Here is a 60948-nt window from a genome sequence, read left to right as displayed (position 1 = left end):
GTGAGACGTATATAGATGGAATTGCCCGAAATTCGGAAACGTTACTTTTATTTCCAGATTCATACCTTCTATCATTTTTTAACTCTTCTACATGTCATTTCAAGAATCAAAACTAAACTAAAACCAAAAGTACTGGAATTTCTTTTCTGTGTGTGTGTGTGATTTAGTGGGAATAATAATTACCATTATTTTGTTTTTTTATTTATTTATTTTTAATTAAATTAAATCTCATCACCAGCATCTTATAACTCGTTAAATTATTCTACTTCCATAAAGGCAAAATATTCACGTTCAAGCTAAAAAAATTTATCAGCGTGTTTCTTAAACAACTTTGCCATAAATAATTGATACAGTGCTGTCAAAATATAAATAATTGCGCATCATTAAATACGTTTCCTTGATTTTAACACTTTTAAGGCATTATTTTTGAAGTGAACTTAAACAGTAATTGTGAGAGCTAAATGGATATACAAAAATTAACTTCTGTTTTTGTAATTATTCGCTTATTTATTATCTATGTAGAGATCATATTATTTTCATTGAAAAGAAACCTCACGTCATAGTTAATTTTTATAAATGAGTTTGAAACGTGTCACTATGTATTTATGATTTATGGACAACATCGTGTACCCATTATAAATTGTATATAGTAAATGCCGAAATTTCGAATTTCTTCTTCGTATTTGAATACGTAAGTTGAGAGTGTCATTCTTTTAATCAAAAAGCCAAACTCTAACGTTACATCTACCAACACCATTACTGGTTTGGGACAGGGTGGAGATGTGTCTGCTGCAAAATGTTTAGGGTTAAAACATAAACGCTCCGTATTTATTAAATAAAAAAAAAACAAATAAAAAAACAAAAACTTAGGGTTTCAAATATTGTCCGAGTCCGCACCCAAATCCAGTCTCTCGTAGGCACGGTGCAGAGCACGCACCAATGAGAAGCGTTTAATGTGCAAAGGGCATGAGCAGCACTTTTAACCTTGGATGACACGACAGGCACAAATTAATAAATGAAAACGCTGAAAAAGGAAGAGCGTGAGGCACACGCGCGAGTACTGTACCCGCTTTTTTTTTTCACCTTCAGCCTAGGGTTTCCTCGCCGTCCACAAACCCCATTATAAATGGTTAGCGATAAGAGCCGCACATTCGCGCCACGTGGTCATTTATTATTGGATGGAGCTGTCTCTCTCCTAACACTCTCTCTCTACATCTACAATTTCTATGCATATGGATCCTACATAAACATGACTCGCTACGGGTTTTTTTAATATACAAAACAAACACACCTTCTTCCAAGGACAAGAAGATAAAAATTCTCTCTCTCACTCACTCTCTCTCTTACTACCGCACACTCTCTCTCATCCGAAAGAATCGAAAGCCCTCTCTCTCTAGGGTTTCTGAGTCCTTCTCAGTCAAATTATGCTCGTACGGTAGGGAATCGGAGCTCCGAGCTCCTCCAGGTAGCTCAGCCGTTGAATGCGCTGTCCTTTGGTGCGGTTTCGTCGCGGAGCCGTTTCGAATCGGCGAGGAGGTGGGAGGGATCGTCTGTGGTGCTCCGCAGGTGAGTTCGGGTGGGCCTTCGTCTCCAGATTATTCCTTTTCGACCCCGGTTTTCAACTCGGTGATTGATTCCGTGTTGATCGGGGACCGGTTCTTGGATGCTCTTGAGCGTGTTTTGATTTGTTTTAGATATTAAGGTCACTGTACTGTTTATGGTGTGTCCACTTCAGCTTTTGCTTTGCTTTGCGTTTCTTTTTTTTTTTTTTCCTTCGTCTCGCTTTATTGCTGCCATTTCACGCTTTTTTTTATAATTTTTTTCTCTCTCTCGTTTTTGTTGCTCGTTAATTCTTGCCGCGCTAATTTTCGTTTATCTCTCGACAAGAGGTGATTTGTGTTGGTCGGTGAACCCTAGGATTTAGGCTTTTGTGGATTGTTGCGCTTCGGTTCGTCGTTTGGTTTCAGCTCCTTGCATGCGTTTATGATGGGCATTTTTTTCTAACATCGCATTAATTCATACACCGAGTCAGTATTTTAGCTGCGAGATTACCAGTTTGGCCTTTGATTTTGAAAAGCCCTAGCGAGATGCTTGGTACTGTTTGGTGTGTGAATGTTTTAGTCTGTGAAGGGATTGTATGGGCGGGATGGCTTCTTTTCTTTGTCGTTGCGTTTCAAATGTTCAATTGTTGACTTCGAGCATCTTTGTGGTTGGTTTGTCGAGTGGAAAACTAGGGTTTAGGAACTTTCATAATGTTGGAGGTTGTTATTTTATGTGATTAATCGTTGTGTATGAGGTCGTGGTTGGTTGTATATAACTTTTTCGTGGACTTTGCCCTTGTTTGCCTTCGTTTTCCGTTTCATTTGTTAGCTGATTTGGATAAACCCTAATTTTATACAAAGCTTGATTAAGCAGCGTTTTTTAGTTTTTTCTTGAAGTTCTAGTGTTACTGTCGTTTAATTGACGATGTCTATTGACTTAATTGTTTGATCCTTTGTTTCCGTTTCAAGTTTTATAAGTTTAAGTTGTGTTGGCAGGAAACATCGTTTAATCTGAGATTCTAGCTGCTTGCTTGTACTTTGAGGATGTGCATGCATAGCTGTGGAAAATCATTTTCAAGGTGCTTTTAAATATTGTCACTGAGTTTATGGGGTCGTATATTCACATTGACTCGATCTCCATAGATCTTGCCGAGTCTACTCGCAAGAGGGATGCAGGCAAATGTGAACATTTCTCGATACGGTATGTTGGCCTTGATGCTACATATTCTTACTATCCTACTAATTTTGTCAAGAGATGGAGGAGAGGGAAGCAAATTTGTGTTATACAGCTTATGTCTGCCATCCACTTAGTGCATAGTATCTTGTAATTCATGTCAACAGTTTACAACTTCTTGTTCTTATTAGACGAGATCCTAAATTCCTAATGTATGTGTCACCATAGTACAGTAGCAGTGTCATATAGATGATTGCAATTAGTAGCACTGTCAAGTTGTTTGTAACTATTGGCAGTTTAAAGTTCAAAGCCCGTTGATTAATGCATGGCAATTAGATCTCGTTAAGAATCAAATGGGTGGTGAATGCACACCTACGGAAAGTTTTGGATTTACAGAATTATTTCAATAAGTGTTAGTTTTCTATAGTGAATTTAAGGATATATGTATCGATGTTCAAAACATAAATGTAAGTAGGTGCTTTTGGTATTGTTCGTCAATCAAAATCAAAATTTTATCTCAGTAACCTATGTTAATCTTAAATGCAAATCTTTTTGTGCAAATTATTAAGATAAACTCCAATTCTGATTTGGACTGCAACATGAACAAACGCAAAGGAACTAAGTTATTGAACTCTTTCATCAACCAAAGAAGAAAACTGAAATTAAATGATATCTTAAATCTAGAATGAATAATCTTTCTCTTGGTTCCCTTTCAGGATCCTTAACACTTACTTTATTGTTAGTGCAGTGGATTTGTGTCTGAAATTCGCAGAAAAGACTGGAAAATATGTTGGCCATTTCCAGTACACGAGTCTGACAAACAACCGTCGTTTCTACCATTAGATGCACCAAAATATAGATGTAGGCGTTGCCAAAACTCTGCAATAGAAATTGCTGGCAAAGACAGCCTGAAAGACGATCAGACAGACTTGAATTGTTGCAGTACTGAATGCAGATCTGGTAGCAATTGCAACAATGAAGCTCTCAAGTCTGGTATTCAGGAAGATCCTGTGCCTGATGCTGTTGAGAGAAGAGAAATTGATCTTAATACTGCCCTGAGCTGCATCAATGATTACTTGCCAAATAGTAATGAGAAAGGCAGGAAAGCTGGAGTTGTACCTAGCAAAATAATTGGTAATTTAAATATCAGTTCTATATGTATTTTTTATCATCTTTTCGGTATGTAATTTGATTTTCTGTGTGTACCCCAGACCTTGACAGTGGCTTGGAGGATAATCTCAATCACCAAGTGACAAGTGTTCCATCACCAAAAAATTTGTCAGACCTCACACCACCAGAAGTGCACGCTGCTAAGAAAGGTAGGCTCAGCAGACTGGGAGATAAAACAATCAAGTCAAGCTGCACTGCTTTTATTCTTTTGTATTACATAAGTGATAGATTTCTGTTTATAATCTTAGTATGTTCTTGGGTACTAAGACTGTAATTCACAGAAAAGTTGTTTTTTCTCTGATACAGACTGTGAAAGTAATGAAGTTTCTTTTCCCGGGCTTTCTAGCAATCTGAAATGCACGGAGAGGAGCTCTTCTGAGATGTGTAATGGAGGAATACCTGCAGCTAATCAATCCCAGAATGATGTAATAAAAGCTTGCACAGTTTTTAGGAAAGGAGCAACAGTAATGGAGGAGGTGAACAATACAGACGATCACCCAAGTGGACCTCCTCTTGAATTAGTAGCTTGTAATGATACTGCACCTGTAGGGAGTATAGACAATACAGTTGAAAATGATTTTCAGGATCATCATTCAGAAAAGTCCACTGGTTTATCTCGTAGGAGGCCTCGGAAGGTGCGCTTGATGTCTGACTTATTAAGTGACAATGGTGAATTGAAGACTGAGCAAAACTCAATAAAAGAATCTGTATCCCTTGGTACTTCCCATGCCTCTGCAGCTTCACAGGCACAATCAATTTTGCCTGGAAAGGGGGATATTGAAGGAGGTTTGCCTTTGACAAGCACAGGTCCGATTCGAAAAAGGAAGTTTCCTCTGGATGAGGCACGAAGACCTACAAACATGGGTTTTCAGAGGGTTGAAAATGAAGTTCAGAACTCACAGGGAGTTATAAAAGCAACTGATACTCTTTTGGATGCTAGATCCAATTTCAAAGATGTATCCAAGGGAATATGTTTACAAGATGCCACAAAGGGCCGCTGGAATAAGACTGAAAGTGAAAGAAGCCGCATAATCAGTAAGAAGAAAAACAAAAAGATTCAAGGTGCAGATAATTGCTTGATTTCTGAGCAACCAGTAGGACAGCACAGAGAAAATGAAGAAACCACGGATACTACCGAAAAGGCATATGCATCTAAAACTAATTCTTCTAGATTAGCTCCTCCTGCATTCACAGGCAAAGCCACGGATAATTTTCCTACCCACTCCCTAAGAATGGAAAACGAATTCAATTTGTCCAAAGTAAAGGGGAAAATGCTGCAAACTGACGTGGAGCTGGATTCTTTATCCTGGCAAAAAAATAACATGCTTGTACAAGATTCCAATGCATATTCAGGGGAAAAGGTCAGGTCTACTATGCCTTTAACAATTCAAATTCCTTCTGGCCAAGGGTTGATAAATAGAAAAGGACTGGAAGAGGGACTTCATCTTTCTCTAAACAATTATTTGGTGGATGCACATGTTTACAACAAAAAGTGTATCCATCAGATTGAAAGTCGTCTACCTTTCTCAATGCCTTTTCAAGATGGAACCTCCAAAGTACCACAGCTTAAGTGGAAAGACAGTGACACTAATGTCTTTGGAGGGCAAAGCATTCCTTCCAAGAACCCAACCAATGCTCTTTCAGGAAAAGCAGTTCATTGCGAAGTAAGTTCCCAGAAATCCCCTTGCAATGGCTTTTTATTTTTTTCACTTGTGAACCATTTTGGCTTCTTTTAGTTTAAACTTTCAGTGAATTATTTATTTTTTCAGGAAATTAACAGTTCAAGAAACGCACAACAAACTATCGAAGCTGTGGACCAACTAGGTTTTGTGAAAAGGTACAGTGAACAAACACTGGAGGTGTCCGAGCAAGGAATGCTAGATGATATACCCATGGAAATTGTGGAACTCTTGGCGAAGAATCAGTATGAAAGGTGTCTTCCTGATGTAGAAAATAGAAGCTCGACGTTAGAAAAACCCTCTCTTGGAAGGAAAAGACAGATTGCAGGTGGCTCCACTGTACACAAAAAAGGGGAGATGAGCTTGTTGAAAGATGGCCAAAAGGAGAAACCTCAGGGAAAACATAAGAAAAACAGCATGATCACAAGAGGAGAGAATGTGAAGCCTAGCAAAAGAAAGCCTGTTCATTACTTTACCCCATTTGATGGAAACAATTTGAGTATGAATAATCTCTGCCCACCTCAACCCCCCTTTGGGCTCGACGTTTCCCAGTCCCAAAAAAAGCCATCAGGTGGATTACAGTTTTCAGCCATTGGTTCTAGTCAGCTTGGTAGTTCTCAAAATTGCAGGTTGAATGGGAGTTTTGAAGAACGTGGATCCCCTAATGCGACTTTTCAAGCCCCTGGGGGATGTAGCTTACACAAGAATATCTTACATCAGGATGATGAAGCTTCTCGCATCTGGGCATCCTTGACTTCAAATCATGTTTCCCCAGGATACGATTTACCCAAAAGGGTTGTTTCTTCTCAGCATCCTAGTTGTAACATGAACATAACTTCTCTCCAATCTGGTGCATTTCATAAGCAAAACACGAAGAGGGATACTGATCTTAACTACATGAATCTGAATGCTGCTGGACTAGAAAAGCTTAGTAGGAATACAGGTTCTGAAACCTTCAGCAGGATGAATGGAGAATATTCATTTCCTTGCAAACATAGTGGAATGGAGCCTCATCAAAATTTGAGGGGATCCCTTGATTTGTATTCTAATGATACAATACCAGCCATGCATTTACTCAGCCTTATGGATGCTGGCATGCAGTCCCGAACAGCTTTTGATGTTGGTGTCAGTACTCAAATGCTTAAAAGGCCCTCTTATCCTTCCGACTGCAATACTAAGTTGGAGATTGGTACGTCTAAGCTCCCTGGTACCGTGAAAAGGCCATCTTCTGATTATTGCAGCAGAAGTTTCTTATCAGATAAGCATGGCTGTTTTGTTGGCCCTCCAACCTTCGGTGCATCATCATCGACCCCGCATGACAAGAAATTAGCAAGAGCTACTGGTTTCAATGGTCAAAATCCAACCAAGTCTGGAAAGAAAGAAAAGTTGAAGAACTCCATCTCTACCCTGCAGAATAAAATTGGCAAGCAAATTAGCTGGCCTCATAATGAAACAGAAACATCAATGCAGCGCAAATTGGACGTTAATGGTAATCATGAAACCCCAGTGCCATGTAAAATCATCTCTGGAAACACATGCATGGTCAACAGGAACCCAGCTGATCTAACCATACCAGAAACAGGGAATATCTATATGATCAGAGGAGAAGATCTGAAATTTGAGAAGAGTATTCCCAGAAACAGGCTTCGCTTTCCCATTCCATATGGATACAAGCAGCAGAGGAATTTGAAGGGAACTAAAATGAAAGAACATGCAAAACATTGAAACCATTCCTTATTCCATGATCTGGTAGTTTTTCAGAATCTCCTGAGTTTCATTAAATGCTATGACTTTATGATACTGCTTGTCTTTGATACACCTTATTTTTCCTGTCTTAAATATTTCAGCTGGTGAAATCTTTACATGCAATCTGAGGATAGAAAATGATTTTCATTCTCTGCGTAGAAGCAGACTTTTGACTTGGATACTGAGATTTGCTGACTCGGGGAGGGGGTTGATTGGATGCCACTTCAAAAGCCGAGAGATACATAAAACAGACACATCTATTTAATGAACCTGTTGTAATTAGTATTAATGTGAGCAAAAAATATGTTCGTTTATCATGTTTGTGTCGTAAAATCTATGGGGGAAGCGTAGCGATATCTCCTTAAAGTATCAGTTTGTGTCATAAAAGTGTACTGGGAAGTCTCTCATTAGCCTCATATAGACTTACTATGATAGTGTGGTTACAATTCATACAAGTGGCAAAACCAAGGAGATAGATATAGTTTGTGGCTAAGATGTGAGTTTCTTCCCTCAAACATAAATTTAGATATTGACATTTTATATCCCTCGTTTGTACCCATTCCTATCTCTTTGGGTGCATATTTATGAAGTTCGTATGTTGTCCCTTTAGTAAGATTTATCTCGTTCATTTAACATTGATTTGGCAATAACATGTGAAGGTGGTAGGAACTAGCAAGGAGAGGGAAAAGTAGTCGTATATGTACACGCATTTTTTAAATTATATCACTAATGGGATCCGCCTTTCTTTACGAAGAACATTGCTCTTATGGAAATCACAAAAGAAAAATTAAAACAATTTTACTGTAATATTATAATAATATAAATTAATGATTGATGAATAGATGAAATTGTCATTGGTTTGGATATTTAAATGTAATTTCAATATATCATTGTTTAAGAGCTCACACTAAAATATTCTAAAAGTTTTTTATGTTGCAATATACCCATAATCTGTAAATAAACTATATATTGTATAATAACAATACAAAATAAATTCTTGATAATGGTTAGCTTACGAGTTTTTGTCGTAAATTTCCCTTTGCGCTTTCTTTTTATTACAATGTGTGCATAATTAAGTAAGGAAGAATTCACTGTGTAGATGGTTAAGCATCGGAGAAAAACACACATGCATTACTTTGTCTTTCTACTTTGGATTGTGTGATTTCCGGGAACCACTGTGGAGAGGAGAATTATTAAGTTACTTAGCTAAGCTCTGGTGAATAAAGACAAATAAGAACATCTAAAGATTAAGTAGTCTTAACATGATTAAAGTTTGAACCCGAAAATACAGGAACGATTGAAGGAGATAGACCAAAGAATGAAATAAAAAAGGAGAAAAATAAACAATTTATATTGGTTTGACTATGAAATTTAGCGCGTATAATCTAGTCTTTAAAATATGTGAAATTTATGACATAGTCTTCTCTTACAATTTAACTATTGGATATATTATTTTTTAGCCCTTTACATTAGATCAGCTTCATACTACAAAAAATCATCATATCATTTGTATGTGTGTGTATATATATAAAAACTATATTATGTAACATAAAATTTGATAATTAAACTAAATAAAAACATATTGTCAACCTTAAGAGTGGAGTTGTATACCTTTTTAGAATTTGCTTTAATTACACTGAGTGAGGATCCTCTCTACATTAAAAGAATAAATAAGAGTTCAATGATCAGCATTTCTTAAGTGTTACTTTAATTTGGCCACTCTCCTTCTTGAAAACATCTACCTTTATGAATGATTTTTTTGAATACTTTCATTCTTTCTTCTTCTTCTTTTTAAATATAACCCCTCAACTATTGCATGTGCTTGCTTCTTGATAATGTTGTATATACAATATTTTCGTAAGTTGTCTCATAAGAATATATCCTTCGTAAACATTATATTATTTTTTATCTTTAGTTATTACATTCACCTGATTCCACAATTCTCTTTATATATAGATGGTTATATATTTACTTTTTCCAATAAATATATTTAAAAAGAAAGAGCTTGACGAGAATATTCATGGTAAGAAATAATAATAATCTTAAAAAATAAAATAGTAAATAGCTTACAGACATTTAAGTGTTTAAATAGCTGACATTTAAATGTCACACATAATTATTTAATAACATTATATAATATTTTGTTGTCGGGAATATTATCTGTTATTCATTAGTGTTTACGAATGCAGCACCTAATTAAACAAAATTGTTGGTAAGAAATAAAACAAGTAAAAGAGACCAGCAGGTTTTCGGGATAAAAAATGAGACCAACAATGACTTTGCTATGAAAAATTAAGACAAATATAAAATTTAAATTTTGCATTAAATTACACACAATACACTCATTCCATGCTTAGTAAAGAAGGATTATTATGTTAATGACTCCTTTATAAATAACCCTATCAGGTATAATAAGTAGCACAAAATTAGCACGCGGTTATGAACTTTCTGGTTCAGACCATTCCACATACATGCAATCACTGCAAAGACAGACTCTGTTCCTTCAATTTGGATTTTTCTAAATAATTTCTTTTTCCCTTTCTTTTGATTAGTATGGGTCACAATAAGCAATTATACACTCACCAGATTAGTTCAACAAGAGATCGGTCAGTTTTATAATCTGTCATCTTTTTCCTTTCTGCATATTAGGTATCTCATAATTAATATATATATATATATATATATATATATATATTTATTTATTTATTTCTGTAAACTAAAGTGTGTTATATTTATCTCAAACTCATGAACTCAAAATATACATTTGAATCTTACAGCTGTATATATAGGTTTGGCTTCGTTAATAAAGAAGCGTTGATTTAAAATAAAATCACATGCAGATAGAAAGATGAACGTGGTATTGTTTATATGCGCTAGTTAATTTTAGTTCTTATACAAACACAAAAATTATTACTTAAATTACTCATACAAATCATTAATTAAAAATTAACAAATAAAATTAGAGGTTGTATGTGTGGGATGAATTAATGAATGAATCTTGATCTTATAATAGTAAAAATGACGATAGAATATTGTAAAGAACAGTGTAAAAATAGTTATTGCCGGAACAGACATTTATCCACGCCATGTGCTTCTTTGCAGGTAGAATCCAACTGTTAAATACATAAAATGGTAGAAAATGAGATACTAATGAAAACAAGTATTACTTATTGTTTTTTTGAATTAAAAAACGAATAGGGCAATTTCATTTTGAAACTGGGATAGATTATAATGGACGTGCATATTTATGCAACCAGAAGAGGAAACTTTTCTTTATCTTAAGCGTAAAGCCATGATGTTGATCATGCAAATGCTTTTAAGATTTTCATGCATAATAATACTTAGCAGAAAATCCCCACTTTTCAGTTGTAAGTAGTAGTATCAGTTTCTTCATAGAAATTCCTGGTACACAGAAGCAATATCAATAGCAAGCCATGAAAAAATTGTGGTTGTTTCTTCTCTTCATTGTTGAGGAGATTAATTAAGAAAGATGAAGGATGAAAGACAAAAGAAAAGCTTTGTACCATAAAAGGCATCATTTTACTGAAGAAAGTAAATAGCTACATACTCTAGCTAGCTACCTTATTGACAAGACTTGGATGAAGAAATATCAAACATGTAACTCCCTCCATTTATGAGATAACAACATCAGTGTCTGCCTTTTGGTACAACTACAAGTAGTTCATATACATAGCCCTTATAGACTCTATATCACACTCATCACCCTTTTTCTGATTCCCACTCACACCATTATGAATCAAATTATTATCAGGATCTATTTCTTGTTTGGATTCAATAATTAACTAACCTGATTAATTCAACTGTAGGATATGTTTGCTGCATCATCCCCAAGAAATAATGTTACATCTATATTGAAATATGCAACTCTCGCATACATGCACAGATCTTGGAGTTAACAGGTACAGTTGAATTCAATCACCAGAATCATCAAGTAAGCACATAAAAAGAACATTTCAGGCTTTAGGTCTTTTCTTGTCACATCATGGAAGATTATACATCACTGCATTCTCAGAGAAGAACTATATAATCCTTTGCTTCTTGCGTGAGTGTGTGTATATATATACACATATATATACCGTACAAATTCTTGTTGAAATGAGGTATGATGAAGATGAGGCTTGCATGATTTATAAAGAACCCACTGTGTGATAGCCAGAATAGGCCATGATTCTTCAACCTACAAAGTGAAAGTGCTATGTGTGTATTTACCTTTTACAAGGTTCTTTTACTTGCTCTATGAATCAGATATTTTCTCTGCGTTTGCATGCTCCTGGGATTGTACAGAAGAAAAATTAGAGCATGTAGATAAAATGCATGAAAAAGTTATTATGTGTCTGCAAATTTTTCGATTTAAAATGGTCTATATATGTGTACACAATTTTATCAATCTGAGCAGTGAAATTAGAGGGATCGATTATGATCTAAAGCTAATATCGATGTAGGTTAAAGTACACGATTCATTAAACTTTAGAAAAATTCTGATCATGGTTATTGTGAATATCTGCCTGTTTTACTAGTAAGAAAAAATAGTAATCGCAGGTAGATTTGAGCCAGAATACAAACACGATTATTGATTCCGCATATTTGCATCAAAATGTTCTTAATAAGGATTTATCAAAATTAATATTTTCTGGCCTCTTAGACGTGCATTGAAGCGGTTGAGATAAGTGAAAATCTAGATAAAAATTTGAATAATGATCAACACTTATCTACTCTAAATACAATTTTAAGATTTACCACTTTTTTTCTCATCCTTTCACATCATATATAATTTTTTTTACTTTTTTTTATGGTTTATCTATTATCCAAAGTTACTGTTGTCCATTAGTGACTCTTGGAACTGCTAAAAGTCATACAATTGGTTCTGCTTATGGATTCACACACACACACACACAGATATATATATATATATATATATATATATATATATATATATATATATATATATATATATATATATATATTCATGGGTGAGTTTTGGAAGAATGGGTACTCAAGGCAAGTTTAAAATACTGGGTTTTCACGTTACAGTGGAATGATGAATATATGGATGAGTAATAATATTAAAATCATTTAGAGTTCCCAGAAACCACAGAGTGCTTATAATCTCAACTTATTTGTTTCTTTATGAATATTCAAACCGTTGGTTTTTATTTAAAACAACATTAAAATGTCGAACACACTCAGTTTTTGTTTTTGTTTTTCTCTCATTTTCAATTATTCCCTTCCTTCAATAAACTCCGTCGTTTCAAATTTCCACTGAAACGAATTATAAACTGCCACCTATGGTTTCTTTCTGGGATGGACCAAGCAATACTTTGGAATCAAAGAAAGAAAAAATGGATCTTAATAATTTACCCTCAAAATTTTTTCCCTTCCTCTCCTTTTTGTGAGAGAGTATTGAAGAAGTCTGAATAGGGCTTTTTCCCAGATGCTTCGAGGAAAATGGCTACAATCTCCGTACGTATTATATTCCCTCCTTTGAACTCTGAAAACCATAGCCACGTATTCACTCTCGTATTCGTATCGTATACGTACGAATCGGGAACATTAATGTTCTTCTGTCGTAACTTTTCTTTTTTGGGGATAAAATTCGGCATCTAAACAGTTAGGTGAAAACCTACAAGTACCCAACGTTGTACGGATCGTGTTCAGAATTCGCATCTTTTGAATTCTATCGCTGTAATTTTTAAACAACTATTTAACTCTCAGCTTCATGAAAACCACTGCGTCCAGAAATTTATATGCTTGTTTTAATTTGTTTTCAGCCACTGCAACAACTGCAGTTGGTTGATTTATGAGGAAACTGTAACAACTCTCCCCGAAAGTTGATGAACTTTTAATAATTATCTCAGTTTAATCTCACCTTGTTCTTTTTCAAAAGCCAAGTAAATTGAAGTTGTGTTATGTTAAATATTCTGAAAAAAAAAAAATCTTGGACCAGAAAGAAACATAAAGTACACAGATTTTAATTAATGGCAGTGTCTAAAACTGTTGGGAAATTTAAGGTGGTGGTCTAAGTAAAAGAAGTTGTGCATGTTGAAGTTTATAAATGTTGGCATGCATGCCTTTCAGATTTTGAAGCAGAAACAAAATGCAGAACCCTATCACATGATCATGGAAGCATGAACAGCCAGCCCCACTGAACACTGCAGTTTTACCCCAGCATATGAGCTGGCAGATGAGTCAAAACCTTACAGTAGTAAAACTTTTCTATTTTTGTTTTTTCAATTTTGAGTACATAAAAGAACGTATCATGATTTATATGTCTGAATCTCGAAATACTTTTGTTGATAATAGGTAATAAATTTAATCAGTGGTTAAATTTTGGTTGGTGCATATTGAATTATTGAATTTTTGAGTGGGTAAGAAAAGGAGATGCCACGTGGTCCTGTGATGAGAAGTCCCCCACACTGACACCTTCCCAATAAGGTGCAAGCAGCAGAGGCAGGTTCTTCAACTTTATCAACCAAGTAATAATACTGCTACGTAACCTCCTACTATATATGTTTCTTATCACAATTCTTAAAATGTCATCAAAACTAATAAACAAAAACAAAAAAAAAAAAAAAAAAACACTGGGAAATTTTGGTTTATAATAGGAACAATGTGAATAATGTTTTGTTTTAAAGAGTGTGTAAGGAGTTATGTGATTGCATGTGGTGGAACTGGTTTTGAGTCAATGGTTGGGGTTATCGTGGAAGCATGGCATGATAATGGCTGTGTCCTATATTCAATGATTTCTTCTTTGGTGTGGCCATTTTCATCAATAAATAAAAGGTAAAGTTTTAAAGGCAAGTTTTAGGCCAAAGAAGAAACTCAAAGTTAAATTCAGGGTTCTTGCAAAAACTTATCTTCTACTCATGCAAAGTTTAATGGTAAAATTATAGAATCATTTACACAAGTTTTCTGCTAGTATTGGCTGTGTAACATTACTATTTAGGAATATATATGGTTCTTCCAAGAAGAAGAATATGTTTGTCATGTTGTTCATATTTTTACTTCTTTCACATTTGGAAATTATGTTGTAGCTAGTTGAATGGTTGGAGCTAATTCAATGAATGCATAGCCCTAATTCATCAAATCATAAAGTCTAATGGTGCTAGTTCTTTATATAGATTTCCCTAACCATGGAATCAAACCAATTTCTTCATGTTTCTTCCATAAATATAGTTTAGCTAAAATATATGCATGTATATAATTAATCTCCTCTGATAACAGACAAATTTAATAAGAGTACACTTAACAAATATGTCGACTTACAGATAATGAAAGAACTTTGTTTAATTTGTCATGTTCGAGCTTTCATTAATTTATTTTCAATGAGATCGATATCATTAGTTTCTTCACCCTGAAATTTTACTTTAAAAGCTAATATAATTGGAAAGTATTGGACTGGTAGACTTTTAGATTATAACTGTAATGAGAATTTTTTTTTTTAATGATAATAACAACGTGTAACGATGATTGGATCACTTCTATAAGAATTTCAAATCATTCCAACATTGTATTAAATATTTTTGGCTTCAACAATAATATAGTTGAAGTGATTTTTGAATGTTTATATTAACACTTTGACACTAATTAACTTATCTTTTTAAAGTTTTATTGACTGATAATGTTATAGCTCAGTGAAAGGAAAAATGTCTTTAGGGTGTTGATTTAATTAAAGTGCACTAAATTATAATGTAGGTTAATCTTTTAAAGATAAAGACAGGTGATATATATATATATATATATATATATATATATATATATATATATATATATATATATATATATATATATATATATATATATATATATAAGTTAAGAGGGAATTAGAAACATATAAAACTAGTTATTTGGTTTATAATCAAATCCAAATGTTTGGAAATATTCAGAATTATACTGTTAAAGCTAAATCATAAAATAAAATATAATTTTGTCAATGGATATTTATGAAAAAGTAAAAATGTTGATTTGGGATAAGATATCCACTAAAGATGAACAATTTTCTTAGAAAAACTATTCAACGAAATAATAACTTTTTTTTGTTGCATTGATTATGATAGGGTAAACACTGAATATAATAGAAGGACAAAGATGATACTTTTTTATCTACAATTTTGTAACATATAGTGAAAAGTATATGGTGAAATAGACATAGAAAAGGATGGATGAGGACAAAAAAAAAAAAAGAGGCAGGAACAAGTAAATTACCCCTTGAGACATGGAAGGGTTTAGGAGAAAAAAAAGATATATCAGCTGTTTATCTAACTATAGAAAAAGGTTGAATAGTGAGATAAGAGTCAATTTAATCATTTTCTTTCAATAATTTAAAATTGTGCAAATTTAGTGGAGATTAAACTCATGGATCATAGATATAAAGAAGAAGCTTGTGGGTTAGGGTAAGTTGGGAATATGTTTTAATATAAAAAAATTCTTATTGCGAAACTAATAGCTTTGTGTCAAAGAAAACGGCTATGGAATCATACATATTCCTATGATATAGTTAATGAAGGGATAAAAAGCAACCAAAAGATTTAAATATTAAATATTTTTTATTTTATTTAAAGTTAAAAAAATATAAAAGGGTAGAAGAAAGAGTAAATTCAATATAATAAAGTTGATAATGGTGGATTAGATAGGTGGACACACTATATAAAATTAAATTAAGAATAAATGCTTTTAGAAACAAAAGTTGAAGTAAAAATTATACATGTTTTTAGAAAATGGTAAGATATTGATTTTGGTGGATTGGACATAAATGATAAGTGTGGAAAATTACAGCATGACATAAATTAGATAAATTTTTTGTAAGTAAATTTTGAGGAGAAAATGTATAAAAAATATTTTAAACTAAAATTAATTTATCAAATTTTATTGGATAGTTTCATTAAATTTCTGTATTTTAATATATTAATTACTAAATTTTAATATTTTAAAAAAATAATTCATTAATTTATATAAAAAAATTCGCTCTATAATCCATATCCATTACTTATTATTAAAGACATAGTGTATTAAGAAGAGGGTAAAAGATCAATAATTAATATATATATATATATATATATATATATATATATATATATATAAATTTAGTAAAATAGAGGGAAAAAACTTATTATTAGATAATAAAAAATCAAAAACTAATCGATGTAGAGGTCATAATTACTAAACTAGATGGACAATCAAACAATGATGACATCTAATATTAATTTTATTGTTATATATATATATATATATATATATATATATATATATATATATATATATATATATATATATATATATATATGAATTTATTAAGATGAGTGTAATTGAGTAGTATGTGTAATAGGGTTGAGGAAATGGCACTATCACTCTGTTGCATTATTATTCTCTCCCATATCTGACATATTTATACAGAAACAAACATATATTTTCAGAAATTTCTGAAACTTAACCCCACAACACGTGAATCTGACATCTTCATTTTCCTAATATTCATATCAACTCATTATTGCATTTGCTTATTCCCTCAGTTTCACTAACTATCACAATTCAACATTTCAAATTAATCTAATTCAAAAATCATTCTTCTCTTTATCTCTTGCTTCAACACAGTGTGGACATGATTTTTCTCTTCTTCTTTTGTATATAAAAATTAGTGCTTCTCAAGAAAAGTTCAATAATTATTTACTATATATAACAAGCACATGAAATGGTAGATATTAGTTAAAAGAACAAACAAGCATTATCCTTGAGAAAATATTAATAAGTCAAGAATTTCTATTTGATTTAATATTTTGTGCATTATAAATTAGTTTCATAAAATTGATTTTATATTAAAACTAGTTCAGCAGAGGTGAAATAAATAAATACAAGAAGTATTATAAATTAAAGTAAATTAAATATGTAGTATCTCCATTTGGTTTGTTCTGAATTTCTTTTTATTATAAACCATGATTAGTTTAATAATGAGATTTCATGTACTTCTTAAGATTTTTATTTAATTTTAATGGAATACTATTATTGTGATACAATAAGTTATTATAATTAACATTAAAAAGTAGAAGAAAAAAGTTCAAGACAAAAGGAACTAGTCCAATGAATTATATGAATATTTATGTACAAATAAATGATATATGTAGAAAAAAATGTAGAAGTGCTTATTCTTTCTAAATCATTTTTATCTTATAAACTATCAAATTATTTCACTCGTATCTTTATCTTCTTCTTTTCTTTTCTCTTGTTCTTTTTTTACTGCACCACACTTCTGCCATTAAATAATTGAAAGAATTTCTTACTCTTTAAAAATCATTTAAACTTAATAACTTTGTAACACAATCTCTGTATCTGTTTTTGTTTGACTTTTTATTTAGATTTTTTGTATGATTTTGTACTTGAATGTTTTTGGTAAAATAAATCATCTTGGTTAATGCTTTGAAGGTGTTTCTGAATTAGGCTTTCAGTCTTAAAAGCTATGTTTGACTGAAAATGGAAGTGGTGAGTTTAGAGTTGTCGTATATGCACCAATTCTTCATATGCCAGCTCACCAAATTCCAAATTCCAAATTCCTTCTTCTATTCACTGTTTATGAATAAAGTTAAAGTGCCAATAACCAAATACAAGAAATATATACATACTTTCAATATTTTTACTTCCACCAAAAATGTTTACCCTTTGATTTGATAAGACAAATATAAGGTACGGACAAAGAAAACCTGTGAAAAATAAGAAGGTTTAATAGAGAAAAAGGAAAATTATGAGTTTCATAATTATATATACTTTTATTCATTTATTAACTATTTCTCCCTTATTTTATTTATTTTTAACCAAGCATTTTCATTTATATTTTTGACAGTTTATTCCACTCACATTTTCTATTTTCTATTGTTCATCATATTTTTCTTTTCTTCAAAAGTATAAAACAATTCAAAAAAAGTTCATCACAAGTTTATGAGTAACTTTGGAGAAAAATAATTAGTTAAAACTTTTCACTTTTTTACAAATTTTTATTTTATTTTAATTTTAAATTCTTATTGTTGTCATGGTTAGTTTGTTAACGTAATTACAAACAATGAAATTAAACTTTTAACATTTGTTAAAAAAAAAAAATATGATCATATCCTGTATACTTCCTAACCTAATCAAGCATTTTAAACTTTTTACTTTTAGTTAATGGAGGAATAAACGTCCAAATAAGGTCCAACTAAAAACGACATTCATGTGAAGACAAGTCTAAACTGCATAGATAAAATAATATTATCAATATATAATTAACATTTCTAAAATTGTTAATTATTTTCTTACTAAACATTTATCATCAATAAAGTTAATAAATATTTCATTAACATAGCATAATAATAATAATAATAATAATAATAATAATAATAATAAACACCCTAAATCTATTTATTTGATACACGGGAGAGGAGAATCGTAAGGAAGTGTCATTACTTACATAAATAAGAAAGAAATAACAAATCTTTTATTCATAAACATGTATATAAACATGTATGGAGCAATTGTCGATTCACACTATAAAGAAAACCCATTAAGTTGACAAATAATAATAATCATAATCAATAAGCACAAATCAATTAAGTTGAACAATAAACCATTCATAATTCAACCTAATAATAATATTGATGATAATAATAATAATTAATTAGGAAAAGAAAAGAATAAACAGGAGAAGTTTGATAGTACTGTAAGAGAAGCATTACAAATAGGTCAAATCCATAGAAAGCAGCACAGGAATAACTCAAAACACTGTACAAATGAAAAAATTGAAAAGTACAAAGTGCTACTTTTATTTTACAAAGATTCTAAAAAACAGCTCCCAGTTCCATTTGGTCACAACAGTGACAAAGCTCTTTAAAGTGTGTTTCTGACTCTCATGTGACTTCCAACTCTGTAACACGGTTACATTCAAACATAACATCTCACTAATCATAAGAACAAACACAATGAATCGGAACTTCTCTATTTCAAATAGAGATTTTTTTTTTTGTGGGTAGTAAAAGTTTAATGAAAACATAGAAAAAAAATATTCGAACTTTGCTTAAGAAACTTCAATTGGTGTCCAAAGGGAGAGGCTCAGCTTCAGAGAGTTCTTTCAGCGTTTTCAACAGCTGGGCACCTTTTCTCCTGGCCCGAGCGCTGCACTCGCCCTGGAGCGCGAGTTCAACAGCACGCGCCACCTCCTCAGGGGGCGCAGTATGGTGGTCGGATGCGAAGCCACCGTACACGACGGCGAGGACTCCGATGGCGTATTCCTTGGCACGGGCGGCGGTTTTTCCCATCATGGTGACCATGACAGCGACTGCAAGGGCGTGAGCGCGGACCTCATGAGCGCCATCTGGCAGCGTGCACATGAGCTCCAGGGCGGCGAGGGCGCGTTCGGCCGGTGCGCCGTCGAGTTCAAGCGCGGCCTCGATGACGGCGGAGACGGCTCCAGTTTCCACGGCGACACGGCGGTTGACGTCGGAGAGACAGAGTGCGAAGAGGATCTTGGTGGCAGGTTTGGCTAGGGCGAGGTTGCGGGTGAGAGCGTGCATGAGGTTGGGAGGGCAAGGAGGTTGGTCTTGGGGAGGGTTGGGAACAAGAGAACGTTCTAGAAGTTGAAGGGCAGAAGCTGGGTCTGTTGTTAGTTGAAGTTCTGAAATGTGGAAGAGTTCTTGGAGGTTGTGGATTTGTGGTGGTGGTGGTGGAGGAGGAAGAGGAACATTAAAGGTTGTGTTTGCGTTTGTTTTGACGAGGTTGTTGGTGTTACTGTTGGTGGTGGTGGTGGTCGGAGTGGGGGTTGGGGGAGAGAATCTCCACTGGGTGAAGCTTTGGGAGGTGGCGGAGGAAGAAGAGGAGGTGGAGGATTCGCATTGGAAGGTTGGGGGAGTGTGGGGAAGAGGTGGGGTGGCGCCGGTGGGGCTTAGAACGGTTTGGGCACAGTGGCGGAAGAAGCCACAAGAGAAAAGCTGGGTTTTTAGCTTTGGTTGTTGTTGGTGGGTTTTCATGGCGGAACAAGTTGGAAGAAGAAGATGAGAGCTTAGTTTTTTGTGTTGTGTGTGAATGAAGTGTGAAGTGTTCCGTTTTGGGTTTGGTTGTTGTGACAATAATGATACTGTTGTTTGTACTAGGTGGGTCTATTATTTCTGTCACCTTCGTGAAAAACAATGGAATGGGTCAAATGTTATCTGAGTGACTTCCACTTACCAATTAATCTTTTACATATTTCTGTTTCTTATTTAAGTTTTTTCTTTGGACGGTGGTGGTAATAGATCGAAAAGAAAAACACATACTTGATCATTTAGAATAATAATGTTCTAAATATATATTTTTTAGCTTATAATTTAGAGAATTTTTTTAGGGATGAGAAATAGAAATGAGTAAATATGAAATGAAATAATAAGTGATATAAAAAGGAGAGATGAAACTAGTTTATGGAAGAGAGGAACTTTAATCTAGTACCTTATGTGGATAAAAGAAGTGTACTATGAGGAAGTTGTGAAGAACTCAGAAGTTCGTAACATGCATTTCTTTTCAATAAAATCTCTGTAGTACAGAATAGATACGCATTTAGTGAGTTTCTGCTGTGGTCAGTTAAGATGAATGCGATAAAGAAGATAGGACATGTGTTTAGATTTGAAGAAAGAAAAAAATGGTATCTCTTAACCCCATCAATTATCAGGTAGGTACGCATGAGATCAAATTATTATTATTATTATTATATAATGTGCTTAAGATTTTTTGTAACTACGACAAAAATGACACTATAAACTGCATAAATAACATAAGTTTCTTTAATCTATTTTTCTTTCTAATAATCAACTGTTTTCTTTCATGTTTTTCTTTTTCGTCATCCTATCACTCATTGAGATGTTTGAAGTGCTCCTTCGAAATAAATATGTGAAGTAATCTAATAGAAATGAAATATATGTAATCTAATCATAGAAAGAATCTAAATAAAGATTGTGAACTTTTATAATAAACTATTTTTTAACTTATGTAAAGTAATGAACATTTATGATAAATATTTTTAAATATATAAGTTACATTTTAGATTTACAATAAAAAATTTGAATTATAATGCAATTTTTTTATTCTGATTACTTCTTTTGTGAAATGGTGAAAAAATAATTTAGAAATATGATAAAAAATATTGAAAAAAAGTAGGTTCTTACAAAGATTAAATACACAAATGAAAATCTTCTGGACATTTTAAATATGAACTACTCTATGGCCCATTGCTTTTTTATCCAACAACCTAAATCCTTTAATATCCACGTTGTGTACAGTAAGTTTTCCAATGGCATATGTTTTGAATGAATCGTGCTTTTTTATATTTGTCATAAGATGCTTTGCCTAAAATATTGTTTTCTTATAATTACAACCATGAAGTAATTTTTACTAGTGCTTTCAAAAATCCAATGTGCCGTTGATAAAACAAAGAAACTGTGTTCATGATTTATTATGTCAACTGAGTTTGTTGTCACACTAAAAAAACTACATTTTACTAAAAAAACATTCATTTTTAATTTGTATATAATATATTAAATAATTAACTCATTAATACAGTAATATATTCATAGTTAGTACACAATATATATTTAAATTCAATATTTATAAATTAATCCACATCTGTATATTTTATAAGCAGTAATATATTCATAGTTAGTACACAATATATATTTAAATTCAATATTTATAAATCAATCGACATCTTTATATTTTATAAGCATTTAAATATAATGCAATATATAATGTTACGTTATTGAATTTAAAGTAAAAATATTGTTCTATAAATTGTATTGCGATATTAACATATTTAAGAACTTTGTACCATGTAAAATAGTGTTAAGCTTGTATAATTTTTAAATATATATATATAGAGAGAGAGAAAAAAAAATAATGATACTGTAATATTACTAAATTAATATATAAAATAAATTTATATTTATTAAGAATAAAGTAAAATAAATAAGAAAAATAATTATTAATGTGAAAAAAAAAACTGAGAATAATTTTATAAGAAACGTAAAAATAACTGTTAATCTTTAAAAAAATAAATTAAAAATAATTAATTATAAACACAAAAATTGAAATCATTTTTATATATAATTATAAATAACTAATTAGAAAGTACTCCCAATATTTTCTATATATGAATATTGAAGTGATAACTACTCATTATGATACACAACTAAAAAGAATAAAGTTCTCGCTCAAAAATTCTATCAATCATCTCATCATCTTACCACTTATGTTATTTATCCGTGTATAAACAAGATCGAGTTCAAAACTGGACTACAGCGCATGATGCTGTTACTTGTTTAAATTTATTGAACTATGTTTATAATATATACAAAATCTAATGAATGAGATATAATATTAAGCAGTTCTTTTGAAAACTGTAAAGGATCTCAATCCATTACTTCAATACAACTGCAATTTCAGTGTACCAGTAATGACTCAAATGATAAAGCATTCATGACAAACCAGACCTCTCGACGTAATCAAGACTTTAACAAATACTAGTGACCAAAACCAGTGAAAAAAATATCAAAGAAATTTAAAACAATGAACTAACTCTGTAATTAATCCTAAAAGGAAAATGATTGGATAGAAAACCTGTAATGTTAGGAGCATGATATTTCATCAGTATAAGCCTACCACACTAATTTCACAACAATGCCGCAACTGGCCTCGGGAGTTTATGATTACCTTTCGTACTCTTCAATTATCATCGTTAAAATTAAGATATCCTCCATACAACCTCAAACAATGGAATGTAATGGAATTCTACATTACTTTTGCAATTCCAGCTACAAGATTTAACCGTAATCCGAACTTAACTAATGACTAACATAGAAACAGAGACAAACCTAATTAAAACGTTAAAAATTAGAGAAAATATAAGGCAAAAATGGAGGACAGATCATTTCCATTTCTCTTGCAGATCTTTCCTCTCAGATAATACCCAAGTGACAAATATTGCAGCCACAAGTGCAACAATTGTTAGGAGAAGTAGAGCATAGCTGAAATCTTCAGTTAATGAATCGTAGGTCCTAGAAGGAGCAATCTGAGTAAAAAATAGATCTACCCCGTAGGCAAAGACGAGGGATGTAGACTCCAGCTTGGCAGGCACTGTTACTATGCCTCGCAGACCTTCCACTTTAAGGGAATGTGTAATATAGGACTGCAAAAATTCAAACAGAGAAAATAAGAAATGCATGTTTAGAAGTACACAAAGCCCAATAGGCATGAGGTTGAAGTTGGTGACAAAGCCAATCAACTAAAATGTATTTCCTTAAGCAGCCCTACTGGGCTTGCCAATTGAATAAATAAATAAATATATATATATATATATATATATATATATAGATAGATAGATATATAGATAGATATAACGGTCGGAGTAAGTAAAGAGATAAAGTCATTTTTCCTAATAAAAATTGTAGTGATTCATTAGTATTATTACTACTGTTCCTTCAACCTTGAACACAAGCGCACGAGTTACTTGCATACTGCAAACATTCTTTGTTTGCAGATATATATAAATAGGGGGGGACTATACCAGAAATTGACTGCACAAATATTATGCATGCACGGATATATATTAGTCGGTTCATGTTATCTGCTTATCTTATGGATAAACATCATATAGCCCTTATTTTTGTTGTCAACCAGAATAGTTACCCAAACTCTACCTTCTCTTTAAGGTACTCTATCTACCTGAACAAAAGTCATTTAATATTTATAATGAAAAAGGAAAATGCATAAACCAAGACATATTCGAACAATCTAACACCATACATTGAGAATCCACTAATGATAGCACCATTTGTTAAGTTTTTCTTTGTTTCAATGGATATAGAAAAAGGAAAAAGAGACAAAATAAACCTGAGGAATGATGGGCAATGAATCGGTCAGAGGAATAATTCCTTCCTCTTTCTCAGCTTGCGAGGGATTAAGTGTGCGCCGAGGATCCAAAAAGCGTTTATCAAGTGCCAATACCTGGAAATAAATTTCCCAGTTGACACCCCAAAATGTTAGATTTCATTGAAGAAATTTAAAATAAATTTCCCAGTTAACACCCCAAAATGTTAGATTTCATTGAAGAAATTTAAAATAAATTTCCCAGTTAACACCCCAAAATGTTAGATTTCATTGAAGAAATTTAACGATAAAAAAGGTGTTGATCTCAAGTTGAAAAACTCGGTCGCGTAAATAATACCAACCTGATCACCAATTGTTCCAATAAGAAGCTGCTTAGAAGTTATACCCTTGGACGTCAAAGTCACTTCTATTGCTTTCACAGAATGGGTAAAAAAGTACGACTGTGATTTTGTTGTAACTTCTGGTCGATAATAAGAAGAAATGGGTGATGTAAGATTATGCTTTCCAAGAACAAACTTCCAGACATCTTTGTTATCCTGTGAAAATCAAGGATATCACACCAGAATGAGAACAGATCAGTAACTGAAACAAAAGAATGAACACATACCAAAAAAGACGACAACATGTATCAAAACAAGAGAGTGAGGGTAATTAAATGAAGCTGCACAAGTTAACAGACATACCGCTCGAGACTGATCATAGACCTCGATAACTGACATCTCATATCTGTGTGCTCTGAGATTAAAATAGTGATAGACAACCCAGTTTTCACTAAATACCTATACAAGCAATATTCATGTAAGATACTAACAAAATTTAGTGTTACACCTTTTAAATCAGTGTAGTTAAAAAGCTTACCGCATGAACAGGACCCTGGCAACCATGATGTGTCATTCTATGCAATATACGACCAGTCACGGTATCAATGATATAGATGACCAACCAAGCCTCCTCTGGGGTGGCTGTTCCAATTTCCCCTGTGGCTTTAGGTGCTGCATTCGCGACAAAAAGTATATTGTTCGATACATACTTATACATGACATCATAGTCAGTCATAACTTTTGCTTGAGTATGAACAACCTACATCGAAAAAGGGAATAAAAACTTTAGGCAGAAGCAAAGCAATAATTAAGACTAAATGGAAAATTGGTCATCATAAAACATGACATGAGAGAAAACACTTAATTGTCGTATTATTTGTTTGTGATCATGTCTATTTACTCAGTGTAGTATAAATACACCTAATATGACTTTAGGAATATACAAGGCATGTGATTAAGAGAGTCTTACTACATTTAGACAAGAATGACAGACACCACTTTACATGATTATTGGTAGATAAAAAATTCATTTGCAAAATTCCTCTAACTTGAGACTCATTCATTAATGCTATTGATAAGTAATAAAAGCCACCTTAAGGAAAAGGCAACCTGTAAACTAATTAATTTGAAAAAAGAAAAGGATTTTAAGGAATGTAAGTTTATATATCTGACATAGAACATTTATATTTCTTGAAAAATGTGGAAAGGTTAATACAGACAAAGTATAATATAACACAATCAATTTTATTTTATAAAAAAGAAATGCACTTTTAACAACTAAAAACTTAATGCCACGGACGCCCTACCTCATTTGATTTTCTAGTTACCGTTGCAATAATCTTTTCTGATTCAGATGGGAATACAATAGACCATAGATCCCGGAAATCAAAGCAGTACTCATCAACTATTTTGTGAATGCAATTAGTCTTCAAGGCATGACCTCTGACAATACCATTATCATCCTCAACTGAGTACCAGTACACATTTGAAAATTCACGTTGCAAAATGTCAATAGCTTCAGGAGTTCTTGGGTATAGGTATGCATGTTGATCTATGTCTATAATTAGATGCAGACGCTGTTCAGTTGAATCGGTATAAGGCAGAGGAATAACTTGAGCAATGGTATGAGCAAGTCTCAACGAATTGAGTTCCTTCCCTGTGTATGCATCAATAAAAGAAAGAGCAGCCGGTGCAGCCAAACTTGGCCCACATCGCCCAACTACAAGGATAGATGGATTCTCATCCAAGGCATGATGATGAGGAACCTGCCACTGATAAATGTTAAGCCCAACGGGATGTTCACACACTTCTGTTTTACGCAGTGTATGAAGTAGAATAGACCAAACTACACGTCCATCTCCAGTGTGCAAAGCAAAAACCTTTCCAGCCCTTGTAAGTACTATAAGCAACTTACGAAAACCATTATGATCACGAGTCATTTTGCTTTTCTCAGAACTCCTTAACCGCATCGCTTGAATAGCTACTACATCCTCGGGGCTTGCAATCATTAAAGTTCCTTTGAGCTTCAGCACATGTCCCTTTCAATAACAAATCAACGCATAAAAATGTACCGTTAGAAAAATAGTTAATGATATCCAGATAAAAATCTCAATCTCTAATATATGGATACAATAATTAAAACTATCAGAAAAGTTGCACATGTCGGCACTATGTTGCCTTTTTCCTCTCAAAATGGTATTTTGGTTACCCCTGTGAAAGATGGGCATTTTTTAATTGATGAGTTGGAGGTTTTTTCCCATGCAAAGCATGAGCCCATTGATCTATTAAAAAAAAATAGTACACATAGAATTAGTGACCAGTTCACACTGGTGTAAGTCAAAGTCAATGACATCATTCAATAATTTTTTATTGGATAAATCTAAATAAAAACTCGCTAATGAATTCAAAGTTCTTATCATATCATATAGATCTTATCAACAAATCGTAAAATAATCCGAAATTATTTGATACTCTATTGATATATATCAAGATAAAGGTAATATATACTTTTGAAATATATTCAATTAGAACCATTTGATTATATTCTTGCTGTTGCTTAACTTTTATATGTTTTGACACAAAACAGCAATATACAATTATCTTTCAATGTTGGATCAGAGCAAACCACATGATAATATAATATACAAAGTTATTAAATGATGTTAGAGTGCTAAGTCTTACACCAGTGTAAACAAGAATGTGTGTGTGTGTGTGTACGAAATTATGCAGGATGATGTCCTAATTAAAAAGATTAAAGGCAGACCTTAAGCCATTCAAAGAGGTTCTGTTCCACTGTTGCCACTGATACACCTTCCTTTTCCACAGGTAGTTCAGACGTTGTGACATCTACAACTGATGCAAGACCATCCTCTCTACTCCAGACAATTTCTCCTTGTTGTACTAATAATAGCGAATGATCTTCCATTACCATCAATGCTCTAAAACCATACGATCTATCTGTTCTCACATAATTGTTTATAAAAATCTTCTCAATGTTCCCTCTTTGATGGTCTATTATTATACTTTCCTTGAGTAAATCACCATTCCAATCATTAACGTCCTTTACAAAGAGGTGAATATTACTGCCTTCATGTTGAATAAATGCAAAAGCGTGTTGACCTTCTGAGATTGACAGAGCATCACTAACAGCAGCTGCATTATTAATTTTGTCCACCAGCACCAAGTCATCTTCATTTGTCACTTTAATTGTAAGAACAAGGGAGTCAATACGCAATGCAAACAACTCAGGAAGCCTTGATGGTAATATTACTGCCTGTCCAGATGACTCTTTGATGAGGTCTGAAATGAGCGTCTGTTTGTAACTAATCTCTCCATTCTTGATGTTTATCGTCAATATCTTAGACCTCATCTTATCCAGTACCACAAACTTATCACCTGAGACTGATAATAATTCCCCAAAAGTATCACAGGGAAGTATTGTATGATCATTCTTGAGCAATTCTCCACTATCAGCATTCAATCCATACACATAAAACTTTGAAGAGCCAACAAAACCAGCAACATAGATCTTGTCAGTGGACTGAATAATATGGCTAACCTCAATGCTGCAGCAAATATGATGAAGACAACAATGTTAACGGCAAGTTAAACTTCAAAAAGAACATCTTTCTCAGTAAACTCTGAGTCAGCCATACCTTTCACCCGCAAAATCTTTCCTCCAGAGAACTTCACCATCTATGCTGGAAACAGCATGGAGACTGCCTTTACCAAAAACAAGGATCAAGTCATCCTTGTCAGATTTTGGGTTTTTCTGCAAATAAAAAACAGAACTCAATTGCATGTGTAAGAAAATCACTCATGCAGTCTCAGGTTTAGATACATGCCTACAATTAAATAAACCAAGACTAAGGGCAAGTTTACTACAGTAAAAGGGCTGCTGGATGCAGGTTCGTTACAGTGATCACAAAAATACTGAAGGTGAGAATTGGGTACATAAGAAATGTTCACAGGGTAAGCAGGACAAGTCTGAATGAATTTGTTGGCTAAATTACTTCACTGCTCAATGACCATTCTGTTGAAAATGAAAGTAACTTAGTTTTAGGGTTTCACATGCAACAACAGTATTTTACTAATAGGCGGGGTCACCTACATGCAATCATAAATCTAAAACAACACCGTCCTGTTCTAGTGTTCTGCCAAAAACTAGAAAATCAGTGTTCACATGTGCAGAGCAAGAAAAAATACTAAGTAGATGTATTAGTATTAGCATCATACACTCGGATAGAAAGGGAGGCATGAATCTTCAATTTGAAAGGGACAACTTATTTGCATTGGGTTTTTAACTCAATTTATATTTCTCTAATTATGTCCAAGGGAATTAGAATTCAAACTGTTAATCTGGCACTTAAGTTTCACTCTACATGTGTCCTCTCCATTGCTCGAGAGGATGTTTCAGATAAATCTACGAAAAAAAATTATATTACTTAAAATATCAAGAAAAAAAAACATTCACTCACTGGAATGTATAATATTGACTTTGATGTCTTTGATCCTTGAAGAGAAGTCTCCCAAACCATCTGTCCATCAGGAAGGTTCCATGCTCTCAATATACTTCCATCCGAGGAAAGAGTTATGACATCTGAACCAATACATGTACTTAATGAATTTGATCACCACTGATATAAGCTAAACATTTAAATAAATCTCAACACATAAAAAAATCTACTCTGACAAAGTAACAATATGCTCAAAAGCAAAGAAAACTAATGAAACTTGAAGCTAAGAAATCACTGTATGTGATAACAGTATGCATACTGGCGACACAGACATCCTTCAATTGATTTTACATCATTATTCAAAAGAAATGGACAACAAACACAGAACATTTCTTCCACCTATGATGCTCAAGAGTAATATTATATAATCAAAGGAGATTGGATACTATACACTTAAAACTGGGAACGAAGTCAAACTAAACAACTTATCGTTTAACAATAAAGCAGTTTAAACTAAGATATCTCCCCACACTTAGAGTCATGCAAACATGTTGACATGCCCAAAATCTAGATCTCCAATTCCAAGATGTTCATGCACTACCACAGTTGAGAATCTAAATAGAAAATTCAACAATAGGACAGCTTTTGACTATACATTTTATGAGGAAAAATAAGGCATGTTATGTAAGCAGAGGACATCAGCATCCAGTTGACATCCAAGCATAGATATATTTTCAAGAGGAATACAAAAAGAATGGCAAAGAATCATGCTTATAAGGAGAATCAAGGACACTAGTGCCACACTGGCCACCTTAACATCCTTATGATGAGATGTTTTTAATGATAAAATATAATGTACAGTAAAACTGCTCTACGTTTCTGCAGTATAGTAAAGAATAGATAGCATGAATTAATGCTCTACAGAGTCAAAGGCTAAGTGTAATACATTTTCCCAGGGCAATGTCAAGTCCATCAACAACATCGTTGGTCCCAAGAACATGCCTCCAAACTGCAAACAAAACAGAGTTCAGCACTTCTGATTCTAAACAAAGAAAACAAATAGTTAAAGCGAGTGATGACCATCGCTTGGGAAGGCTTGATTTACTTTTCACCAGTTCAACTTCACTAAATGGAGTTATGGTAACATTTAATTGGAGCATTATCGTAGACAATATGATATAAAAAATATTTTAATGGAGTCGGCAAAAGCAGCTAAACAAATCAAACTTACAAATTTCTCCATGACGAAGGTCGAGTGAAGCTACAACGTTCTCTTCAGTGGACACCAAAACACGCTTCCGGCCAGTCTTTTGAGTGTGGAACAAAGCGTGCTTTACTTTCCCGATGTACTGTTGGTGCCTAGTAGTCAAACATATTTAGTAGTTACTAACATTTAAATTGCACAAGAGGCAAAATAGCAATTAGAATCGGAACACTCTTTATCCGATATAAAAATCGATCAACAACGCAATTCAACGCGTAGGTGAAATCAGATCGTAGTGTTCGAGCAATAATTACAAGTGGAGGAAGAAAACGTATTGAATTGGATGAATAGAACGAAAAACAATCGAATAATCGCAAAGGTTAAGGGAGCATTAAGTGAGTGCGTGAATAAGTAAGAGTCGTCGAACTCACCAATCCATGAGACCAACTTGATCTTCGTAAAGAGAATAACCGATATTAGTTGATGAGAGAAAGAAAAGAAGGAGGAGAAAAACCCTAATCGCCATGGCCATGGCGATTCAGCCACGAGCACGGATCTGAGGAGTGGTAGTGTTTCGTTTCTGCGTTGCTCACAGTCCAGGACTATAAGCCGGCTTTTTGCGCAAACGCAGACTTCCAACTTGTTAACAAGAACCAAAAAGAGAGAACAAGGGCGTGGAAATTTCGAAACAAAATATTTTAGGAAATTAATATGTATTTGAAAATAATGGACTAAAACTAAAAAAACTAAAAAAAATTATCGTGATTTGAATTATTTGATCATTTTTAACCAAGTCTTGATTTATTTAAAACTTTTAAAAAAAATCTTTAAATTTATATTTTTTTTAATTAAGTGATATTATTAATTAAAAATAAAATGACTCGCGACAAAAATTTAATTCAATCAAATAAGACTTCAAAAACTCAATTGAAAAAAAAAAGTAAAAACCTGATTGAAAAAATTATACTTCAGAAAGAATTATACTCTTATCCTACTCACACATCTTCATAAATTTTGTGTTTCTAAATTATTACGAGTTATTCAATTGCAGAAGCAAATATAAGTACTAAAAGATCGATTATACTACCTGAACTGATAACATAAATTTAATATGAGTAGTTACTTTATCTATATTTAACATCTTTCTCGAGTTCAGATTGGAATATATGGACTATATATATGTTACGAATTTGTTGTATACTTGGTTAATTTGAGAAGTCCATTTATGTGCGTGTTAGTTGATCATAGAAATTAAAAAAAAAAATCATATATATTTTGTTGGACATATAATTTGTATATAAAAGTGACAATCGACTTTAATATTTTTCGTCTTTCCAAATCATAATTTAACAATCACCTTTTTCTATAATTTAACACTTTTTTAATTGATCCCTGAATTTGTATTGTTTTATTAGTTTTCCTTAATTAACAAGTCCTAATTAAAAACACATATAAGACAGTGGCACAATTTTTTAAAAAGAAAAATCATTTAAAAGTATAACTAAAATTTATGAAATTAATAATTCACGAATTAACAATTTAATTAGCCAATAAAATTATTTTACTCTAAAAATATATGTAAAAAAAATATATCACTCACACAAAATATGTTTATATCTCTCAATTTATGTTTAACTTATAGAGATCAGATATGCAAAAATGCACGTAACAGTTTTATAATTAAAATATTAAAATTTATGTATGACCTATAACCATTAAACATATATATATTTGTTTAAAAAAATCCTAACGCGCCCCTTTCTCGTTCTGTATGCAAATATGAACTTATTAATAACTCATAACTTAATTTATAAAAATCATAAAAAATAATTAATAAATGATTTTTGACTAATTCCTTTGTAAAGATTTTTATTATGTTGAATTTAAATATAAAGTGTTTACATCAGTGATATTGGTTACATAGGTTTAGAGTTGTTAAAATTAAATGGTTAAAAACTTGAAATTATCATAAATTTTGCTAAAGACTTGTTATAGAAACACGCTAAAAAAAATTAGAGTTGTTAGATGTTGGAAAGGTATGATTATTCATCTGGTCCCTTAATTTGTTGAATTGGTTCAATTTGGTATTTGAATTTTTGGAATGTTCAATTTAATTCCTGAGTTTTTTAATACGCAAACGGTCGTTTGTACACTCGTAACTATCACTGTGCAATAGAAATGTGAGTGAAGTTGTTAATTGGGTTGATTTGTTTGTTGGATGTAATTAACATCATTTTAGTTTTTCTTTTGATGTTTCATTGATCATGTATATTCATTGTGGTATTAAGATTAGTTATTTAATTTGCTGCATAGTGACAGTTCATCACTATACAAACAAGTGAAGTGGAGTATATTAAGAATATTAAATTGATCAACTTTACAAAATAATAATACCAAATTGAACATTTCAAAAATTCATGAATCAAATTGAACAAATTCAAAAAATCAGGACACCAAATAAATAATTATACGTTGTTGGAAATGAGGTAACCAATATCCCTTAGCCAAACTTTCCAATACAAAAAGGTATAATAGTTATATTTTTAATATAAATATCGTAAAAACTACTGACTTTGGTATTACACGGTTAATAAGGGATTTCTTTTCAGTGTACATAATTTTGTCTATTTTTATTTTTTTAGAGTAATTTTTTAAAATTATAATAATTACTTTGTTATTTTTTAGAGTAACCATTTATTTAAATTTAACATGACATTTTTTAATTTCATTTTTTATAGGTGTTTTTTATACTAAAATTTCTATATTTATCTTTTAAATGATTACTTATTTTATTTGATTCACACAAATTATTTTACTATTTATTCATGAAAAATAAGTTAGAAGAAAAGTTATAGAAGGCGTGTCTCCTGTGTTCTTTATTTTAAGCAGACATGATAATTATGAATACACAAGTTTATGTAAGACAAGAGAGAAAATACTTAGGATTTGTATTAAATCAGAAAGCTTATTGCAATTGCAAAACTACATTTGCATGGAAGCACACATTTTTAAGGTGTTTTACAATATTACTTTCAAGTACTTACCTTTCATATATAAGTTTTTAGAGTAAAACCTTTCATATATATATATATATATATATATATATATATATATATATATATATATATATATATATATATATTATTCTTCATCATCGATGTCTTTGGATCCAAATAAATTATACTCACAACTTGTTTAACACAAAATCTCAATTAGTTCAAAATGGATTGAAATCTAAGACATGCGACTTGGTTATTAGATGAAGTGATTAATCTTACTTTGTATTATGAGAGTATCTTTAGATGAAAAAGAAGAAAAAGAAATTAAGGTAACCCTTTTTATTTGAGAAAAAATGAAAACAAGGTTTTTTAAAATAAAATAAAAAGAAAATATGTTGTTCAACTCTTGTTTCAATTAAAGTCTCATTTTCTATTATCTTCACTTTCCTTTCATGGTTTCCAAGAGACTACCAAAATTATAAATGTTAATTTTAAACTCTAATGGGGTGAATAGATGCCGGAAAAAAATAGATAAAAAAATCAAAGAATATAAATAATGAAAAATGTCTTAAAAAAATTATTTTGATATCACTATTTATAAATAACTCTTGACACCAGTTTTTTTTAATAAAATATTATTATTTAAAATATTAATTTATTTGAGTGTCAAATAAAAAATAACTGTGTCAAACTACCACAGTTCAATGTATTAAGTAGTGTAATGAAAAGAATTGATAACGGAAAAGATAATGAAAAAAATGGAAGTGTATGTTTATAATTAATAACCTAAACAAATTTCAATTACATGCCTTTATTGGATTTTTGTATGTTTACTCTAATAATCGCAAATCTTTATAGGATTTTTGTTTACAGATTCGTTTCCTTTTTTAATTTTTATTGTTTTACTTTCCAGTCCCGCCCATTGGCATCGTCAATCACATGACAAAAGCGGTATAATTTTTCTTTAAAAATTCAAAGAAATATATCACTGTCGCTGTCTTTATGTTTTTTTTTTTCCTTTGCTTTTCCATTTTTGTTTTTTGCAGGATTTGTTTCATGTTCTGGTTTGAAGTTCCTTCCTTTTAGATCTAAGGCCTCCACAGATTCCTGAATCTCTGTTAATTTGACTCACCCACGACCACAGAACTAGTTGCGGCAGAAGGGAAAAACTCTACAGTGCCAAAGTTCTTCCCTTTCAGTGCCCCACTTGTTTGGAAAGTTGAAACAATCATGCCACTCCATTTTGCTTCGCTGTCATTTGGGTAACTTGTTTCAAACTTCTTCTGTTAATTGCTAAGTTGCTAAAAATGCTATCTTGAATAAGACACCTTGATTTTTTGTGTGTGCATTGCACAGTTGCTTGTGGTTCCTCATTATTGATTGATGACTCATTTTGGTTGCTTTAATATATAGAGACTCGGGGTGTTTTGATATATTCATTATGAAACGTGTTTTGCAGATTTCTTGTGATTTGAGATGGTTCACTCTTGATGTATTTTTGGAAGGATTGCTTGTAATTTACTTTGTTCAAGTATTTAACCTGATATGCTTTGCTTACATTGTTTTATTATGCCAGCTTTATTTTGCATCTTTGGCTCTGTAACATGGTCACTTGGAAGGTCTTGGTCAAAGCCAATAGGTCATGACAACTGTTGTTTTTGGCCTTGAAAGACAAGAATTTTATTATTGTTTTGGAATTTGGATACTTTCTAGCCATTATTGTACGCACGGGAATCATTTGGGGTTACTAAACTTTGGTTTGGATTTCTATTGATGGCATCTATTGGAAGAACTTTGTCACCTGTTGCTAGAGCTGGAACTGCAACAAATGTTGAAGTTTGTTCAGTAGCTTCTCCATTGTCTAAGTCGTCGTCAAGTCCTCAGAATTGGTCACCTTCAGTTGGTGCTTTTGTGTTTGGTGCTTTCTCCCCAAGGTCTTTCAGGGGTTTTGAAAGATCAAAACCGAGGGGCCAGCTCTGGAGGAAGGTGCTATTCCATTTTTTCATCTGTTTTGTGGTTGGTGTTTCTGTTGGACTCATCCCACTTGCATCAGTACACATGTCAATGAATCTCATGTCAAAACAGCGAGCCTTCTCATTTGAGGTGATATCTGCAATGGGAAAATTCCAGCAACTTGAAAATGTGACAGCATCAATCAATGAGGCTGTGAATTTTAATGCTTCTTTGTATGTAACCGCGAAAGAACAAGAACTAATAGATGAAGTGGCTTATAATGTATCGAATAGCCAAATCAGTGAATATTCACATGTGGAGTCTCAGAAGCTCCTCATCATTGTGACTCCAACATACAATCATCTATTTCAAGCATATTACTTGCATCGCTTGTCACAAACATTAAAACTGGTCTCACCTCCCTTGTTGTGGATTGTTGTTGAGATGACTTCGCAATCTGAAGAAACGGCTAACATCTTAAGAAGTAGTGGGATTATGTACAGGCATCTCATTTGTAAAACGAATGTAACCAACCCAGGCCATAGGAGCATTCTTCAGAGAAATATTGCAATGGCTCACATCGAAACTCATCGTCTTGATGGAATTGTTTACTTTGCAGATGATGATAACATCTACTCAATAGAGCTCTTTCAGCAAATGAGAGAAATAAGGTCTTTCTAGTTTCTAAGATATTAATTTTGTTTGTGTCTTTCTCCTTTTCTTCTTATAAGTAATGCACTGAAGCAACATGGATAATAAGATAACAACAACTATACCTACATTTCATTTATTATGAATTTCTAATTGTCATTTATTTTGTCTCTCTAACCTATTGAAGGAGGGGTGTGAGAAGGGTCATTATAAGTGTTGTTGATTGGCTTTGGTGTCATGTTTAAATTTGTCAATTTCTGAAATAGAGACTACCTATATAGCATCTAGATATGTTGCTATAGAAAAGTCTCAGAATAATTCTGATATATTTTTATTCATAGAGTAGTATAATATATATGGACATGAATCCCTATAATTCCTATTCTCTTAACATAATTACAGCTGCATAAATCTCTGATTTCCAGCAATCATAATATTTAACTTCCTAATTAATCAAATAGAATATTTGATTTATCTTAACAGTTGCATCCACAAAGGTCTTCTACATTGTGCAAAGTAAGAATATAATGTGTATATATTTGTGCATGTGCATAAGGAACACTAATGAGCCCTATCTGCTACTAATGTTTCTTTTATTAGCTTCCAAGTCTTCTAATCAAATTGGTTCATGCATAGTGTTCGAGCATATTCGTCTTTCATACAATAATTTGCTATTTTCAACTGTTTTTTCATTTATTAGTTGAGATATATCATCATTTTGATTTGCAGACGATTTGGAACATGGACTGTAGCAAGATTATCAAGGGAGAGAAGTAGAATTATCTTGCAAGGGCCCATTTGTAATGAAAATCGAGTAATTGGATGGCATGCGAATGAATCAAGTGGGAAATCCAAAAGATTTCATGCTGAAATGTCGGGTTTTGCCTTCAATAGTACAATACTCTGGGATCCAAAGAAGTGGCATCGCCCTACTCTAGAACCTATCAGGCAACTTGACTCGGTCAAGGAAAGTTTGAGGGTGAGTAAATTAATATAGTAACTGACGATATTAGGATCAATTAGATTGATTCTCTATTTACTATTAGCTTAAAATAGGGTTATTGAATATTCTGTTACTATGATCTTTCTGCTATAAATTGAACAGCTCTCTTAAGACATGAAATTCATTTTCTGTTTATAATCCAAGTTTGAAAAAACATACCCAATCAGATTATCTTTAGTAAAGTTTGGTTGGGCATTGCTCTATATTCTCTCATGGCTTCGTACAACCTTGAATTCTGACTTCATCAGTGGTGGATTTGGTTTTCTATGTGCAGGTCAGCACATTGATTGAGCAGGTGGTTGAAGATGAAAGTCAAATGGAGGGCTTGATGGACAACTGCTCGAGAGTTATGGTCTGGCATATCGATCTTGAATCGTCTTATTCGTCCTATCCTCAGAAATGGATTGTAAAGAACAACCTAGATGCCATTTTTCAGCTTCCACTTGTGTGAAATCCTGGTGAAGAAGTGGAGAGGAGTAAATTTTAATCCTGGCTGTAAGTGAAATCCTTAATCTCTAAACTTCTATTCTATAGCCCATTTTTGTTTGTTTTAAAATAAGCTATTCTCCAGCACTTTATATTTCAAGTTTAACTCCTAGATGTTTGGAACAGTGTTAAAATTTCAGTAACTGATTGTTCGTCAGATTTATTCTTTATTGAAGTTGGATGAAACTGTTAGCAATTATACATTTGGGTTACAATAGAGGAAAAATAGATAAATGCAGCTCATGTTAGTAAAGTGAAAGTATTGTTGATAGACAAACACAATGCTAGTAAAGTTAAAGCTCTGAGCTGTATTATTAATTCAAGACTCCTTATCATAATTGAATAAGGAAATCACTCTCATGTAGATTTTCTAAGATTTTATAAATATTATCATGAGATTTTTTAAAATTATTTTAAGACTCCTCTGAAAGCTAAACATGAGCCTTAAGCTTGTTACAGTAAACTCAATAACAAGTCAAACAAAGAAGCAGAATCCATAAAACATAGATGGAGGGAACTCAGGTAAGGTGGAGAAGTTGAAGAGATATAAGATTGTTGGAAGATGACTGAAATTATTACAAGTTTGAAGACTTTGTTGGTGATGAAACCCACAAAATGGGTTTGGATATTTGCAGCTATTATCAAGGATCAAAATCAATCAAACAAATATAATTTCTCTTCATAGTTGATTTTATCTAAATGAAAGGAAGAGATTCAAGTGATTGATTGAATCATGGAAATAAATTCTTATTACAATATACACAAATAGAAAATGAGTTATATACCCATATTGTAACACAAGCAAGAACACAAAACACCACGATGAACAAAATGGATGGACAAGGTAATGATCCTGGTGGTTTTAGTTAAAAAACAAAAGGACTAAAGTATTGAAAAACATGGATGGAGATTAAGAGATGAACATCACATATTTTCACTATTCTGTTACTGTTATCTTTCTTTTTCGTCTTCATCTGTATTCTGCTGCTCCTTTGTCAATTCTAAAGCATCAATTCTAAAACAAAACCCTTTCGTTTCATTGGAACTTAGTTCACTTGTATTTTTGTATCTTTAGTTGGACAAACTTTTTGTTTACAGCACCTTTTATTTTTGTCCCAATTGTTATGGAACGGTTAAAGGATATCAATTAATTCTAGGAATATGGTAAATTAATTTTTACCTGAGTAGGTTTTGATTTCAGTTGTTCCTTTGCCTATATGTTTTCCTCTACCAATTAGGACTTTGAAAATAGTAGCTTTGTTCAACTCTTTGAGGAGGCCATTAAGTCACATTGTTTGTACAACCACTAACAACGAACAAAGATATTTTGAGATTGTTGGTTGTAAAGCACAATATTGCAAATTTAAGGTCCCATTGTTCTAAGGGAGAGCAAAATGTATGATTAGTTTTTTGGAACTTTCTAAATGAACAATCTAAAAAATTGTGCCTCTCCCCTTCAAATGTTTCACTTTGGGGGAGGTAAAAATTGTGTGAGGAGAAATATTGGTCACCTCCATTCCCCTTCCCCTCATTTTTGTGTTAGAACCAAACAAGAAAAAGTATAAAAAAGTCCATGCTCTTTCCTCTATTGATCTCCTACCAAATACTATATCATTACTAGAAACAATCAAGATATTTATGTTTTGCTTGAGTTTTCAATTGAAACGTGTATACCTTGAATACTGTTCATGTTTTTGAATTTGTGTGGTCATATGTGAAACAAATCCAGAATTTGAGAATTGTACAGTCATGCATTTCTTCTGAGGTGTTTTGGTTATAAATTTATTTCACCATTCTGCATTGCAGGGAAGATATTATAAAGAATTGGAGGTGGCCTGCAAATGCTACTCAGATATTCCATATAACGTGACTGATTACCACTGTCACGTGGTGGCATGGTTGTTTCCTGTGAAAAACTCCATTAACTAATGGTGCATTTTCTCCTCTAACAATTTGTACATTATAAAAGTAATTATACAGTTTCTGAGTAGTCCACACCACACTGCACATTTTGGATTCTTGTAGAGTACAGAGCAGAGGCAGCAACGTTTCATTTGGCCCCTGCTACTTCGCTCTATCTTTTGCTACAGTTGAACAACCTCTTCTGTAAAATTATGGAAGGAATTTTGAATGTGAAAATATGTAACAATTTTCACCGCATTTGAAACTTATGATTCAATTAAGTATTGATCTATTAATTTTACAGTATTATGGGATTATGAATAAATTCACATGCCTTTTCATATTCACTACTCATGATTGTGATTAAGTATTATCGACTTGACTTATTCATAGAAACTAAATTAAAAATATGCAAATTTATGATGCAATTCAAACTTAATTAAATATTTTTTTAAAGTTATTAATATATATGTTTCATTCATTATTTTACCATACCCTAATAATCAAAGTTCATAAATCATATATAACAAGAATTTGATATGACTTTTTCAATCCCCAACAGTATTTCCCTTCATTATTGTAAGAAGGATTCTATCATTGAGCACATGTAATTTTTTTATATTTAGCATAATTATTATATTTTCCATTTTAAATATTTTTTTAATATTTTTCATTGTTAATTTTTTTGGTCAAACATCATATTATTTATAATATTTAATAAGTACGTAAACTCATGTAGATGGACAAATTATTTATTAATTTTATTTAGATGAATATTAAGTTAAGTACAACAAGTATTGCTACATTTTTATTTATTTTTGGTATGATGAAAAATAATTTAAAATCTTAGTACAATAATTACAATTTAATAATTTTATTTAAATTCCATTAATAATTAATATAATTTAACACCTTTAATAATTATTAAATAAAAATTTATATTTAATATATAGCACTAAGAATATTCATTTTACTAAACAAAAACAAAAGATAAAATGATAAGATTAATTGAATATTCATAATTTTTTTTCTTTAACAAAATCACATGATAATTATTAAAAAATAAAGATATATTTAAATATAAATAAAATTAGTCAAATTAAAGTTCATATATAAAATGTTTTATTTTTTATTCTATTAAGAAAATAAAATATACAAATATTTTTCAATCAAAAATTACTTATACGTATGAAAGTGTATCAGGGCACGTTACAAAATATAAAAAATAAGTCTTGGCAAACTTGGCTAGGAAAAATTTTAAAAACTGTTTTGTTGAATACAAGTTCTGTCCATGTCTCTCTTGCAACAAGAAAGTTTGTTTTTTTTTTTCTTTACCTTAGAAGTTAGAGACAATAAAACCTTTTACTACATCTAATTCAGTTCTCTCTTGATCAATCAATTTAGCGTAATTGGTATCTTTTGGCACGATTCCATGGAAATTTCGTCTCTTTAATAATATATAGAGGCATACTACAAAAGGAAGAAAGAAAAAAAAAATGCCTTTTTGATCAATTTATGTGTAAGAACTTTTATACCGTAAACAAAGGTTATATATATATATATATATATATATATATATATATATATATATATAAATTTTTTCATTTTTGCTGAGATAGGTATATACAGAGTGAGATCAGGGAGAAGAGGTTGTTGTGGAAATGGAGGAAGCAAAGGGAGTAGTCAAACACTTGCTGCTGGCAAAGTTCAAGGACGATATCACGCCAGAGAAGATTGAAGAACTGATCAAGGGCTATGCCAACCTAGTCAATCTTATCCCACCCATGAAAGCATTCCACTGGTATGCTACCTTATTCATTTTTTACTTTTCTTTTTCTTCCTCACACTTCCAATTCAACAATCCACTTTCATCTGAACAAACAACATTATCTTCTTCATCCAATGCAAATAGGGCTTGCAAATAGGTTTGCCTAGTATTGCTGATGAAAAAGTGATGATACTGATGAACAGAGTGAGTGGAACATTGATTGGATCGGGTTGGGTTCCGATTTATTTATTGCTACATTTTGAGATTGTACATGATTTTAGTATTCAAAAATGATACTGATCATTTTTGTTAAGATTATTGAAAAAGTGTGTCGGTAGGGTTTCAGAACAAGATCTCTGCCTTTTCTGCACTGTAGGGTCTTTTGACTCTTGTTATTTAAAATGGCAATTACTTGTTTTGCTCTGAGACTTTGGAAAAACTAGTGACTATGTTGGGAATTTGTGATGATGGTATTAGCTTCCATGATCTCTAACTAATTGTCCAATCTGTGATTGTATATGGCAATTAGCTTTGAATGCTATCGTTAGATCTGAGAAGCCTCCTGGTTCGTTCTTGAAGATTTACTGTTCAAGGCTTAAGTTTGCACTGGAAATGTTTGACAAATTTACAAGTTTAATGGCACAGTTAAGGCCTAAAAATGAATAGAATTTTGGATTTTGTTGAAAGAATTATATGTTTTACAACAGATGGAACTTGCATAGGTTGAGAAATGTCATTGAGCTTTTACTGTATATAACTTTTCTAAACATTTGCATCTAAATAAATTCATTCTAGTGGCTTGGTTGAAACATTTCAGAACAACATATATGCATAGCTGATAGGTGAATTATGTATTGTAGGGGAAAAGATGTGAGTGCTGAAAACCTGCATCAAGGCTTCACTCATGTGTTTGAATCAACCTTTGAGAGTACAGAAGGCGTTGCAGAGTATGTAGCTCATCCTGCTCATGTTGAATTTGCAAATCGGTTCCTTTCCTCTACAGAGAAAGTAGTTGTGATTGACTATAAGCCTACCAGTTAACCTTTCACTGGGAAATTGATGCCTCAGTTCACTGTTAGTGCTCTGATAAAAATAAGTTTGGAATGGAGTAAAACAAATATTTCGTTATCTTAAGGTTACTATGAATATGAACTTATTTTACCCAAATGATTCAAAATAAGATCTAATGGATTACGTAGATGCATGTTATTTATCAGATTCTCATAATGGTCGATCGCAAATAGGACATTTGTTCACATGTGGTGACACAACGATTTCATGGCAGTTTGTGTGATGCATAAATTTTAGCATTACACGAGGTAAGTCGTGAATGCATTTGGTTAATGTCTATAATTCAACATGTGCGACAAATTTGTGATTTATCCTCAGGAAAAATAAAATCAACAACCATATATGAAGATAATAGTGCATACATTGCTCAATTGAAAGAAAGATATATTAAAGGAAACAAGAGAAAACATATTCTTTCAAGATTCTTTTTCACTCATGATCTTCAAAGAGATGGTGATGAAGAGATACAAAAGATTTGTTTATGTAAAACTCTAGCAGATTTATTTACAAAGTATTTGTCAATGAGAACTTCTGAACAATTGGTTGGATTTTGTCATCTATTAATGATGTAAGTTTACATGAGGGGAAGAATAGTAAATGTAAAGAATAATATTATATAGAATGATGTACTATTTTTCCTTCACAAATCTTATATCCAAAGAGTTTTTTTCCTAATAAAGTTTTAACCAGACACGGTCTTACACATTCTTATATAAAAAAGTTGTTTTCCATTCTCTTATTCCCTATTTTTTCTTTTCTTCTTTACTCTATTATTAAATTTATTTTATAAAAATTTACATATTATAACTAATAAAAGCATTCAAAATTAAGTCATATTATCCTTTACTTTAAAATTTTGTCTATACTTCAACTTTTTTTCGGTGTAATCTTATAATTCTCTTCCAATATTTTGATTATAAATTTTCAAATTATTATTATTTATGTAAAACTGTTTATTTCTAAAATATATTTTTTTTGTAAATATTAAAAGAGATAGAAAAATATGAAAAAATTATTAAACATTTCTTAATTAAGGAAAATTCTTAAAAGCTCTTTTGTTGAATACTAATTAGTTCTGTCCATGGCTCTCTTGCAAAAAGAAAATCCAATTTTTTTTTACCAAAGAGACAATAAAACCTTTCACTACATTTAATTCACTACTCTGCTCTCCTGATCAGTCAATTTTAACGTGATTGGTTTTGTCACGATTCCACGGAAATTGTGTGTCAATAGTAGTTAGTATAAGCTCATATCACAAAAAAAAAGGGAAATTGCGTAAAGACTTTGATAGTTTCACTAAAGGGTATATTTTTGTGGCTTCAATTCAACATTAATTAAATATTTCCTCTTATTAAATTATCAAAAAAATTTATACTTTAATCGAGTGAGTTTGTTATAGAATTTTTATTAATTGACCAACATAATCTGTCATTTTATTTTTTTTATGTTAAAATAAGTGGGTTCCTTTATGTTAAAAAAGTGAATTTTTATAATTAAGATAAAATAAAATTATAATTGATATAAAATGTGAAACTCATTTTTCTGTCTTAAAAATGTTGGACCTGGCCTTGTTAAAGGGCTCATAGTCAACCCTCTTGTTTCTTGAAATTTCACAGCTGTCCTTTCACTTTCCCTTCTGCCCAGTTCATTTACCCTCTCTCTTTTTCTCCAATAGAGCTCTGTTAGAGTTTGAGTAAGTTTCCCAACTAGTCAAAAGCTTCCTCCAAGTAAGTAACATTTAAACCTATGTTCCTTTCCGTTTTCAGTTCCTAAGCCCTTGTTCTACCTTAATCCCTTTCTTGGTCTCATTTTCGTTCCCCTATATTTCTATTTCAACTCTTTAAGCTTCCTGGTATTGGTGCTCCTCCCACTACGTGCTTTCTTCTCTTAAGCTCAGTTCACTCAAAGGTAAGGGAAGCTAGGATTTTCACGTTTTTGTAGTGTCTTGCTTGTTTTGCTTTGTTTCATGCTTAAAATGCCTGGTTGATGTTTGTGCTTGTATGAGGCTGAACTGGATGTTGCTTTAGACTGTTTTCTGACTTGCATGTGTGAACAGTGGCGAGAACTGGTATTTTCGCCCAAACGAGCCTGTCTCACCTAGGCGATAATAGTAGAAGCTCGTCTTGGTTTCTGCTCGAACTCTCGCTTAGACGAAGAGCTTCCGTTTTGAGCGACGAATCATCTCGCTCAAGCAAGAAGGTCTCGCTTAAGCGAGAACTCTTTGAAACCTGTTGTGCTCTCTGCTCGCATTGTCGCTCAAGCGAGGGACTTCAGTTTTGGGCGAAGGGCAATTTTGCTCAGGCGAGAACTCGCAGAATGCTCACTGTGCCACTATTGAAGCTCTCACTCAGACGAGAATGCCTAACTTAAGCGAGAGAGTCTATGTCGCTTGGACGAAGGCTTCTAGCCTAAGCTAATTCTCCTATTTAATCTATGATTGGATGTATATCTTGTAAATGCATGAGGTATAGGACTATGCCTATCTTATGAGATTTTATGAACTGGAATTGATGAGCTTTATATGAATTAAATCATGAATCATGGCTGATTGGTTGAGTATTGGCATGAGATTTGGATGTCATGAGATAACATGTGGAATATGGTGTGAGAACATGGATGTGGCATGAGTTAGACGTAATTTCATGAATCTCTTGGTGAGATTTTATGGTGGTGTTGTAGTGTATATAATTAGATAAGGATTCAAGTAAGGTTGCATCCTCAAAACTCTAAAAAATCAGTTAGTCTCACGTAGAGCGGACTGATTCAAGTGGTGAGAGTAGCAGGAGATTCTAGTCTTTGGCAGGATAATGGTCCTAGATGATTGAAGGTTAACCTTGTGTGTAGTGTGGTAGGGTAAAACCCATTGACAATGGCTCTATAAAGCAATAGAGGCCACCACAAGTGCAGAATATAGTGAATCCGACTCTTTATATATATCTGGATAATTGAGTCATAGAGTCTTGCATTGTTTGCTATCACATATTTGAGTGCCTATTGTATTGCCTGTTTGGAAAACTGTTTAACATTGCTTGCTCAATGCCATGTTGAAAATTATTTTTACTCTAAGTTACCTTTTTTTGTTTGTTGTCTATTATTTGTTTGGCTTTTCCTATTTGCAATGATCACCAAATTCTTGGTGTGAGCAGATATGAAACCTCTGGTGGTCGCAGTGATGATGAAAATGCGGCAGTGTAGTATGCATGGTTGGATCGGGCTCTATAGAGCATCTTTAGGAGCACTATTGCCTATGTAATCTTTTGCTCTATGAGAAAACTTTTTGGACAACTGTCAAACTCTTAAATTCTATTTTGTTCATAACATCGTGGTGTGTCTTAGTCTTTCTTTCTAATTATATTTATGGATAATTGTAATGGTTGATACATATATACTCCCCTTTGTCTTATGTTCTATTTCATATTATATTGATGTGATGTTTTATTTAATAAATTTATCTCTATTTAAATGGAATGTCATATAAAATTCAAATAAATGAGTAGTTAATGACCTACAAGTTATTCAATATATTTTCAATAAAAATTCCTTATCATTCTAAGTTATATCCTATATTAATAACAAAATCATCTCATATCCTTTTAACATATAAAGATAAATAAATAAAATAATGGTTGAAGATAATAATTATGTTATCTAATTAATGAAAAAAATTAACCAATAAATATTTAATTACAAAATATAAAATTTTAAATTAACTTATTCAATTACAAAGATATAAACTTAAAGGTGTGTGTTTTGTTTTTGGTGAGGTGGGTATATAAAGAGTGAGAGAAAAGAGAAGAGGAAGTAGAATTGTGAATATGGAGGAAGCAAAGGGAGTAGTGAAACACATAGTGCTCGCAAAGTTCAAGGACGATGTCACTCCAGAGAAGATTGAAGAACTCATCAAGGGTTATGCCAACCTGGTCAATCTTGTCCCACCCATGAAATCCTTCCATTGGTATGCTACCTTATCCATTGCACATGCTTGTAGCATTCAGAAATGTTACTGATGATTTTTGCTAAGATTATTGGAAAAGTCCATGGGTGAAATTGCAGGGTTTCAGAACAAGATCTCCTCCTTTTCTGTACTGTAGGGTATTTTGCTTTGTTGCTATTTGGTATTTAATTTATAGGAGTATGATTTCAGGGAGATACATGTTTGCTTCAGCTTAATATTTTAAAATGCCCAGTTATTTGTTTTGATCTTGTTAAGAAACTTTGAAAAAACTAGTGATTGTGTTGTGAATTTGTGATGATGGTATTAGCTTCCATGATCTCTAACATGGAAATTTTCCAAGTGTGGTTGTATATGGCGACTAGATTTGAGTGCTAGCGTTAGATTTGACAGGGCTTCTGGTTCTCAGAGATACACTGTTTAAGGCTTAGTTTGCAGTGAAGATGTTTGAGAAAATTACACGTTTAATGGCAGTTAAGGTCTAAACGAATAGAATTTTGGATTTTGCTGAAAGAATCATATGTTGTTACAATAGATGGAACTTGGGTAGATTGAGAAATGTCATTGAGCTTTTGTTGTGTATAACACTCTAAACATTTGCATCTATGCATTTCAGATCAACATCTATGCATAGCTGATAGGTGAATTATGTATTGTAGGGGAAAAGATGTGAGTGCTGAAAACCTGCATCAAGGCTTCACTCATGTGTTTGAATCAACCTTTGAGAGTACAGAAGCCATTGCAGAGTATGTAGCTCATCCTGCTCATGTTGAGTTTGGAAATTTGTTACTTTCCAATCTGGAGAAAATAATTGTGATTGACTATAAGCCTACCAGTTAACCTTTCATTGGGAAAGTAATAATAATGTCTCAATTTCACTGTTAATAACTGATAAAAATAAGTTTGGTGGTTTCCTCTCAATTATTGTAATCTCTACAATGTTTTCCTATTTGCACACATATTTCAATCTGGTTTGTATCTGAATTTGATATTTCAATTTAAGTTACAATTATGTATTTGTATGTAATATTTATGGAATTTTTAGTATACTTGGAAACGAAATATCTACTCTATAAAATACTTATACTTTTATTATGGTAATGGTTGATAAGTTTTTTTTTCTTATTTTAAAATGTCTAAATGATTTTATTTTTTTATAAAAAAGTATATTCAAATAAAGAAGTTGTAAGCTTATTTTTAATGTGCATTTCGATACTTCTAAAACTATGTATCATACGGGTATGTATCCATATATACAGTACTCATGAATATAATTTGAATCAAAGATATTTTTTAAGAAGGAATACCTAATTTGGGTAAATAAGGATACTATCCGAATTGAGGTTTAGTAAATAAATATTTTCAAGTGGTTGAAAAGAGCTACCAGTTTTAATTTTTATCTAGTAGATGGAATTTGAAACCAAACAACACTTACAATCAGTTATAGTCCTAATACTAATACATAACTATTATCAAGTATTGATTTATAAATTCTCTTACCTCTTAAGCAAATTTATTATATATAGTCTAACTTGACTTGAAAAAGTTAGTATTTATTGCTAAAAAAAACATAAAACATTAAAAAATGTAAATAAATTTTTATATCAATAATTGAAATATAATTAGTTTAAATATTAAATATTAAATATTATACTTAAATAGTATAATTATAAAAGTAGAGTTACATTGAAACTAAAATTTGTGTTATTTTAATATTTTAATTTGGGCCATGTTTGATACATATTCATATATGATATTTTAGAATATTTATTAACAAAATATTTAATATATAAAATAATAATATTTTTAATAATCATAATAATTTATAACAACTTTAATATATAATTTAAATTTATAAAATAAAAATAATATATTTATTATATTTTTAAAATTTTTTATATATTTAATATATATATATATATATATATATATTATGTTGTATTTTATTATTTTTAAAATAATAAGTGTGAGACATGCTTAATGACCATAATAGTAGACAAAAATTTCACTTACAGCAAATTTCACTTACCATATATATAATGTTTAAATGTAATTGGTTACAAAGTCATAGAGAAAAATATTATATATATATATATATATATATATATATATATATATATATATATGTTCTGACACCAATTCACACCCATCAACACTGGTATAAAAATTATGATCACATGTATATCGACATCGGTGTCAGAATAATGGCCACAAAATGTGATACTTTTAGGTAACACTATTAGCAATGAGGATTTATAAATATAATACATTAGAAAAAAATAACAACCAATATAATATAGTTTTAAAATTATATAAATTGTAATCTATTTATAAATAGTAAAAAGTTGAATAGTTAAAAATTGTGGAAAAAATTGTATTTAACTCAAATATAAAAAAGTTATGGACCTGTTTCATTGTTGGCCTGACATTTCGACACAGTCCTGGGTCCGGTCCCGTTTGGACGAAACTGTATTTGTACGTGAATGTAGTAGAATCAACACAGTAAGATTATTATTATTATTTTCTTTTTCAGTCATGGGCCCTTTGTTTTTTTTTTGTTCAATGCAGTAATTATGAATAACATCCCACCAAACATAATAATTGAGCAAGAAAGACTAAGCAGTTTTATTTCTTACCTACTTTTTTTTTTTGCACGTGGTTTATATAATATTTTGTAATACTTATTTTTGTATAATTATAATTGTTTTTTAGATTACTTTTCTGAATAAGTACTATGGTCAAAATTTAATATAAGAATGTAAATGTAGATCTACGTTTTGTACTAACAAGATACAAGAATGTTGAATTTTATATAAAAAAAATTATAAATATATTATTTTAAAATTTTAAATTAAAAAGAATATAAACATTATGTGAGTTAATAAAGATATAATAATAATAATAAAATCTTACAATTAAAAAACAATATTACAATTATAAACGTAAGTGTAAATCTCGTTATCTCCTCCACGGTTTATTCATTTCGAATTTTTTGGTGAGGATTTATTGTGATTCATATTTTCTTTGTCCTCTTGTATATCAGTAAGATGGTGACAGCCATTTCTTCCCAAAAAAACACATGGCATTTGATATGAAAACTCTTACCAACTAACAAATCTTTAGTGTGATTATATATATATATATATATATATATATATATATATATATATATATATATATATATATATAGCTTAAATTTAAAGATATTGAAAAAAGTGGTTTCTATAAATAACTTTTTCTGATTTTAAATAATTTATATATAGATATCTATATTAAAATTATACTTTTTATTTCAAATAATTCTTGTAAATAATTCTCCTAATAAAGATGTTCTAACCCATCTATTTAAAAATATATCCAGGTCTTCTTTTCACATCCAAATATGGTTTATTTTCACATAACATAAAAAGAAAAAATATTGCAAAAAAAAATTGGTTTTTCTTTTTTCTTATTTTTAGAACAATTTATAGTCTGATTTTGAGTTTGAATTTGAAGCATTTTTTTTTTTTTTTGAGAAATGGAGTTGTGGTTGTAGTGTAAGGAGTATTAAGGGTGGACATTGAGAGTTTAGGTCATTTCAACTTCAATTATTGGTAGTGGTGGTGAAAGAAGAACAATGTAGTGATTTTGTGATAGTGTATTGGAGTGTGACATTTTGTCTCTATATTTAAATTAATGCAGAAAAAATTATTTTGTGATTCATGTGGTGGTTCATTAAGTATTTATCATTTTTCACTAAACAAGGACGATTTATAAAAAAAAATGTATCAAAAGAAATTATTGTGGATATGTATATATATGTAACTTTAGATTTAGATTTTTATTTTTATTTTTAGCTTTTGCTTCATTGATATAATGACTTTGATAACAAAAGTCCAATAACTGAGTATTATGAAATAAATTTATGAAATAACTAATCATTATGTGTCTCAATCTATTAACTAACAATGAAATTAAAAACTTATTTATAATTTAAATATGTTTTTGTTTCCCTAATTTTCAGTGATTTTTAGAATTAGTTCATCGAAACTTTGAACCAATTTAGTTATTTATCTCTTAAAATATGTGGATTTAGTTTTTTCAATTAAATTTTGTTAGGTTTATTTGATGTTTCGTATGCATTTCAAGATTGTCAAATAAACACACTTGAAATATCAAATAAACCTAATAAAATTTGATTAAAATGACTAAATTCAAATATTTTTGAGAAATGAAAGACTAAATTTATCTAAAATTTCGAAATGGACTAATTCAAAAATTCAAAAATCAAGAAATAAAATTATATTTAACCCTTTTTATTTATTTTATAATATTGGGAATATGGGCCATGAGATGGGTATTTTGGAACCCCAACGGAAGTTATTGTTTGGCATTAAGAGGAGTAAATAATGTTCCACCAAAAGGTACATTTACCAAGAAGCTCAATCATGGAAGCTATCTCATCACGAGAATTCATAAATATAAAAACTGATAAAGAATACGACAATACGTATAGGTATACAGCTGGCATAATTTAATGTACGTATTATTTGTGGTAAATGTGTTGAGATGGGTATAAAAAGGGTGAGAGGGAGAAAGAGGTTGTGTGAATGAATAGAACTTAGAAGAGATGGCAGAAGCAAAGAAAGAAGTGAGACTTGTGATATTGGCAAAGTTCAAGGAAGATGCCACTCCAGAGAAGATTGAAGAGGCCATAACAGAATATGCAAAACTAGTGGATGTCATCCCAGCCATGAACAAGTTCCATTGGTAAATATATATAATATTATTTTTACATTATATTTTTCTATTGATAAATATAAGTAATTAGTATTTTGTGTAAGTTTATGTTAAAAGTTTTATATCGACGACAATTTCATAATATATAAGTGATGTGCAAACTTTATCTTGCAAATCAATTTTGTGAGATTAAGTTAGATTTAAAATCTACTTCTAATATGATATCAAAGTCAAGATAGAGTCTTTCTAATATGATATCAAAGTCAAGATAGAGTCTTTCTAATATGATATCAAAGTCAAGATAGAGTCTATAGCAGCAATTTTCTTGAATGAATAATAATAATTGTGTTGCAGGGGAAAAGATGAAAGTTTCAGAGTTAACCTGCACCTGCATGAAGGGTACACTCATATCTTTGAATCAAGCTTTGACAGCTACGATGGTATTCAAGAGTATGAAGACCACCCTGAGCATGCTGTCTTTGAACAACTGCTTCTTTCCCGCACTGAGAAACTGCTTGCCTTTACCTATGAACCTACCATTGTTAACCTTCAGAAGTAATTAATGGCTTCTGCTGCTTTGCTTTCATCAAAATAAGTAATATTGTTCTGTATTTTCAATGCACTGCAATATCATATTATTTATCCTTCTTCTCACTTCTCTTCCTTTCACAATTCACAATTCTCCAATTTTCTTCTATTCTCATTTTCATTTATATTTCCACACCAATAATAATATCTATTCAAACTATTTATCACTTAAATGTACTCATAAATGGATAGGGAACATTTACAATGTTGGATAGAAAACTTAATAATTAATTAAATAAGATCCAACAAAAATTAAATAAGATCCAACAAAATAAACTACATTATGAAAGTAAAATTTAAATCTAGTTGTACAAATTTACAAATACTTTTATTTATATTATATATATATATATATATATATATATAATTTGTGTTTCTTTAATTTTGTGTGACTCTTCAAAGAATAATATCTAATTATTCTAAAGCTCTATTTGTTTCCAATAACGAAACACAGGATGTGATTTAGATGAAAAAACATGAAAATTGTTATTTTTTTTTTAATTTCAGGCTAATGAAGGGAGAAAAACAGAAAAAGTAGTGAAAAAACATTACAAATTACAAATTTTAACAAAATCTGGAAAGATAATCTACAACAAAAACAATAATGTGATTTAAGTGGATAATTCATACAGCATTAGAATTTTTTTATAACTTGCATATAAGTTTATATTATTGCGGTAGAACAATTTCATATAAATCGTTTGCAGCCTCTTTAAATTGAAACATAATATACTATTATAATGAGATAACTAATTATGCATATTTTATTATATATTTTTAAATTAATATATAATATATAATAATTAACATATTTTAGTATTATAATAAAATGAATAATAATTAATAATAAAAATAATAATATTTTGTTACCATAATTTGAATCACACAAAATTTTGCATTTATTGGCATCCACTCTTCCAACACAAAGTAAAGTACAATTGTAGGTAACCTTTTATTTATATATATATATATATATATTATATAAAGATGTCAGGAAAATTCATTGGAGAAAAAAATAAATACAAAGAAAGTAAAATATATATTATATCTTTTCTGTTTAAACCCGACTCATATAAGGTCCGCACAACGCGGACTGGCCCACTCCGTCCTGCACACTTTATGTAGGTTATAAACACTGGTCTGTCCTGCCCCGCACTTGGCCTGCGGGTCTGCGAGCTGGCCCACTTTTTTTTTTAATTTTTTTTATTTTTATGATAAAACTTTCAATATTTAAAAATTGAGAAACTTTAAGAAGTTCACAAAATTAAGTAAAGACTTTGGGAAATTGGATGATAAATTGATAATTCAACATTTTCATCATATCCATATTGATACTATGACATACACAATGTATTCTTTAAATTTTAGCACATTAAAAAAATACATAATACTTGTCTTTTCCAGTTATACAAGAATTTGAAACGTTAATGCAATAATCCATAAAAAAAGTAATTAATATACATAAGTGCAATTTTTTTTGTTTAAATTTTATGTAGGCTTGCGAGCCGACCCGTACGGGCCACGAGCCGACCCGTACAGGCCACGAGCCGACCCGCACGGGCTACGAGCTTATGCAGGCCTGTGAACTTACTATAATAGTCTGTCCCGCGTTTTTTTTCGCAGGCCTGCGGGCCGGCCTGACAGACCAGGCCCTAATTGCCACCTCTAATAGTGATAATAAAAAAATTAGTAGGGAGGGTGGTGGTCCTAGTAGTTCTGCTAGGAGGGGGTTGTGGATGGCAAATAGAAAGGAGAGAAGATTTGGATGATATTGTGATCATCAGAATTTATGCTCACGTACTTGATTATTAGTATTGCTATCATCAAGGACAATATCATGAATGAGGTTCGGGAAAACAGGAGAAAAAATATCACAGATATCATATTCTATGTCACTATTTTTAAAGAAAAAATATATTCATAAAACTTAACATCTCTAGAGATAAAAACTTATTTAGTATTAAAATCAGACAACTGATAAGCTTTATATATCCAGGAGGATATCCTATGAAAACAGTTGCAATAGCCATTGGGCTATGTATATGTGAGAGAAAGGTGGAAACATAACAAAATGTGTCAAAAGTCCTAAGAAAAGTAATAAGGCAATTTGGCAAATAATATCTCATAAGGAGATTAATTACCCAAATTTGTACTAGGTGTACAATTCATAAGAAAAACAACAATTTTAATACATGCCAAAATTGTACAAGAATATTAGATTGGAACATAAAAAAACGAGCAACATTTAAAATGTGTAAGTGTTTTCTTTCCACCACATTGTTTTGTTGAGATGTTTTAACACAAGAAAATTCTTTTGAAAGCAAATTCTTTTGCATTGTCAAACTAGAAAGCTTTTATGATATTTTTAAATTGATTTTCAAAGTAAGAGAAAAAATGAGGAATAAGTTGAAGACAACCATATTTGTATTTAACCATGTAAATTCAAATGAAACGACTTTTATCATCCATTAAAATAAGAAAATAACGACAATTATCATAAGTTTGATGTTTGAAAGGACCTCAAATATCAGCATGAAGAATATCAAACAATGTGAAGTAAAATGGTTTAAATTTGGAAAAAGATAATCTATTTTGTTTAAAGAAGTGGCAAGTGCTATAATGATACGAAGAATCAATACTTGAAAGAACTTTATTAGCAAGCAACTTGTAAATAAAAATATAAATATATTTTAATCTTTTATGCCATGTGTCATAAGAGAAACTATTACAATAATTTGTAGATACATAAGAGGAATGAAAATCAAGAACTAAACATAAACGTATGTAAATTTTGCAACAACAAATTTGAATCGTAGTCCAAAAATCCAAGATCTATCTTGATTTGTTTGAAACAAAAGAATTATATTATTACCTATGACATTGGTAGTATTAAGGAAGGATGCACTTTTTTTGCGGTATGATATTGAATGATTTGTTGACACTAAGGTTAAAGAAGAATTTTCCATAAAAGATTGTTTTTTTGTAGTGAGAGATTCATTAAGCCTCATTAAAAATAACATAACATACTCTGTTGATAATGTTGATGTGGTTTTGAAATGGTTGAAGATGATCGTAGTAATGTTGATGTGGTTTTGAAATGGTTGAAGATGATCGTAGAAACACTGAAATTGTGATCTATAACCAGTTCTTCCCAACGGACTTGAGCTTCATGTAATATGTAATAATGGTGTACATACCTTATTGGAGATACATGAATTATGGATGAAGATGAAAGATATAAAGATGATTCTTCTTCGAAAACCCAATTTTTAGATCTTTTCAAATTTCTTGCTTTGTGGTGGCGAGTGTGGTACCACGAAGAGATGCTGATGAAAATATTGTACAACCAATAAATAGATGAAAACGCTATTTGCGAGTGATGAGTAGTGTCGATAAAAGGCAATGTAATATCTGTGAGAGCTACGTGTATATATATTTGTTATATATATTTGTTGTTATATGAGATGTAAGAACAAGTCCTGGGGTATAAGAATGATGCAATAACAAATAGTGAGTTGAATCTTGATTGGGAACCACCATAACTCCCTAGGAGATGGGAGGAAACCTTAACAAGAATAAGAGATAAGAGCGAAAAAAACAAATTAAATTTCATTTAATACGAAATTAAAACATATCAAAGCAAATAGAAAAAAAATAATAAAGGAATTGATTAAAAAAGGAAATAAAAATGAAAAAAAAGGAAACTCTAAACTAAACAGAAACTAAACCGTAAAATAGAGAGTAAAAAACCATAACTCTATACAAAAATTACATTACTTTTTTCAATTAAACCTTAATTTATTTAATCAATGTGAACAGAAAAAAATAACTGTAATAATAAAAAATATATATAATAACAGATAAATATGAATTGAAATTAGAAAACTCAATTGAGTTGAGTATAATAGGTGACTCACTATAAGTTATATTAAAAATATTAAATAAACATTTTCCTGATTTAGATGAATAAGGCTTAACATAATATTATAACTAATAAAATAATTGGTTCAAATTTAATTATTTATACATGATGTTAAAATAAAAAAATTAAATAAAAAAATTCTAAATGTTTTGTTCAAGTAAAAATTTGTATTATATTTATTTATTTATTTACAAAAATTTAAATAACACTTAGGAAGAAGTATTACTAGAAGTACAATGGTATGAAAAAATGAGTTTAAGTATTAAGTTGCAACATAATGAGTGAGCAGTTGTTTTAATCAAGTTATGAATGTCTAAAGTAACAAAAGTTTTGAAATAAAATAAAATTAAAGTAACATTAGTGGGTATTTTTTTACAAAAAGAAAGATTAAAACAACTATATATTGACAATCTATGGAGAATATTAAACCAGATTACATGTATCGAATACAAAAATCATCAGTAATTTTTATAATAATAATAATTTAATGATTTTTTTTATTTAAATTAATAAAATAAAAAACTATTTTATAATAGCATTTTTTATTCACAATACTTAAACTTCAAACCTTATTTATAGATATTGAGTTTTATGATTGCTCAAACTATTAACTATAATAATTGTATGTTGAATACTAAGATGAGGAAATGACATCCTCTTAGAGGATTACATTGTTTTTGCTAGATGTAATATGCTCCACGAAACATTTAAACAAAAATGGTAAAATAAAATAAAGAAAAAATAAGATAAATCGAAATAATTATATATGCCTTGCCTTAGTTGATAATGCCTACTCTCAAGAAAATCAAATAGAAATTCAGAGTGAGATAAAAATGAAGAAAAATTTGTTTAGGAATTTACTATTTTAATAAATAACTGAATATAGCTTTAAATGTCTTAACTTTAAGCATAACAAGAATTAGTCGGTAGTAATTATATGTTGCATGAAACTAATGCATTCCCATGGCAAAGGAGTTCCTTTTCTCAAAAGGTAAATTTAATTTTAAATTATTGTGAATGGCAGATTTGTTTTCATATCTCAAAATCAAAATTAAAATGAGAGTCAACAACAACACCGATAACTTGTATATTTTTGGAATTTGATTTACTACTCTATTAATCTTAAGATTTTTTTCCGTAATTACTTCTAACGTAAATTTTTCAATAAAAAGAATACTAAAATGACTCCATCATAATAATAATATGTGGTTTATTATAATTTGCACACACGTTGATTTGTCTCACAAGGTTTATTTTTCTTCTGAATGTGCTCAATCCTCACTTGGTTTTCCTTGCATTCAACATACAACTCTTAACTTTCACAATAAATTAAATATTATATATATATAATATATATATATATATATATATAATATATATATATATATATATTTATTTATTGCAAGTGGGTGTACCTCATTACTTATATTATTAACAATCTATTCCTTGCCCTAAGCGCGTTTGCTGAACCATTTACACCACTTTTTTTTATTATTATTCAATTAAACTTTTTATGTGAATAACTGAACCATGACAGTTCAAGTTCATAAAAAAAGCATTATTGCTATGGTGTGGTGTCAAAAGAAGGAAAAGGTTAGTCATGTGGGACAATCACTTCAATACAACTGGTATTATCTTCTATTTTATGTTATTTATCAATTCTTAAAATGTTATGTAAGTGTGGTAAATTATCAAGAGATTAGAGAGCAATTCTTATGGGGTTGGGGGTATGAAAGTAGGAAAATAACATGGTTTAAAGGGTAAAGCATATGTAAAATCATGGAAGAGGTTGGATTAGGAGTTAAGAATTTAAAATTGTTTATATTACTTTATTGAGAAAATGGAAGTGAAAACTTGGAAGGGTGAGTCTAGACTATGGAAGGAGATACTTAATTAAAATATGGATCCCGAAGAGCTTTGAATGAGAGGAAAGATAGGAGTGAGTGATGATGGTGGAGAGATATTAAGAGAACACATGAGAATGACCAAAAGGATAATTTGTTTGATAGAAATATAAGGTGGAAAAGAGGAAGAGGTAACAAAATAAAATTTTGGAAGATTTAGGGAATACTCTTAATACTTTGAAGAGGTTAAATGGTGCTCCATTTATAGACTTTGACGACTAATGAATGAATATGAAACAATAGAAGAAAAAAAACATTAACATATACAATAATGAAGTATATAAGAGCTTAAATGTTGATAATGGAGGGCAATAGTCCAACTCTTTATTTGGCGTGTTATTATATAAAGTGTCAACATGTGATAATTTACAAAATAGGAGGTACAAATGGGGAGTAAAACATGTGTTATGTATGGAATTAAGGAGGAAATTGTTAGTTGTATTTTAGTTGTAGGGGGAACACACATAAAAGATGTGTGATGCATGGTTGAGGTTTCTAATAGTACATCATAATAAATCATAAATATACTCGTGTTAATTTGAATACCTAAAATGAGCAATAAGTGTAATATAATATGATGATGTATGTGGAGTATTGAGAACTATAAAAATAATGTTATCTTTAGAAAATGAGTGTGGACAGTAAGAAGATTTTGTCTCTTATTGTACAAGTCAAGGTGTGAGCCTAGATCAAATAACAACTCTCTCATTTTCTAATCGATGTATGTATTCAATTTAGTATATACAATCTTTACACATAAAAATATATGTTATTGAGTTAAGATATAAGTTTGATAATGATTCTTCACTTTTTGTGCTATATGTAATAGGTATTATTACTTATATTATAAGGAGTCTTTATATATGTTTATGAGGATATATGTTTTCAATGTTTAGACTAACTATTTATAATATCTTATCACTTATTTGAGTTTTTTTTATCATGAAGAAGAGGGTGAACAACACATACACATATTTTGTTTTAGCTTTTGAAAGGTAGAAGATAATCTTTGAATATGGAAAGACTAGGAACGAATAAGATAACAAAAATTCTAAAAAGAAGACATTAATTGTATAACTCTGTGATTTTTGACTATAATATTTTTCATGTGTAGTATGACATGTTAAAGATGAAAAAAATAGTATATTTAAAGTAGTGAGTTAAATTATGGATGTAATGATAGTGGAAAGACATATTGTGGAAAAGATGAAAGCAAAAAAGGTTCCATTAACTATAACATTAACCATTTTATAGTTTTAAAGTTGAGAGATCTTTTCAATAGGATTCGTGAGGAGGGATGTCTTCAAAATTTTTGTGCTTAATTAATGATTTTTCTAGAAATTGTGTTTTTTTACAATACTAAATGTTTTTATTGTTGAATTTTACATGTTTTGTAGTAGGAGAATATTTATTTTGTTTTTTTACAGTTTTTAAATGTGGGACAAGATAATCTAATTGTAATATATATATATATATATATATATATATATATATATATATATATATATATATATATATATATATATTGTTAAAAATGGAACTAAAGAAGTTCACTGTGGTTACTACAAGACTGATGAAAGATATTGGCATTTACAAATCATATGTATTAATTTTCATATCCAGTAACATAAAACTATCACATGTAAGTGAGTCAGATTTATGATTGATCTAAGTTTCTTTTTCCTTTTATTTATCTCTTGTTAATCTAGGTATGGTTTGTATATTCTAGAGGATAAGTTGAATATTTAATGTTTTATAATTAATATATTATTTATTATTGATAAAAAGATATATATTTTGGGTTGAAAAAAAAATCATATTCACCTAATCAATGTCATGTTCATAAACATGATTCAGAAATAGATAAAGAACCGCGCACAAACTAAATTGTTAAATTGGAAATACTTCAACTCACTACTTATTATATGTGAACCACTAAAATGTTTTTTAACTCACCTATTTCCAGTTTTGTGTTAATGACTGGTTGAACTAATGGTTGGAATGCAGCCAAAAAAATTTTATCAGTAATTGATCATATTGGTTACAACTGCAACCAAATTTAGTGCATTGAAAATCCCAACAATATATCTTTGTTGAATGGTGTCTGCCCATTTCTTTGAACATTAATTTTCTTTTCTATAAATAAAAGTTGTGGGAGATGAAGAACATCATCAAAAAGCAGTAGGATGTAAATGTAAAAAACTTTTATGGTATAAATGTGTATGAATGAGGTGAAATTTGGAAAGAAGAGATATTTAATTATGTTAAAATCTAAAGTATTTTGACAGATTTCATTTATAACTCTTATTATTCTTGTGAAGGGTATTATTTATTTTATACATTATCAGCCAAATCAAAGATTAAAAAAAGTTATAATAAACAGTATTAAAACCTTAGTAAAATATACAAACCTGTACAGGATACATATCTCACGGCGATGAAAATTTGTTCCATCATTTCTTTTCTCTCTAATTTATAAATAAATATTTTAAAAAATAAAATAATTGAAAATTCTATAATGAAATACATACAAAATTTATATATAATAATGCATGTATAATGATTGATTTTTACACATAATATTATAATAGTATATATGTTTAATCAAATATTTAAACCATTGAAATGTGAAATTTATGATTACAGAGTTATTAATGAAATGTTCACCTATGTTATCTCCCATAAGAAGGTGAAAAGATGAATTTGTAAAGATGTGTGTTGAGGTTTGAACACGCTTATTTGAGTGGAGAGTGAAATATTTTGTAGAACCAGACAACGCACTTTCACCATATGCCATCAAAAGTGTGTGATTTTGAGTAAAAGATGCCCTCTCAATCAAATTTTCATGTTTGTCCTTTCTTAGACAGTCACATTTTCATGTTTTCATGGAGAGGAAAAATTCATGCACAACCCATCACCTGCCAAACACTGAATACATATGTTGGTTGAAGTTGAGCTGCAATATTTCATGCACATTAATTACTACTCTACAAAATTGAGTATGAGCATTGATTTGTCCATATAACACTGTTTTTTAATTCCATACAAAATTAGTGAAAAACACTGTCTAACATATATTATAATTTTAATTTAAATAGTAAAATAGTAAGATTTTATAATATTTATGAGTTAAATATTATGTATAATTATAATATTTCGTCATTTTTTTTCTTCATATTCATGTATAATTATAATTGAAATTTAATATAATTAAACAAATATTGTCATGTGTATTATCAACTATAATATTATCTAACTAAAATAAATATAATTAAAACAATTTTATCTTATTGGTGTCGTGAGCTGCAACATCACCCAACATTCACATCCTTAAATGAATTTCAATTATAAATAAAATTCAATTAAAATTGATAAATGAAATTTTAATTAAAACAAAATTCAAATCTAGTTTAAAATAAATATAATTAAAACAATTTTATCTTATTGGTGTCGTGAGCTGCAACATCACCCAACATTCACATCCTTAAATGAATTTCAATTATAAATAAAATTCAATTAAAATTGATAAATGAAATTTTAATTAAAACAAAATTCAAATCTAGTTTAAAATAAAGAGTGATTTTGAAACATCATTTACCTTCACTGAATTTCATTCAATTAAAATAAAAATAAAACACTCTTTACATCCTTAAAACTCTTATGGTTATGATGATAAAGGATTCAGAATAATTTTGTAAATTTAAGTTAAAGAAAGTATTAACACGATAAATTTTATTTTATTTTAATAACTTATCATTTTAATTGTAGAAAATAAAATGTACGATTGGTGTTAATGATTTCATAATTTACAATTTTATAAATCTGTTACGATCTTAACCATACTTGATTTTGACT

At 30.7% G+C, this 60948-nt stretch overlaps 7 protein-coding genes across 9 annotated transcripts; 5 read left to right on the top strand and 2 right to left on the bottom strand.

Annotated features, from left to right (window-relative positions):
- The first annotated feature begins 1277 nt into the window (after positions 1-1277).
- On the top strand, positions 1278-7923 carry LOC114162946 (protein EMBRYONIC FLOWER 1). Of its 2 annotated transcripts, none has more exons than XM_028046961.1 (7): positions 1278-1566; positions 2538-2742; positions 3464-3849; positions 3927-4034; positions 4192-5549; positions 5655-7313; positions 7412-7923. In XM_028046961.1, the coding sequence occupies exons 2-6, from the start codon at positions 2648-2650 to the stop codon at positions 7287-7289; spliced, it is 3582 nt and encodes a 1193-aa protein (XP_027902762.1). In that variant the 5' UTR covers positions 1278-1566; positions 2538-2647; the 3' UTR covers positions 7290-7313; positions 7412-7923. The 2 variants fall into 2 exon arrangements, with proteins under 2 accessions (XP_027902762.1, XP_027902764.1); XM_028046963.1 differs by having other exon boundaries at positions 1278-1576.
- Positions 7924-18980: 11057 nt separating this feature from the next.
- LOC114162551 (drebrin) lies at positions 18981-20509 on the bottom strand. Its single transcript, XM_028046473.1, has one exon. The coding sequence runs from the start codon at positions 20309-20311 to the stop codon at positions 19373-19375; it is 939 nt and encodes a 312-aa protein (XP_027902274.1). The 5' UTR covers positions 20312-20509; the 3' UTR covers positions 18981-19372.
- Positions 20510-22975: 2466 nt separating this feature from the next.
- Positions 22976-30850, bottom strand: LOC114163055 (ER membrane protein complex subunit 1). Its single transcript, XM_028047108.1, has 12 exons — positions 30607-30850; positions 30203-30330; positions 29918-29980; positions 28993-29114; positions 28171-28286; positions 27279-28080; positions 25822-26553; positions 25053-25274; positions 24878-24973; positions 24536-24730; positions 24198-24311; positions 22976-23493 (listed from the first exon to the last, which is right to left on the bottom strand). Exons 1-12 carry the CDS (start codon positions 30705-30707, stop codon positions 23233-23235), a joined length of 2952 nt encoding a protein of 983 aa, XP_027902909.1. The 5' UTR covers positions 30708-30850; the 3' UTR covers positions 22976-23232.
- A 3181-nt stretch (positions 30851-34031) lies between these two features.
- On the top strand, positions 34032-39434 carry LOC114195862 (probable beta-1,4-xylosyltransferase IRX9H). 2 transcript variants are annotated; one of them, XM_028086279.1, is made up of 6 exons: positions 34032-34125; positions 34221-34436; positions 34965-35798; positions 36508-36757; positions 37056-37276; positions 39074-39434. In XM_028086279.1, exons 2-5 carry the CDS (start codon positions 34405-34407, stop codon positions 37230-37232), a joined length of 1293 nt encoding a protein of 430 aa, XP_027942080.1. In that variant the 5' UTR covers positions 34032-34125; positions 34221-34404; the 3' UTR covers positions 37233-37276; positions 39074-39434. The 2 variants fall into 2 exon arrangements, with proteins under 2 accessions (XP_027942080.1, XP_027942081.1); XM_028086280.1 differs by lacking the exon at positions 34032-34125 and having other exon boundaries at positions 34166-34436; positions 34751-35798.
- Positions 39435-40750: 1316 nt separating this feature from the next.
- Positions 40751-42135, top strand: LOC114162612 (stress-response A/B barrel domain-containing protein HS1-like). Its single transcript, XM_028046556.1, has 2 exons — positions 40751-40970; positions 41798-42135. Exons 1-2 carry the CDS (start codon positions 40831-40833, stop codon positions 41976-41978), a joined length of 321 nt encoding a protein of 106 aa, XP_027902357.1. The 5' UTR covers positions 40751-40830; the 3' UTR covers positions 41979-42135.
- A 3637-nt stretch (positions 42136-45772) lies between these two features.
- LOC114162770 (stress-response A/B barrel domain-containing protein HS1-like) lies at positions 45773-47022 on the top strand. Its single transcript, XM_028046745.1, has 2 exons — positions 45773-45963; positions 46620-47022. Exons 1-2 carry the CDS (start codon positions 45824-45826, stop codon positions 46798-46800), a joined length of 321 nt encoding a protein of 106 aa, XP_027902546.1. The 5' UTR covers positions 45773-45823; the 3' UTR covers positions 46801-47022.
- Positions 47023-50535: 3513 nt separating this feature from the next.
- Positions 50536-51333, top strand: LOC114162865 (stress-response A/B barrel domain-containing protein HS1-like). The gene is made up of 2 exons (XM_028046849.1): positions 50536-50709; positions 51034-51333. Exons 1-2 carry the CDS (start codon positions 50570-50572, stop codon positions 51236-51238), a joined length of 345 nt encoding a protein of 114 aa, XP_027902650.1. The 5' UTR covers positions 50536-50569; the 3' UTR covers positions 51239-51333.
- Positions 51334-60948: the final 9615 nt, after the last annotated feature.

This window comes from Vigna unguiculata, chromosome 9 (genome assembly GCF_004118075.2).
Source record: "Vigna unguiculata cultivar IT97K-499-35 chromosome 9, ASM411807v1, whole genome shotgun sequence".
Classification (NCBI taxonomy): Eukaryota; Viridiplantae; Streptophyta; class Magnoliopsida; order Fabales; family Fabaceae; genus Vigna; species Vigna unguiculata.
Note: the sequence above shows the minus strand (reverse complement) of the source record. Positions and strands in the feature narration are given on the sequence as shown.

Coding starts and splice junctions, on each gene's coding strand:
- LOC114162946 (XM_028046961.1), top strand. CDS start 2,648: ATGGGGTCGTATATTCACATTGACTCGATCTCCATAGATCTTGCCGAG. Junction 2,743..3,463: donor TGTGAACATTTCTCGATACG/GTATGTTGGCCT, acceptor TTGTTAGTGCAG/TGGATTTGTGTCTGAAATTC. Junction 3,850..3,926: donor TGTACCTAGCAAAATAATTG/GTAATTTAAATA, acceptor TGTGTACCCCAG/ACCTTGACAGTGGCTTGGAG.
- LOC114162551 (XM_028046473.1), bottom strand. CDS start 20,311: ATGAAAACCCACCAACAACAACCAAAGCTAAAAACCCAGCTTTTCTCT.
- LOC114163055 (XM_028047108.1), bottom strand. CDS start 30,707: ATGGCCATGGCGATTAGGGTTTTTCTCCTCCTTCTTTTCTTTCTCTCA. Junction 28,287..28,992: donor AGTCAATATTATACATTCCA/GTGAGTGAATGT, acceptor TTTTATTTGCAG/AAAAACCCAAAATCTGACAA. Junction 28,081..28,170: donor AAAGATTTTGCGGGTGAAAG/GTATGGCTGACT, acceptor TATTTGCTGCAG/CATTGAGGTTAGCCATATTA.
- LOC114195862 (XM_028086279.1), top strand. CDS start 34,405: ATGCCACTCCATTTTGCTTCGCTGTCATTTGG. Junction 34,437..34,964: donor TTTGCTTCGCTGTCATTTGG/GTAACTTGTTTC, acceptor ATCTATTGGAAG/AACTTTGTCACCTGTTGCTA. Junction 36,758..37,055: donor CGGTCAAGGAAAGTTTGAGG/GTGAGTAAATTA, acceptor TTCTATGTGCAG/GTCAGCACATTGATTGAGCA.
- LOC114162612 (XM_028046556.1), top strand. CDS start 40,831: ATGGAGGAAGCAAAGGGAGTAGTCAAACACTTGCTGCTGGCAAAGTTC. Junction 40,971..41,797: donor CCCATGAAAGCATTCCACTG/GTATGCTACCTT, acceptor TATGTATTGTAG/GGGAAAAGATGTGAGTGCTG.
- LOC114162770 (XM_028046745.1), top strand. CDS start 45,824: ATGGAGGAAGCAAAGGGAGTAGTGAAACACATAGTGCTCGCAAAGTTC. Junction 45,964..46,619: donor CCCATGAAATCCTTCCATTG/GTATGCTACCTT, acceptor TATGTATTGTAG/GGGAAAAGATGTGAGTGCTG.
- LOC114162865 (XM_028046849.1), top strand. CDS start 50,570: ATGGCAGAAGCAAAGAAAGAAGTGAGACTTGTGATATTGGCAAAGTTC. Junction 50,710..51,033: donor GCCATGAACAAGTTCCATTG/GTAAATATATAT, acceptor ATTGTGTTGCAG/GGGAAAAGATGAAAGTTTCA.